Source organism: Chenopodium album, chromosome 10 (assembly GCF_948465745.1).
Source record: "Chenopodium album chromosome 10, dcCheAlbu1.1, whole genome shotgun sequence".
Classification (NCBI taxonomy): Eukaryota; Viridiplantae; Streptophyta; class Magnoliopsida; order Caryophyllales; family Amaranthaceae; genus Chenopodium; species Chenopodium album.
The window spans coordinates 38,225,500-38,297,588 of NC_137843.1; the positions used below are offsets into that span (position 1 = coordinate 38,225,500).

General features: G+C 39.1%; 3 protein-coding genes and 1 non-coding gene across 4 annotated transcripts; 1 reads left to right on the forward strand and 3 right to left on the reverse strand.

Moving 5' to 3' along the window:
- Positions 1-14,060: 14,060 nt before the first annotated feature.
- On the reverse strand, positions 14,061-14,167 carry LOC145565776 (small nucleolar RNA R71). The gene has a single exon (XR_014095155.1). It is a non-coding gene; the product is annotated as a small nucleolar RNA R71 (small nucleolar RNA).
- An 18,126-nt stretch (positions 14,168-32,293) lies between these two features.
- On the forward strand, positions 32,294-37,652 carry LOC145562423 (uncharacterized). The gene is made up of 2 exons (XM_081622697.1): positions 32,294-33,592; positions 37,356-37,652. Exons 1-2 carry the CDS (start codon positions 32,391-32,393, stop codon positions 37,468-37,470), a joined length of 1,317 nt encoding a protein of 438 aa, XP_081478823.1. The 5' UTR covers positions 32,294-32,390; the 3' UTR covers positions 37,471-37,652.
- Positions 37,653-38,533: 881 nt separating this feature from the next.
- Positions 38,534-49,802, reverse strand: LOC145562424 (methionine S-methyltransferase-like). Its single transcript, XM_081622698.1, has 12 exons — positions 47,786-49,802; positions 45,915-46,108; positions 45,523-45,729; positions 45,298-45,393; positions 44,099-44,287; positions 43,836-44,024; positions 43,522-43,758; positions 43,067-43,201; positions 41,986-42,303; positions 41,632-41,811; positions 39,620-40,591; positions 38,534-39,030 (listed from the first exon to the last, which is right to left on the reverse strand). Exons 1-12 carry the CDS (start codon positions 48,012-48,014, stop codon positions 38,737-38,739), a joined length of 3,240 nt encoding a protein of 1,079 aa, XP_081478824.1. The 5' UTR covers positions 48,015-49,802; the 3' UTR covers positions 38,534-38,736.
- Positions 49,803-65,294: 15,492 nt separating this feature from the next.
- LOC145565187 (uncharacterized) lies at positions 65,295-65,870 on the reverse strand. The gene has a single exon (XM_081625267.1). It carries the CDS (start codon positions 65,868-65,870, stop codon positions 65,295-65,297), a length of 576 nt encoding a protein of 191 aa, XP_081481393.1.
- Between the last annotated feature and the right edge of the window lie 6,219 nt (positions 65,871-72,089).

Here is a 72,089-nt window from a genome sequence, read left to right on the forward strand (position 1 = left end):
CTTGCTGGTTTCTTATTCTTTCGCACTTATAACTCTCAATTTTTGCTAATTTGCATAATACAAGCTAATATTAGTCTATTACATTCGAGATTGTTGGCTCATTGCATCTTTAAATGGGTAGGTGTTTAGCATATAGCTATGTGGGGCAAAGAGGATGGTTATTATATATTAATTATTAATATAATTGTCAGATATCATAAAACAAGTGTTTCAAAATCAAGACTGTTATGTATATTATTATTTCTAATCTTATGTGAGGCTCTATTATAGATAAGCCTAAATATTATGGCAATTATGTAAGGCAGCGTGCTAGCAAACGATTAATTGCAATTGGTGCTCTTTCAAAACCAAGTGGAACTAGGTTGGAATAGGTTATTTAGTTTATGCCTTCAAATGGTAGTTGTGTACATGTCAATATTGTATTTAACTGTTTATTATGGCTAGAGATAGTGAGGTGGTTGATAACAATGTGAAGAAAGCACTTAGGAGAAATGCCAAGAAAAAGGTGAATTCAAAGATAGATCCTAAACAACTATCTCCAAGGAAGGTGGTTGATAAGAGTGTCAATAAAGCACGTACGAGCAATGCCAAGAGAAAGGAGAATTCTAAGACAGATCCTAAATAACTACCTCCAAGGAAAGTGGTTGATACAGTGTAAAGAAAGCATGTACGAGCAATGCCAAGGAAAAGGTGAATTCAAAGACAGATCCTAAACAACTATCTCCAAGGAAAAACAGTGAGCATATTTAGCTTTAATTGTGCTTTTCATATATAAAAAATTGCATTATGATTTGTTTGGTAGTATTACACTTTATTTTCTTAATAGAGGGAGCAATTGTTGCTGTTACTTATCTAGAGCCAATAAATGGAATATCAAAAACAAACTCAGTAAGGTTGTAGCAGCAACATTTACTGTTGAATTTAGCTTATGCATTTTAAACGTACTTTGCCTTACTGCTTTGTTTCATGTTTGTGTGGTTAGTGAAGTTGGTGAAAGCAACGCGCAAAGTGCACATAGGAATGGCACAAAAACAGCACAATCCAAGGAAACGAAAAAAAAAAGCCTCTTCCGAAAAAAAAAGTATGCATGTTTTATTGATTGTCCCTTTGACTATGATACCATGTGTATTAGACATCTTTTAATTTTAAAATGATGCTTATCAGAAGAACCAGCTGTTGTTATTGGTCAACTACTTCCATGAGCTTCTTTACAAATGGAGGCTCCTCATCACTGTCCTAAATGTGGGAATATGAATGACTCCACTTTTGTTGTGGGAATGGAAGTATTAGGATTGCTACAAATGATTTGCCTCCTGAACTTCATAGTCTCTTTACATCTCAAGATGAGGATGCATTTTACTTTAGACAATATATTTGCATGTACAATAATTTGTTTGCATTTTGCTCACTTGGAGGTGACTATAATGCTAAGATTGAGAACGGAATTTATGTTTTCTTGCTACATGGTCATATTTATCACAACTTGCCTGATTTGCTTCCTAGAGATGAAAAGCCTAAGTATTTGCAGCTTTACTTTTATGATGTACAATTTGAAGCTGTCATAGAACAAACACTTTTCATGAGGTTAGAAGAGACATAATAGATATACTGATGCGAGTTACAAGTGCAAACCCGTATGCTCGCTTCTTTAGATCATTAAGAGAGCTTACTATAACTCATACTACACATATTGTAATTAATCAGAGCACAATATTAGACCAGCGAGTGTATATTGCACATTTAACTAATGAGGTAACTGCTATATGGCTAGATAGCACGTCTTTCAATGATCACAATAGCCCATATATAGTTGTATCAGGCAGATCCACTAGATCTCATCGAATATATCACTATTATGGATGCTATGATCCACTACAATACCCTCTTCTCTTCCCATATGGTGATTGTGGTTGGACTCAAGGTTTGCGGAAGATTATACAAAAGTTCACAGCAAAAGGCCTTAATGGATGTTAGTCCTATTTCTTCGTGTGTTGTTCATTCAAAAGAGGGTTTATTAGAAGAAGAGGATAAACTTAAGTCTTAAGTAGCAAGTAAATTGCTTTACTAATTCAGCATAATATATATGCATTGATGCACACATCAGCTTATCTAACAGTTTTTTTTGACACACAGGTTCAGCAAACTCTTCAGGGAGTTCTAACAGGCATATTTCTCCTAGAGAATACTATGCTTACAAGTTACAGATCAGGCCAAGGAACATGCTTCTTCGTGGAGGCCAATGTTTCCAACAATACATTGTTGATATGTTTGTGAAGATTGAAAATACCAGGCTTGATTTTTTTAGGAGGAATCAATAAACAATAAGAGGAGATTTGTATCAAGGAATTTTGGATACTGATGATAGGGAGAAAATGTGAACAATATTGGCCGACGAGTGACTTTGCCACCAACCTTCATCGGCGGGCCCCGTGATATGAAGAGGCGATATTTAAATGCTATGGCACTTGTTCAGCGGTTTGGGAAACCAGATCTCTTTGTTACTATGACGTGCAATGCTAAATGGCCAGAAATAACAGCTAAGCTTGTTGAGACTGAAACTGCAGCTAATCGTCCAGATGTTGTTGCTTGTGTTTTTCGAAGTAAGCTAATTGCTCTGAAAAAACAAATCATGGAAGAAAAGGTTTTTGGGAAGGTAGTAGCTATGGTGTTATGGAATTTCAAAAAAAAAAAGGCCTACCACATGCTCACTTTCTTATTATCTTAGAGCATGGGTATAGGCTTAAAGGTCTTTTAGATTACGATAAATTTGTTAGTGTAGAAATTCCTTCTACTGAGTCTCCTCAGTTGCGTGAAATTATACCAAGGCACATGATGCATGGCCCTTGTGGTAGTTTAAATCCTGATTGTGGATGCATGAAAAAGAAAATTGAGGATCATGTTGTTTGTAAGTATAACTATCCTAAGTCATGTGTAGAAGAGACAACTACTAATGAGGATGGTTATCCATTGTATAAAAGGTGAAACACGGGAGAGCATGTAAGGATTTGTGGTGCTAATCTTGACAACCGATGGGCCATTCCTTATAATCCATACTTATCATTGCTATTTGACTGCCATTTAAATGTTGAAGTGTGTTCTACTATTCAAGTAGTGAAATACCTGTATAAGTATGTCTACAAGGGTCATGATCGTGTTTCTTTTAATGTTGTTAGGGAAGGTAATTAGGCTATTGATGAGATTGAGAATTTTCAAGCTAGTAGATGGGTTTCTCCATGTGAAGAAGCTTGGAGAATATTTGGGTTTGATCTATTTGAAATGACTCCTTCTGTCATGCTGTTACCGGTGCACTTGAAAAACATGTAAACAATCTACATAAGGTCTCATGAACAACTTGAATCAGTTGTTGAAAATGAAAAAAGAAACAAAACTGCTTTGACAGAATTTTTTAGCAAGAATGCAGCCATACCTGGGGGTACAGGTCTTCAATATACTGTAATGGTTGCAGAATACAGATGGGATAACAACCATAAGGTGTAGGTTAAAAGAAGTTATAAAAAAAAAGTTGGAAGGATGGCTTTTGTGGTTCCTGCAGAAGGGGAGCATTTCTTTTTGCGCTTGTTGCTTGGTAAAGTTATTAGTCTTGTGTTATTTGATCATCTTAAAACTGTTGATGGAGTTTTATACTCAACCTTTCACGAGGCTGCTATCAAGCGGGGACTGTTTCAGGAAGATAATGCCACTACTACTTGTTTGGAGGAGGCAACAAAGGCACAAATGCCTTCAGCAATGAGGGAACTCTTTGCAACTGTCTTAATCTTTTGCCAGCCAAGTAATCCCAAATGCGCGTTGGTTGCGTTTCTATAGTGCATTGTCTGAAGATTTCAAACATAAATATCCGAACTGCCCGTCTAAAGTTATGAAATGTACTGTGAAAGAGTTAGAGAACGGCTTAGAAGCCATGGGAAAGTCATTGGATTATTTTGAATCAGGCTATTTGATAGATGAAACAGATGATAGGATTCGTGTCACAAAAGATATTGTAGATGCTTTAGAAGCTTCTATTCCTCTAGAATGTCTTGATTGTCGAGACAGACTAAATACATCTCAGGCAACTGCAATCCATGGCATTATGAGTCATATCTAAGATGGCAAGCCTGGATGTTTCTTTGTAGATGGACCTGGTGGAACTGGGAAACCTTTCTTATATGATGCTTTGTATGCTGAGGTTCGTTTGTCTAGGAAAATAGTTCTTCCTATAGCAACAATAGGTATTGTAGCTTCTAATATCCCTTCTCGCAGAACAGCACATTCAAGATTTAAGATACCATTAGATTCAGAAACATCACTTGCTTGTGATGTTCCTAAACAAGGAAGCTTAGCTGCTGTAATACGAGAAGCTGCTCTTATCATTTGGGATGAAGCTTCAATGGCACGTCGAGAAAATATTGAATCTTTAGATCTATTGCTACGAGATCTCTGTCATCCTGACCAGCGTTTCGATGGGAAGGTGATTGTTTTTGGAAGAGATTTCAAGCAAGTGTTGTCTATTTTGCCTCGTCATACACAAAAAGAGGCTATTGGTGTAAGCGTAGTCAATTCTTACATTTGGCCTCTTTTGACTAAGTTCCAATTAATAGAAAATATCAGAGCTAAAGAAGACCTACTATAGGCGTCGTTCGAAGCGCGCCTACGTTAGGCATGTGTGATATGCTTGGCACTCTTAGGAAGTGGGAATTAACATATACGATTAGGGACAACGATAGTAGGGAGCCGCCAACAAGTTTTTAAGGAACTTGTAAACCGTTCACGGATCATAAAAGGCAACCACGATAAGGGACAACGAAAGGCAAAAACGATGACCCGTGAAGGTTACACCCCAATTCATAATCCATGAGATTACTAACTCCATATGGTTCGGAACCACGAAAGGAGGATCGGGGATGATGGTACGAAGTGAGTCATGGAGTCACATTTGCCCGTATTGGCCTCTACTCGATTCTTATAGTGAAAAGTGATTTCTGCGATCTCAAAGGCATGCAAACAAAGATTCAATTTGCTCCAAACTATTATTAGGCTAAATTGGTTGAATATTAATGCACACACGTAATTCTAAAATATTAGTGATCACTTAATTAAATAACAAGATTAAAAAGGAACCTAAATCGGTCGTCCAAATTATCTTATTAGGCGTGATTTTCAATTACATATTCCCTTTAAACATGCAATATGGTGATCAATAAATATATAATAGAATAAACATTAATATTGGAAGCAATTTAACAATAAATTGTTAGTAAAATCAAATATAAATTAACCTAATCATGATACTAGCAATATAAAAATAAAATAAGTAATTAAATTAATTAATTACTCACATTACGCGCGTTCCTTAAAATTGCTACATCATGAATAAATTGTTAGTAACTTCAATAAAAATATAAATCAAACTGAAATTAAATTAAATAAAAAGTAGAGTTGATTTGGTCCAAACCCTTAGTTAATTATACCTTTCACGCCTCAGTTTAAGTATAAAACTTCGGGTATTATATGAACTCCTTGGAATGCTTAAGGAAGGAATGATGTAGTTAGGAATATAGGTTTAAGGCTTAGAATATGAGAGAGAGAGAGAGAGAAGAGAATGATTTTTGGTGTAGAAGAGAGGAAAAGAGAATGATTAGGTGTCCCGAAACTATAGAAATCAGGTCTATATTTATAAAGGAAATGAGCAGAGGGAACACACAGAACCCTAAATAGATAAAACCCTAATTTAGGGAACCGTGACACGGCAAAAAGTACTGTTACACGGTATAGATTACCGTGTCACGGTGCAATAGCTGCCCTAAAATGATAAAACGCGTGCAGGTTTTACGCGGATAAAACACAGAAAATTCCCGTGACGCGGCATAGGTACCGTGACACGGCAGAAGCTGCCGTGGCGCGGCAACTTCCACCGTGGCGCAGCACGTGGCGTCGTGTCACGGTGCACTGCTTTTCCTAAAAATGCGTCAAAACGCAAAAAATACACGAAAAAAAGCACTGTGACACGGTGTAGAGTACCGTGTCACGGAAATATGCACCGTGCCACGTCATCTTTTGCCGCGACGCGGCATTTTAGCTGCTGCGCGGTAATTCCTGTTTTTTACGCGTTTTTAAAACTACGATAACTTTTGATCCGTAACTCGGAATAAGGCATATAATATATCATTAGCAATCTTATCAAGTTTACTTTATAACCCAATTAGAATCAAGTCAAAATCATTTGTAAATTTTAGGATATAGCCATTTTAGTGAAAGGTTGTCGGTTTTGGGCCTTGTTTAGTACTTTACTCATATCTTCTTCGTTTTAAATTGGAATTGCGATTATGATATATTTTTGGAAAGCTTATTTCAAAGGAAATCCAACCAAATAATAATTGGATCAAAATTATAGGGCCCCAAAATCAGTTTCTCTCGGTTTTGTGATGTGGACATGAAAAGTGGAAAGTAAATTATGGTTTAGGGAAATGAGCTAGGAATGGATTGGTTTATGAAATGTATGGGAATGAATATGGATTTAAGCACTCCAAAGATTAAATACTCAACCTGACCAATAATGGCAGTGAAAGGTTGTTCACCATCGAGTTTGGTTTTGGGGAGACATTTTTAGGTGTCTACAGAAGCCCCCACTTTGACTGAGTTTGTAGAAAGGTCAGTTTCGAAAATGATAGTAAAAGTAGTCGATTGGGACGGAGAATGATTTAAGAGTTTCTACGATCCTAAATCACTCTGTATATGTCGATACCTGCAGAAAAATGTTAGTTTCACAAATAAAAGAGTAAAGAGATAGAATGCTTATCTGACACTAGTGTATCGGTGACAAATATGTTCAATAGTATCTGACACCAGTGTATCGGTAACAAATGATTTTGGTAGCTTTCTATGCTTGAAGAAATCCACCGGATGATGTTTATTGAGATACTTTCCATGCTTGAGGAAAGTCGACAAATGATATAATCACTGACTTCTTCACCTTGAGAGGTGGCAACAACCAACAATTTCCCATGCTTGAGGAAAAACTTGTCTGATGATGAGATTGCAAGTCTCTGTGTATTGAGAACCTTGCGCCGTGAATCATCTTCGCTTGGGAGATGATCACTAAGAATGATGATGGTTCGATTGTCCTCGAACGTGGGCTGTAGTTGGTTCGATTGTCCCCGAACGTGGGCTGTAAATTGTTCGCTTGTCCCCAAACGTGGGCTGTAATTGAGACCTGCAAAATAAAATTGGCCAAAGGACTCGTATAGACTATGACTGACTTGACCAAGCTTGACTTAACATGACATGACATGTGTATAACTTGTTGTTGTGTGTGTATGTGTATGATTTGAGTGTGTGTTCAGACACAAGCAAATGAAGATACAAAAGCAAAAATTTTCCGTCATTTTTGTCATGAGTGGAGGGTATCGACTTTCTCCCCAAAAACAAAGACGTGAAAAAGGAAGTTTTGTTTTTAAACTTCCCTCGAAGAAAATTTTGAAAAGTTTTTGAACTTCCCCAAAAGAAAAATATGAAAAAGGGAAGAAGTTTTGAACTTCCTCGTTGAGCAAGACGAAATGAATCGTATGGATTGAATTGCTTGTCTTGAAAATAATGTATGCATGATGCGTGTTCTTAGGCCAGGAGGCTAAGGACAATTACATCATGTGACACGAGAAATGAATGAACTTAGGTCATGGAGCTAAGCATCATATATGGTGTAAAGAAATGATCTTGAACGTCACTTAGGTCTGGAAGGTAAGCACGTATATAGATGAAGTGATTGATAAGTATTGCATAATGAATGTTGCTTAGGTCAAGGAGCTAAACATGATATGCGATGCATTGCTTAGGTTTGGAAACTAAGCAAGTATATAATGTTTTCATTTGATGAATGTTGTCTTGAAAGATGATGAAACATGCACAATGTTGAAACAAGATTTCATGAAAAAGGGTTCTTAAAGGGAAAGATGATATGACTATGTATGTGTGAAAGAAGTGTGTGAAAGTGATATTAAGGTGAGGCTGCAAAAGTTGTGGTGTTGGAAAGAGATGTGAGAAAAGTTGAAATGGTGACTCTTTAGCCTAGGTAGGCTAAATGATGTGGGTTCAAGCCCCCAAGTTTAGCTCTAGATGGATAGGGTCATAGGGATAAGCATTGGATATTCTTCAACTCGATCATGCATATCAATGTGGCCGCACCTCAATGTGAGGTTGCCTACGTATCCGTTAGGAATCAGGCCGAACGTAGCTTTAACCGAACTTTGCACAAGTGTGTGTACACCTCAAATAGGTCTTTCAAGGGTTGTAATGGTTAAGTTGATGGTTTAAGGAAGAAAGGGGTAAAAGGCTCAAGACCTGAGAGAAGCCCCGAAGAAATGCAATTGTGTATTTGAAAATTTGAATTTTGCAAGTTTATTTTTCACGTTTTTATTTTTTGCTTTTTTTTCGAATTTCTTTTCTTTTTTATTCTTTCATTTTTTTGAATCAATGAAGGCAATCTCGGATCATGCCGTCCATCACTCACTTAGCGTTCATGTTTCTCAGGTACGGTACAAAGCACTCGATGAGAGACGCAATTTGAGACGTGTTCGTATCCAAGACATTGGAACACTTGCCTTTAGACATTGTTTTTTATTTACTTATTCTTTTTTTTATTTGAACTTGCTTTCTGGATGTTACAAAAATTGCACACCTTCCAATCCCAGGGTTAGGTGAATATGGATTGAAGAAATGAAGGTCAAACGTTAGACGAGGCTAAAAATGGTTTGTGTCAAGAAATGGAGTGTATGTTTGAATGGTTAGTGGAAAAAACAGGTTGCAAAGGTGCCTCAAATCATTGGTGTACCTTATGTTCGTTTCGAAAATTGATTTTTTTTTTTTTGGTGAAAATGATCGAGCTGTAAAGAATACTCAATCTATTGATGAAAATGGTGAATAAGCTAACAAAATTATTAAATTACAGAAAGGGAATCTATGCTAGACTTGAATTGGGGAAAGGGAAACTAATAAAAAGAAGAAATCATGAAATATCGCGCGAAGGGCTCGCCGTGCGCCTTGTCTTCATTACTTTTTGTCACTTTTTACCACCTAGAGGGACGGGAAGTTTGTTGGCATCTACTAAATCTTGAATGGCGTCCTTCAAATTCCAGCATTGTTTGGTAGAGTGACCCCTTCCTTGATGGTACTTGCAATGGGCATTGGGATTCCATTTAGCGCACCTTTCTTCAGGTTTTGGCTCTGGAAATGGCCCAATAGGTGTGATCAAGCCTTGACCATAGAGGCGATCAAAGGCCGCATCATAAGTTATTTCTAAAAAGGTGTAAGTTCTCCTTTACTTGGCAAATGGAGCATCAAGAGCTAACACTTCATTGAGATCGACTTGGCTTATATTGTTGGTAGTATTTTCGTGCTTAGAAGACGAAGAAGAAGGAAGGTCGTTCTTCTTGTTTTTCCAAGTGTTATTATTGTTACTATCAGCAGTCTTTATTAGCTCGTCCTCAATATTGATGCCAATGACGTATACAGCTTCGAAAGTGTTCAGTGGAAGAAATTTGAGATGTTCCCTATATTTGTGAGTCAGATTTTGGATGAAGAGGCGAATCATCTCTCTTTCTTTGGGAGGATCTACCAAAAGTGAAGCCGTTTCCCTCCACCAGTTCAGATAGGTAGTGAAGTCTTCATTCTCTTTCTATTTGAGGATGGAGAGTTCACGTTTAGAAGTTTTAATTTGAATGTTACACTTGTAACGGTTCATGAAACTATCGGTGACATCTTCCCAAGTCGCAGTACGCTTGGCATCTAGGGAATAAAACCATTGTTGGCAAGCATGCTCTAAGGAGAGAAGGAACACCGTAGGGAAAAGTGTTACGTCCAATCCCTTAAGAGCCATGGTTGCAGAGAATGCCTTCAAATGGAATATTGGATTGTCAGTAGGCTTGAACTTTGGAATATCAGCAGTGGAGAACTTTTCAGGGAGCCTGTCTTTCATATCCAAAGGAGTTGGAGGTTTTTCCACATAAGTGAAATCCTTAGAAAATCTTACTCATCTGTTCCTTCAATTTGTCAAGGGTAGAAACAGTGTCCTTGTTTTGTTCCATGGTAGTGACCCTAGTGGTAAGGGTTTTCATCATGGCAGACAGTGCCTCGATGGATTTGTTAATATTCTCAATATCTTCCTTAGTGGCCATTGGAACAAACTGAAAGTAGTTTGAAGGTGAACGCCTCTTAGATTGTTACGGTGATGACTCGAACCGTATTAATCTACCTCTGCTCCTTGACCAAGTACTGAAATAAAACAATTCACTTAATTGTTTGACTCATTGCTCAAGATAGGAAAGGAAGGGGAAAAAATAGACATTTGAAAACATGTGAGAAAAAAAAACTCCACTCGCTTTTTTTTTATTATGAGGAAAAAAGGGGTGCATGAACCTAGTATACGATCATAAACGACATAGTCGGAAAATAAAGAAAGTGTGTGGACCATACTTGATTCGTGAGTGATTAAGTGATGTTATAAGACTCGTGGTATGATCGTATGGCCAGATATATGAACAGTAACCAAAATGACTGATGCGAGGACCAAATTAGCACGGAAGACTAAAAAAAGCTGACTGGACTTATTCCCTGGGCATCGTGACACGGAAAAATGTACTGTGTCGGGGTACAACCTGCCATGACACGGCACTGATTGCCGTGACTCGGCATTCCTGCCGTGGCGCGGTGACCAGCTCCAGGTATTTTTGTGTTTTTTTTTCAAGTTTTTTTTTTAAGTGTTTGCTCTAATTACTAAGTGAGTACGGTCCATTGGAATTAGTTAGTCATAAAATAAACCACCATACATAAAGAAAACTCATTGAGGTTAAGATCAAAACGATCACACATAGGGCACGCAGGCACAATGATGCAAAGAAGAGTTTGCAACCTAAGTTCAAATTCTATGTTCCACTATGGTCAATTTTATTTGGTGTCAAAGGGTACCAAGGTTAAGAGTTTGGACGCGTTAGCAAGGCAGCCTCCCTTGAGGGTGTATGCCAAAGGGCGGCTCCGCGAGTTCGTGATGAAATCGAACTCGACTCCATGGTTTTGGTGGATTTAATAACTCGGATGAACCCTTATTGCCATGAGCGTTTTTGGGTTGATAGAGCTTAAATGCCCCGGGGCTAAGACTTATCTTAAACACACACGTTTTTTCAGAAAAATCGAAGGAAGCTGACTGTGAGAAGAGAAATAAAGCCATTGGAAAGATTTTAGGACTGTCGCGACACAGCGGAATATACCGTGTCACGGTGCTGAACACCGCAAGACGGTGCCCTACGACATGACACGGCATGCTCTGCCGTGGCACGGCAGTCAGGAAATCTGACTGGTGCCTCTGTTTTCTTCGTTCACAATCAGGTTATCCAATTTTTCCTACAGGACAGACCTGGATACAACATTAAAAACGTCTATGCTATGCAAAAATGCCGAATTAATCACAAGAATACTTTTCATGAATCTTTTAAGTCTCATCCACTCATCTTAATTAAATACCAATCACTCAAATCGATAAATAACCAAAAATCCTCCCCAGTGGAGTCGCCAAATTGTAGGCATCGTACGAAGCACGCCTACGTTAAGCATGTGTGAATTTGCTAGGCACTCTTAGGAAGTGGGAATTAACATATACGAAAGGCAATAACGATTTACCCGTGAAGGTTACACCCCATTCATAATCCATGAGATTACTAACTCCATATGCCACTCTTTTATCCTTTATCTCTAAGAATGTTCCCCTCATTTGCACTTGTTTGATCCCTATTAAAGCAATTTATCTTCATTTTTGTGTTGTTTCTTCCTTTCTTGTGTTTCCCCTCCGTTTCTTCCCTTTTGTATGTTTTTCTTTATTTTTGTTCGTTGTTTTGTAGATTGTTAGCCCTTTTAGAGAAGCCGATGGATGCATTGTGAACTATAGAGTGAAAGGAGATGCTAAAGGAGAAGGTGGAAGCAACTCAAGGAGCCGCGGGCGCAGAATCAAGGACCGCGGGCGCGGGATGCTGCTGTGCACTTGGACGATTTTTCCAGTAGATGCCTAGTCGCGCCCTGAAAGAGGTCTCTCCTCCTCAGCCCGTGGGCGCGGCTCTACACGCCGCGGGCGCAGCCTTTCAGGGCTGACCTTCCCCTGATCCCAAGCCACGGCCTCTCCTCGGCAGGAGAGACCTCTCCTCCTTCAACCCGTGGGCGTGGCACATTAGGCTGCGGGCGCGACTTTCTGGGCAGGTCGAAGCCATACCCTGCCTGGAGAAGGCGCGGCATCTCACTAGAGAGCTCTCCTTGGTCTTTTATTTCCGACTTTTAGATGCATATAAATAGTTTTCTTATTCAATTTTGTAACTATCCTATTTTCTATCAACTTTGAGACCTAGTATTTTAGAGAGAGAAAGTAGCTTTTTCTTCAAGTTTCTTCATTGTATTCAACATTTGGTCAAGTTTATTTCAATCAAGGCAAAGTTCCAAGTTTTCATCTTTAATCAAGTTCCTCTTTAGTAATCTCATATCCTTTCTTTTAGTTTGATTTATTTGCTTTGTTATTGCTTATTTTATCTATCTCTTTAGTTGAACTTGTTGGTATTCTTTTTATTAATTTTCAATCATGTTTAGTTTTGTGTTTATTGAATCCTTATTTGGTTTTGCTATAATGATTAGTTTCTCTTTCCTAGGCTAAGTTTTTAGCTAGGAGAAGGGGGGTTGAAAACATGTGTTAATGTTAATGATTGATGATGACTTGATTGAAATCATGCCATAAATTGATGAAAGATATGATTTTTAATAGCTTGAGATTATTAGTAGAACATTATTTGATTTTCCCTAATCTAAATGCATGAGAATGATTTGGATTAGACTAAGATCACCTTTACTTTGATGAATGCATGAAAATGAATTGTCTAAGTAGAGTTTTATGTATTGTGCACTCTTAATCTCTAGCCATAATTAGTGACTAATTGGATGCATGAAAATGATTCGATTAGAACAAGACTTAGTCCATTGATTTGCTTAAGCAATTGCATGAAAGTGAGTTGTTTGAGTAGTTTTTAGCATTTTATGGCATGCTATTCATGATAATCATCATTGTTCATCTATGTTCGATCATGTTTGACACCCCCATACTTCTAGCATTTGTTTAATCTTTAGTTAATCCTTTTTATCTTCCTTTCTTAATTGCTTAAGTTTACTTAATTAAGAAAACTAACAAAAATATTCTCTTATTTACTCTTGCACTAGCAGATTTGGTGTATAAACTCGTGTGCGTCCTTTGGGTTCGATCCTTTTCTTACTCCTATATTTGTATTAGGGTAGTAAAGTGTTTAGAAATTTATAATTTGATTAGGGTAGTAGTCCCAACGACCTATTAACATGTGATCAAATTTTTGCACCGTTGCCGGAGAAGCTGCTTGTTTTGCTTGTATTTTTGCTATTGTTAGAGTCATTTTATTTGCCTTCCTTTTTTATTTTGTTTGCTTTATCCTGCTTGTCATTGCTAATTGTTCGCTTAGCTTTGGTGGATGCTTAGGAGATCTCAAGGTCCGCCCACACATAAAATTGACCACGAGATCGACCGAAAATTGAGATAAGTTCGTAGGTTTTATCGAGAAAAGGGAAGAGGTCTTGGTTCTATTGTTGATAGTGGGAGTGACTCTTGTTCTTCAGGTGCTCAAAGTGAGACAATGGCGGGAGAAGAGGATGAAGTTTTGTTTCATGAGTTTGGAAATCCGGAGGATTATGAGCTCATAGGAGGGATCTTGCTTCCTGTCACGGAAACCAACTTTACCATTCATCCCCAATACACAAGGATGGTATAAGGGGAGCAATTTTCGGGTTCTCCAAGTGAAGATCCCATTGAGCACCTTGATAGATTTCTCGAGCTATGTGCCATGATTCAAACCAATCAAGTTTCTCAAGAGTACATTCGAATGCATCTATTTCGCTAATCTCTTTCGGGTAAAGCTAAGAATTGGCTCAAGCAAGTGAGGCCAAATTCTCTCACAACATGGAGAGAGATAGTCAAGTCATTTTTGAAGAGGTTCATTTCCGAGGAAAAGACCGCTGAGATAAGAAGGAAGATTGCATCATTTGAACAAGAAACGGATAAGAGTCTTAGTGAAGCTTGAGAAAGATTCAAGGAGTTGGTACAAGCATGTCCTCACCATAATACAATCAAAACTTGCTCATGCGATTCTTCTATGATAGAATGGAACCCATGCCTAGAGTTAACTTGGATGCGGGGGCGGGTGGAAAATTGATCAAGATCCCCCAAAACCAAGTTGAGGCAACGATCAAAGAAATGGCGAAGAACTACTCTTGGGGTGGTAGAAGGAGGAGTGCACCAAAGAAAAGTGGGATGTATGAATTAGAGAAGGTTGATCAATTGCAACATCAAATAGAGCTTTTGACCAAGGGGCTTGCAAAGTTGAACACAAGTGTTAATAGTGGGGCAAGCTCCTCTCAAGTCAATTCCTTCTCATGTCAAAATTGTGGTGGTACAAACCATGATACATCTTATTGTGGAGGCTTGATCCCCGAACATGTTGCGGCTTACAACTCAAGGAAAGATGGATTTAGGGGAAGTGGTGGAGGAGTAGCTTGGAGACAACCATCACCCGAATTTGCACCTCAACCTCAACAATGGGGGAAACAAGCTCAACCATCATACAATTCCAACCCGCAATATCAAAACCCACCTCCACCTCAAAACCAAAACCCAAAGGGTAACTACCCAAGAAACAACCAATACAACAACCAAAACCAATACAACAATCAAAATCAAGGGTCTCAAAGGAGTCAAGATCAAGCATCTCAATCCGATTCCACACAAACCCAAATTCTCCAACAACTCCAAGCCATGAATCAACAAATGCAAGAATTCAAAGCTCATAACAAGATGGTTGATTCACAATTAGCTCAATTGGCCAAGAGAGTACCTTTTAACTCACCTTCTACCTTACCCGGGCAACCACAACCTATCCCCTCTCACAACTTGAAACCCGATTCTTGTAAGGCAATTACATTGAGATCAGGCACATCCTATGAAGGGCCTAAAGAGGGAGAAGAGGAAGAAAGTGTGAGGGTGGAGAAGAGAGTTGAAGAAGACAAAGGCGTTGGGAAAGAAGAGAATGTAGAGAAGAAGAAGCACAATGATGAGAAAACAACCTCAATTCCTAGTGAGACAAGGAATTTAAATGAGCTGGTTCCTTTTCCCAGGAGGCTTGCAGAGAGAAAGTTGAATGATAAATTCGCAAAATTCCTTAGTGTAATGAAGAACTTACACATAAGTCTCCCTTTCATCAAGGTTGTTACCTAAATGCCTTCCTAATCCAAATTTCTCAAGGATATATTAACCAACAAGAGGAAACTCAATGATGAGCTCATTACCCTCCCTCATCAAGTTAGTGCACTCGTTCAACACAAGATGCCAAAGAAAGAGAAGGACCGGGGAAGCTTTACTTTACCGGTTAAGATCGGTAACATGGAACCTAGGGGTTCCTTGGCGGATTTAGGAGCGAGTGTTAGCTTAATTCCCCTCTCCATTGCATAAAAGCCAATATTGAAATGATTCCCATAAGAAAAATAATTCAACTAGCCAACCGCTCGGTCAAACTTCCTTGTGGTGAACTTAAGGATGTTCCTATTCAAGTTGGGCATATCTATGTGCCATGTGATTTTGTAGTGATGGATATGGAGAAAGATGTTGATACTCCTTTGATCTTGGATCGTGAAGCTCTTAAAACCTTGGGGGCGGTCATCAATTTCAAGAACAACACCATTACATGTGAGATGGCCGATGAGAAGATTGTCTTTGAGTTTTCCAAGTTACTCAAGACCCCCATGGTTGAGAAATGCTACCGAGTCGATGTTGTTAATGAGGAGTTAGATCATTTGGGGAGGGTAGTGATGAGGCTGCAAGATCCAATGATTGAAGCTCTTACTTGCAAGGAAGACTTTCATTCAGAAGAGGCAAGAGAGTTTGTCATGGTTATGGAGGAAACCTCAAAGGTGGATGAGGTTGAACAAGAAGTGGAAATCGTGCTTGAACAAGAAGAGGATAAATTGGAGGAGAGTTCCAAGCCTCCTCCCAAGGTAGAACTCAAACCCCTTCCCCCTTCTTTGAAATATGCTTTTCTTGATAATGAAGGAAAATATCCTATTATCGTTAATGCTAGCCTAGATAGACTTCATTTGGAAATTTTACTTGATGTTTTGAGAAAATATAAAGATGTGATAAGGTATAGCATTGATGATATCAAGGGTATTAGCCCTTCTTTGTGCATGCATCGTATTCATCTTGAAGATGATCAATCCACCTCTATTGAGCCTCAAAGGAGGTTAAACCCCAACCTCCAAGAGGTTGTCAAGAAATAGATTTTGAAACTACGTGAAGCGGGCATCATTAATGCTATCTCCGATAGCACATGGGTTAACCCAATTCATGTAGTTCCAAAAAGGGTGGAATGACCATCATCAAAAATGAAGGAGGAGAGGAAATCTCCACCCAAACGGTGACCGGGTGGAGGATGTGTATTGATTATAGGAGATTGAACAAAAATACAAAGAAGGATCATTTTCCTCTCCCATTCATGGACCAAATGTTGGAAAGACTTTCTCACCATGCTTTCTTTTGCTTCTTGGATGGGTACTCCGGGTTTTTCCAAATCCCTATCCATCCAAGCGATCAAGAGAACACTACTTTCACATGTCCATATGGAACATTTGCATATCGAAGAATGTCATTCGGGTTATGCAACGCTCCTTCAAATTTCCAACGATGCATGACCTCTACTTTCTCTAAGATGCTTGAAAAAGAAATTGAGCTATTCATGGATGATTTTAGTGTTGGTGGCTCGTCTTTTGACAATTGTCTTTATAAACTTGAAAAAGTTTTGAAAAGGTGTCAAGAGACGAGTTTGGTTTTAAATTGGGAAAAATGCCACTTCATGGTTGAGGAGGGTATTGTCCTTGGCCATAAAGTTTCAAAGAATGGAATTGAGGTTGATCCAGCCAAGGTTTCGGTGATTGCAAAGTTACCCCCTCCCACCTCCATCACGGGAGTGAGAGCTTTTCTTGGGCATGCCGGTTTTTACCGGAGGTTTATTAAAGATTTTTCATCAATCGCCAAACCTTTAACCGAATTACTAAAAAAAGATGTTGTTTCTAGCTTCAATGAGGCTTGCCTTGAGGCATTTCACAAGCTCAAGGAAGCTCTCATTTCCTCTCCCGTTGTGCAAGCTCCGGATTGGAGCTTGCCTTTTGAGCTAATGTGCGATGCTAGTGAATTTGCAGTAGGTGTCGTGCTAGGGAAAAAGAAAGAAGGAAGATCATATGTCATCTACTATGCAAGTAGAACTCTTGATGAAGCTCAAAGGAACTACACTACAACGGAAAAGGAAATGTTAGCGGTGGTGTTTGCATTTGACAAGTTTCGATCATATCTTATTTGCTCTAAGGTGATTGTGTACACGGATTATATAGCGGTTCGATATCTCATGACCAAGAAGGAAGCAAAGCCACGACTTATCCGTTGGGTTCTCTCCCTCCAAGATTTTCACATGGAAATGAGGGACAAAAAGGGAGCGAAGAACTACGTGGCGGATCATTTGTCTAGGCTTCCTTTTGAGAACAAGGAGGATGTGCCAATCAATGAGGAAATGGGATTTGAAACTCTTATGGCTTTGGCTTCGGCATCTAGCCCATGGTATGCCGATATGGCAAATTTTCTTGCTTGTGGGGTCATTCCCCCGGATCTCTCTTCTCGACAAAAGAAACAGTTTTTCAAGGAGGCGAAGAAGTACTTTTGGAAAGACCCATACCTTTTCAAACAATGTGGGGATGGCCTTTTTCGTAAGTGTGTGCCAGATCATGAGATTGAAGGAGTTCTTGAGCATTGCCACTCGTTGCCATGTGGAGGCCATGGCGGAGTTAACAAGACGGTGGCAAAGATTTCTCAATCCCTCTTACGGTGGCCGACGATGCATAAGGATGCTCGCAAGTTTGTGTTGAGATGCGATAGGTGTCAAAAAAGTGGTGGCATAACCAAGAGAGATGAAATGCCTCAACAAAACATTTTGAAAGTTGAGCCTTTTGATGTGTGGGTGTCGACTTTATGGGGCCTTTTGTTTCCTCTTATGGGAATTTATATATCTTGGTAGCGGTTCGTAACTAAGTGGATTGAAGCCATACCTTCTCCTACCAATGATCATAAGGTTGTGCTAAAGCTTCTAAAAACGATCACTTTTCCTCGATTTGGGGTTTCAAGGGTGTTGATTAGTGATGGAGGCTCCTATTTCGCCAAAAAGCAATTTGAAGTTATTCTCAAGAGATATGGAGTTCATCACAAAGTTGGTCTTCCCTACCATCCTCAAAATCAAGGGCAATTGAAGGTGTCGAATTGAGAAATCAAGAACCTCCTTGAAAGGATGGTAAACAAATCGAGGAAAGATTGGTCTCTCAAGCTCGATGACACGCTATGGGCTCTTAGGATGGCATACAAGACTCCAATAGGTACAACCCCTTATCAGTTAGTCTATGGGAAGCCTTGTCATTTGCCAGTGGAATAAGAACATAAAGCTTAGTGGGCTATCAAGGAGCTAAACATGGATATGTCGTTAGCCGATGAAAAGAGATTGCTCAAGCTCAATGAACTTGAAGAGCTTAGATATGATGCCTATGAAAACTCAAGGCTATATAAGGAGAAGACCAAGAAGTGGCACGACCAACATATAAGGAACAAGAGCTTTAAGGTTGGAGAAAGGTGTTACTTTTCAACTTAAGGCTTCATTTGTTTCCCGTAAAACTCAAGTCCAAATGGTCGGTGCCTTTTGTGATTTCAAATACTACTCCCTATGGTTCTTTTGAGTTAGATGCGGGCGGTAACAAATTTATGGTTAATGGTCATCGTTTGAAGCATTACTTTTGCAAGGAAGAAGTTGGTCTCATTGAAATCTTAAGGCTTGATCCTTTAGATCCCAAGCCTCCCCTTTGATGGATTTTTCTCATGGTCAAGCTAGTGACCTCATAAAGAAGCGCTTTTTGGGAGGCAACCCAAGTTCTTTACTCTTTTCATTTCTATTCTCCTATTTTTGGTCGTTTTTGTTGATGGTCTATATCTTATGATTCTTTGGTTTTGTTGTAGGTACTTGGACCTTTGGGTGCTACATGTATGGTTAGGGATTTAAAGGCGTAAGATCATGGATTGGAAAGTCAAAATTGAGTTAAGAGTGGAGAAGAATTAAGAAAATGATTGTCACTTGTGAAAAGAAGAGCCGCGCTTGAGGAGAGCCCTCTCTAGGGGACCGCGGGCGCGGCTAGAGAAGGAGTGGGCGCGGCTGGCATCTAAACCCCAAATTTTGATATTCCTGTAGATGCCTAGTCACGCCCCAGCAGTAGGCGCGGCTGCTAGAAAACCACGGGCGCGGCTGTCGGGGTTGTCTCCGATTAAATCAGCCCCAAGCTGCATTTTCGTCCCCTTTTATTCTAACATTTCACCTTCTTTCACTCTCTCTCTCTCTCTCTCTCTCTAAAAACCCCAAACGCTCATCCCTAACTTCCTAAAACCATCAAATTCCTCCAATTTTCATCTCAAAATTCACAAAACCTCCTCTATTAACATCAAATTCACCATTGATTTGCAATCTCCATCATCAAGGTTCAAAAATTTCAAGGGTTCGCCATTGTTGAAGCAAGTGGAGTTCTTGTTCTTTGGGGCTAGTAGGAGTTGATTGTGGTCTTCATAGTTGGTATAATCTTCTCCTCTCTAGTTTTATTGAATTTTTGAGCAAGTTTTGGATGATTTTCATGGTTAATTCTTGTGATTTTTTTCTTGGTGATATTTTATGCTTGAATTGGTGATTTTGTTGTTATCATTGGTTTAATCTTGGTTGATTGTTGTTGCTAGTTGATTATTTAGAAATTCTTGGTTAAATTGTGTTGTTTGGAGTTGAGATATATTTGGATTTTTGAGGCTAGTGTTGTGTGATTTGTGGGTGGATTTGTTGGATTGAATTTGGAGTTGTGAGCTTTAATTGTTTGATAAGTGAAAATAGTGCTTGGATTGGGTTCTAAGAAGAGGAAGAGTGGAAAGGAACCCGAAGGTTCATCTTCCCAAACACCTCAAACCGATGAACAACAACCTCCACCACCTTTACCCCCAACCAAATTCACCAATCGGAACCACAAAGCCAACTTTGATAACCTCCAATCAAGAAAAATCCATCCCTCTAAACACTACCATCAACCCACCACCACAAGATTGGGAATCGATGACGATTGTTGGTTTTTCTTCAACAATCTTAGGCTAAACTCTTTTGTTATAAAAGCCTATACCACATACCGTGAGCCCACATTGGAGTTCTTATCCTCATTCAAAGCCCATGCCACGGGGAACAACAACATTTCAATCTCCTTTCAACTTTTCAATAAAAAAGAGACCATGTCCCTTCGAAAGTTTAATGAATACCTCGACCTAAACCCTGATGCCAACATTTTACTCCCCGAGTATGAGAAACTTTCCGGCTATAACCCCCTTCTTTGGTGGAAAAGCATCTCCCGGAAGGATAAATTTGATGCTAAGTGGTCATTGGCTAGTGAGATCATGCACCTGGCTCTAAGGTTGCTCCACCGTATCCTTGGGTACATGGTTTTCAACAAGCAAGATATGGGGAAGATTACATTGGAATAAATTCGGGTTCTATGGCTTGCATGTCAACCGGAATACGATCACAGGGTCAATTTGGGATACATCTTCTCTGAATGCATTAAATATATTGTTTCGGGATCAAAGACGGGGGAGATACATTGTGGGGCTATGGTGACCCGATTATCGAAGAAATTGGGGCATGAAGAAAAATTGCACTCGTGCACCATAGTTGGGAAAAGCCACGGGAGCGACATTTGGTTTGATGAAAAGCAACTCAAAACAATGCAATTCATCAAGGGGACTAACGTCGCCGGCATTTGGAGCCTACTTGTATCTCGTAAACATCATTGTTTTCTCCCAAAGCCGGAGTTCACTTCCCACACAAGAGAAGGAGTTGTTCACCCATGGTGGGTGAGGAAAGACTCGGGGGTCCTTCCTAATGATATGGGGGTGGATTTAGGCAAGATGAATGAGATGGATGAGGTCATGGAGATACTTGTTGAGGGTGAAGAGGAGGATGAAGTGGTAGAAGTTCAACAACAACAACAACAAGATGGAGGAAGAAGAAGAAGAAGACAACAACAACAGCAACAGCAACAACCCGACTTTCAACAAGAGATGGCGGCAATGAGAGCGCAAATGGAGAGCATGCAACTTTTCATGCAAGGTATGTTCGCCTCTAACCAACATAATGTTTTTCAAACTAACGCCTTGTATGATGCAAGTGTACGTAGGGGGGAGATCACCCCTCCGGTCAACTATCCATATACGCCGGCCCAACAAGGGCCCGTGCCATCATGGAGTGGTGATAACCAACCTACTTACCCCTATTGGTCGGGTTTCTTAAACCCCGATGAGCCAAGGCGTGAGTTCCCCGATGAGTCCGGTCATTATGACTACCGGGTTTAGGGTGGGAGTGATTATAAGGGCGACTCAAACTACCCCTACGTTGATCCCTCTCACCCTTCACAATTGGTGCAACCCGAGCCATATGACCAATTGACCCAATCCCAACTTGACCTTTTCAAAGGTCATTATGGGTGGCCTCCTGGTTACACCGGAGGTTGGGATCCCTATGGCCCCCCATCGGGCTTTTCCTATGATAGGGATGATGATGGTGTCGGCCCTAGTGGTCACTAGTCCCCCCCTTGGTATGCATGTTTTCCCCCTCCCCTTTTGGTCCCTCCCTTATGCATGTATTTGCATGTGTCGCATCGGGGACGATGCTCTTATCTAGTGTGGGGGGGGTGTTTGAGTCAAAAGGGAATAGTTTTGGTTTAGTGTGGGGGAAGGCACCAAGGACTCGTGGGAACGTTTGAAGGAATTATGTTGGGATTGTTGGCGGGTGTCGGGTTTTAGCTTTTGGTTGTTTTGTTAATGATTTATGATGATGATGATGATGATGATGATGATTGGATGATGACTTGGCACTTGGTGGTGCCCATGGTTCAAGTCTGTAGATTTGTTTCTCTCTAACCTTTCTCTTTGTATAGTTTTTGTTTTTGTTTTTATCTCTTTTTTTTGTAGCTTTGAAGAACATTGGAAGCAACATATCGAGTTATGGTAAATGGTTTGGTTGCTTTATTTTTCTTCTTCAAAACAATTGGGTGGGACTTTTCCTTTTCTCTCTTTTATTTTCTCTTATGTGCATAGTTTAGGTTAGATTAGGATTGACTTGATTGTTCGAGGTTGTATGCATTTGATTCTATGGAATCTGGTGATTGTTGGTATGCTACCGAACGATCTTTGTTTGTCGATTGGGAATTAAATGTCTACTTGCCTCCTATGCTTTTATGCTCTTTCCAAAAAAAGAAAAATGATTTTATTATTTCAAGACAAACCATGAAAACCTTAGTTGTTTCATTTTCATTTTGAGCAGAATTAAAGATAACTTGTGTGATTGAATGTCTTTCTTACTAAGTGTTAAAATTTTGCATGCTTCGAGATTGCCATCGGTTGACTTTAGGATAGGTTCATGCTAAGGTAGCCGGTCTAGAACTCGTAAGGCCCATCGAACCTTATTTTACTTGTTTGTGGTAAGAAGGTGTTGCTCTCATTAGAGGATTTGAAGCCCTAGAGGTAGTTTTTGTAACCCGATGTGAGTTTCATTGTTCAAGCCTCCAACATTTCTTTGTATGAGCGGCGTAGGATCCTTACCAAGGCATGTTTGAATCTAGAAAATGGCGTCTAACTCCCAAGATCGCGACCGAACTAACTTAGGGATGATAAAGAACATTCTTTCATTCGGTGATTATTTTGTTTTCTAGGTTTAGATTTCATCTTTTTGCATTTTTGGTTGCATTTTCCCCCTTTGCTTCCCATGTTGAGCCTTTCTCCTCCTTGATTTTAGCACATTATAAGCCCATGGCCTTTTATTTTACTTTCACCCTTAGGATCATGAAATTCAAGCCTCGAAAGCTTATGCATGTTTTGATTGGAAATGTGGAGGATAGTGGTTCTTAATGGACAGTGAGATTGTGAGGTTGTGAATATTTGTTCAATAAAAGCAAGTGCAAATCTTAGAAATGTCATCCTTAGTTATAAAAGGCATGAATTTTGGAATAAAGTAAAAAAAAATGAAAAGTTTGGAAAATGAAAAATAGAATAAAGAGTTTTTGAATGATGATGAAAGTTCAAAATGTTTGGCATTGTGATTCAAAGTTGTGGCAATATAGTTTGAAGATTGGTAGAGGTGTGATTTTGAGAAAGAGGCTTGATCACCCTTCATTTCACGATTAGGATAAGCACCAATTTCCAAATTTTTCCACACCCTTACCCCTAGCCAACGCTACAGCCCTTTCAATGTTCTTTTGACTTAGGTTGGTTGAGTCTTTAGTCGATGGCGGGAGGGAGATTTCAAGTATAGTGAAGGGCATGACTTGGTAAGATGTCTGGTTCCCCTACTTTATATTGATTTGATTTTTGTTCCGACTCCTTCGAGGAATCATGAGATGCTACCTCCAAGGGTGGATTTGAATCTAGATGAGGGAACGCGGTAAGAATGTATGGAATGCGGGGGGAGTAGCGCATGTTAGAGTTCTCTATGCTTAGCGTGGTTTATCCTTCATTCAACCATTGGCATCCCCTTGCATGCTCACTTTCACCACTTAGAAAGTTTGCCATCCACTTGTGCCTGTTGTCTATAAAAGCTTGATTTGATTATGATTTGCATGTGCTCATTGATTCATCATCTTGTTTTCTCCTTTTTGGTTTGTCTTGAACGCATTTTTGTGAGAGTTGTTGGGTAAACTCTTTAGAAACCCTCACGAGATCACAACTCGTCCTCATTGGCAACCTTGAGGTTCAAATGGTTTGTTGCTTATGCTAAAAGCAAATTCGGCTTTTCTTTATTTGTTTTAGCTCTTCTAGTTTTCTTTGCTTGAGGACAACCAAAAGGCAAGTGTGGGGGATTTTAATGAGTGACATTTATGCCACTCTTTTATCCTTTATCTCTAAGAATTTTCCCCTCATTTGCACTTGTTTGATCCCTATTAAAGCGATTTATCTTCGTTTTTATGTTGTTTCTTCCTTTCTTGTGTTTCCCCTCCGTTTCTTCTTTTTTGTATGTTTTTCTTTATTTTTGTTCGTTGTTTTGTAGATTGTTAGCCCTTTTGGAGAAGCCTATGGATGCATTGTGAGCTATGGAGGGAAAGGATATGCTCAAGGAGAAGGTGGAAGCAACTCAGGGAGCCGAGCCGCGCCCTGAAAGAGGTCTCTCCTCCTCAGCCCGCGGGCGCAGCTCTACAGGCCGCGGGCGCGGCCTTTCGGGGTTAACCTTCCCCTGATCCCAAGCCGCAGCCTCTCCTCGGCATGAGAGACCTCTCCTCCTTCAACCCGCGGGCACGGCACATTAAGCCGCAGGCGCGGCTTTCTGGGCAGATCGAAGCCGTACCCTGCTTGGAGAGGGCACGGCAACTCACAAGAGGGCTCTCCTTGGTGTTTTATTTTCAACTTTTAGATACATATAAATAGACTTCTTATTCAATTTTGTAACTATCTTATTTTCTATCAACTTTGAGACCTAGTATTTTAGAGAGAGAAAGTAGCTTTTTCTTCAAGTTTCTTCATTGTATTCAACATTTGGTCAAGTTTATTTCAATCAAGGCAAAGTTCCAAGTTTTCATCTTTAATCAAGTTCCTCTTTAGTAATCTCTTATCCTTTCTTTTAGTTTGATTTATTTGCTTTGTTATTGCTTATTTTATCTATCTCTTTAATTGAACTTATTGGTATTGTTTTTATTAATTTTCAATCATGTTTAGTTTTGTGTTTACTGAATCCTTATTTGGTTTTCCTATAATGATTAGTTTCTCTTTCCTAGGCTAAGTTTTTAGCTAGGGGAAGGGGGTGGAAAACATGTGTTAATGTTAATGATTGATGATGACTTGATTGAAATCATGCCATAAATTGATGAAAGATATGATTTTTAAAAGCTTGAGATTATTAGTAGCACATTATTTGATTTTCCCTAATCTAAATGCATGAGAATAATTTGGATTAGATTAAGATCACCTTTACTTTGATGATTGCATGAAAATGAATTGTCTAAGTAGAGTTTTATGTATTGTGCACTCTTAATCTCTTGCCATAATTAATGACTAATTGGATGCATGAAAATGATTCAATTAGAACAAGACTTAGTTCATTGATTTGCTTAAGTAATTGCATGAAAGTGAGTTATTTGAGTAGAACTTAGCATTCTATGGCATGCTATTCATGATAATCATCATTGTTGTTCTATATTCGATCATGTTTGACACCCCCATACTTCTAGCATTTGTTTAATCTTTGGTTAATCCTTTTTATCTTCCTTTCTTAATTTATTTAGTTTACTTAATCAAGAAAACTAACAAAAATATTCTCTGATTTACTCTTGCATTAGTGGATTTGGTGTATAAACTCGTGTGCTTCCTTTGAGTTCGATCCTTTGCTTACTCCTATATTTGTATTAGGGTAGTAAAGTGTTTATAAATTTATAATTTGATTAGGGTAGTAGTCCCAACGACCTATTAACCTGTGATCAATGATTTGGTGTCCCGAAACTGCAGAAATCAGGTCTATATTTATAAAGGAAATGAGCAGAGGGAATACACGGAACCCTAAAAAGATAAAGCCCTAATTTAGGGCACCGTGACACTACATGTGTCTGCCGAGACACGGCAAAAAGTACCGTGACATGGAATAGATTTTTGCGTCATGGTGAAATAGCTGCCCTAAAATGATAAAATGCGTGCAGGTTTTACGCAGATAAAACACAGAAAATTCCCGTGACGCGGCATGGGTACCGTGACACGGCAGAAGCTACCGTGGCGTTGCAACTTCCACCTTGGCACGGCACGTGGCCCCGTGTCACGGTGCAATGCTTTTACCGAAATGCGTCCAAACGCGGAAAATACACGAAAAAAGCACCGTGACACGGTGTAGAGTACCGGGTCACTTCAATATGCACCGTGCCACGTCATCTTTTGCCGCGACGCGGCATTTTAGTTGTTGCGTGGTAATTCCAGTTTTTTACGCATTTTTAAAACTATGATAACTTTTGATCCGTAAATAGGAATAAGGCATATAATATATAATTGGAAAGCTTATCAAGTCTACTTTCCAACCCAATTGAATCAGGTCAAAATCGTTTGTAGATTTTAAGATATGGCCATTTTAGTGAAAGAGTGTTGGTTTTGGGCTGAGTTTAATACTTTGCTCATATCTTCTTCGTTTTAAATCGAAATTGGGCTTATGATATATTTTTGGATAGCTTATTTCAAGGCCAATCTAATCAAATAATAATTGGATCAAAATTATAGGGACACAAAATCAGTTTCTCTCGGTTTTGTGATGTGGACACGAAAAGTGGAAACTAAGTTATGGTTTAGGGAAATGAGCTAGGAATGGATTGGTTTATGAAATGTATTGGGAATGAATATGGATTTAAGCACTCCAAAGATTAAATACTCAACCCGACCATTAATGGCGGTGAAAGGTTGTTCATCATCGGGTTTGGTTTTTGGGAGACATTTTTAGGTGTCTACACCTACCGTATTCAGCTTTCCTGCTTACTCTAAGAAATGGACAGTTACAGTCAACTGAAAATGCCTATGTTCAGCTGCCACAGCATATTATTGAGCATTATGCTCCAGATGATGATCCTGTTTCCATGTTGGCTGCCACAATTTTTCCTAAAATTTGTGTCCTAGGGTTTGATAGTGGCATATTTATTGAAAGAGCAATTCTTACAGCTATGAATGAGGATGTTAATGCCATAAATGAGTATATGATTGGGTTGTTTCCTTGCAACTCTACTATGTATGCAAGTTATGACTCAATACTTGACGATAGCTGCACACTATACCCTACTGAATTTTTAAATACGCTCTGCCCGAGAGGAATGAGTCCTCACCAACTTGTGCTGAAGATAGGAAGTCTTGTTATTTTATTACACAATTTAGCACCCTCTAAAGGCATGTGTAGTGGGACTCGTCTTATTTGTAGACGGTTCCTTCCTAATTCTATTATTTGTGAAATAGTATTGGGGCATTATAAAGGCATTTTGTATTTTGTTCCTCGTGTGAACTTAAGGCCCTCGGCTTCTTCTAAGTATCCTTTTCAGTTTGAACGAAAGCAATTCCCACTGATGTTAAGCTTTGCTATGACAGTAAACAAGTCTCAAGGGCATACGCTTAGTCAAGTATTGATATACCTGCCACAACCATGCTTTTCTCATGGTCAGCTATATGTCGTTCTTTCTCGTGCTAAAAAATCTAATAGGGTTACTGTCTACACGTCTCGGCCACCAGCTACTTGTTCTAGAAAAATGTCAAGAATATCGTTTCATATGATGTGCTGCGACTAGCTAATATCATTTAAAATGTCATCTTCTAGGTAAACTTAGATTTATCGGCATTGCTTTTGGGTTAGATTTACTATGATAAATTTAGCCAAGTCATTTTAAATAGCTACATTTTTGTATGGTATGTATCTGATTCATATTTGTTCATTCGAGATATACTTACATTAAGAACTTCATATTATTAATGCTTATATTTTTCGATCGTATTTTCTTATGTTTTTCGACCACCAAATGTTATAGTTTTTCAATTGGAAAATATAATAGCTTCTCAAAATAAAATATATACACACATATGCAAGTGCGAGCAGTATATGATAAGACCTTATATATTTAAGACTGTCTGAGGAAAATAAACAAAAAAAAACATAAAAAAAAGTCAAGTGAGATAACTAATGATTTCCTATTATATTTTGATGGATAAAAAAACAAAAAAAACCTTTCCATTCTTTTAAATTTTATTAATTAAACAGAGAAGTCAAAATCACATTAATCAAATGTCTCAGTAAAGTATAGTTAAGCTAGGTTACTTGTATCATTGAGAAACTCGAAAAATGGGAAACCACTATTATCCAGCAAAAAGAAACACATGCTTATTTCCACTGGATATTTCACAAGAGTACTTTCCTAACCAATCAAAACGCTTCAGCTATTGAAATAAGTCCATTTCAATTTTTCCTTTGTTCTATATAAAGGTTACTTTTAACTTCTAATACATACATTTGATTTTCCTTTTAGAGTTGAGCTTCTTTGCATACTATTCTTCCTAATATTCTACTTCTAAGGTAAGCACATTAATGGTTTTATTCTCATGTTATCAGATTATTGAGTTATTGCTTATTTGCATTTATTAATATGCTTTGTTTGATCTTATATACTATCATACTTGATACAAATAGTTGTTGCTTTGCCTAGCAGAATTCAAGATATGTATAAATTAATATTAGAATTATTATGACTATAGTACAACTTACCTACATGTTCTTTGTGTATTTGCATTTAATAGCATGCCTTATTCAATGCATAACATTACCATAGATTTATTTGGGTGTTGTCTATGATGTTCAACAGTACAAGTTAGATGCAGTTTTGTTTGTCTATATTATACTATTAAAGTTGTAAAACATATTATAGTTCATTATTTTGACAATGTTGTTTGTATGATAAAGAATCAAATGTAGATGTACACTTACACTACTAATTTAGATTAAAAAACTGATTTAATCAAATTTAGAATCAAAGTTAGTGAAAATACTGACTTAATCAGATCATGTCATACAATTAGCATGTTGTTACCTTTTACTTCTAAGCACTGCATATCCTTTTTATTACTACCTTACCATGTATTGTGTGGCCTTCAACATTGACAAGCATTATCTAAAAATGTTTATTACATGAAATTGTATTAAATGAAGCCTCAATACATTCCTTTGGACAAAATAACTCCCAAAACCAAGAAGTACAAGATTAAAGTCAAAGTAAAGGAAAAGTCTCCTACAAAATATCCAGAAAACAAAAAAGATTATCAGAAACTTGTCTTTGAAGATGATGAGGTATAATTCAATAACTATTGAGTTCTTATTTAAACGCGTAATCTAAATATCATTTAACCTTTTTTTCTTTTGTTTTACATATAGGGCAACAAAATTAGAGGTACTCTGTTTGATGATGAGATTGAGAATTTTCAAAGTATATTAGAACATGAGAAGGAGTATGTCATTGAGGATGCACCCATCAGAAACACGAATGCAATGTATCTCCACAAGGAAGGTGACTACTACGTATCGTTTGGAGGGTCAACTGCAATTCAACCACTAAATCTTAACATCGGTCCTGTTTTGCCAAAATACATCCCTATTACTGAAGTACCACCAACAAGTAGTCTAGATGATTACTTTGGTAATATCTACTTCTTATTTGACATGCCACTATCATGTTTAGGATTCTTAAGTTGACACTAACTTTGTGATTATTGATACAGACATTCTTGGAGTTGTGGTGTATTTGGAAGACACACGAAGGTAAAAAACAACCACTGGTAATGAATTTGATGTGCGCGATGTTATTGTTGTTGATGATAGTGTGCAAAAGTTAGTATACATTCATGCACATACATAGTAAATGGAATTTATTTATGCCGTCTATTGCAGTAGTAACTTGCTGCATGTGCAGGCTTAGCGATGGGCTTGTGATATCTCTATATGGGGAGCTTACTACTAAAGACTGTGCTAAATTAGCAGCTTGGTGTGAGTCTTACATGATTGTCGGTTTTCGGCACCTGCAGCAAGCAGCCCACACTGGTTTAGTTCTCTCTAACTGCTGTTCTTCTATTTGATTAGCTATGTTCATGCCTTAACTCATATTTTATGAACTAAGATTCTCATTGTCATTATCTATGTCAACAACTATTGATACTAACCCCACTGGTCCAGAAGTGAATGCATTAAAAGCTTCGTGAGCTCATATACTGTCTAAATCAAGTATTTTCTAACTTAATAATATCTGATACAAGATATTAGACAACCAGGATTGTCTTTCTGATCACATGGGACATCAGCTAACAATTAGGAAGGGAAGCCGCTCTGATGTTATTATGCCTATTAAAGATCTGAACAAGAAAACAATAATTATACATCGCCTTGTTCATATAAAGTAGCTAAATCTTCGATGGATCATATTCATATATATATATATATATATATATATATATATATATATATGTTTTCTTGCAGTCAACTACAGTCAGTGTATATGAGCGCCACTATATTAAGGTTACAATTCCAGCTGCGAAGCAGGAAGATGTCAATGCCCATATTGGATACAATGGATGTGGAAAACACTGTGAAAACGTGGAGACAATCAAGTTTTACTGCAATGTCTACAGTGCTCAATGCATTGTAGAAAGAAGGTACATGTTCCCAACCATAGGGCATTTAACACTACAATCCATCATATTATTGACTGAATATATTTCTTTCCAGAGTCAATATCAGCTTCTGTGCAACTGATGATACTGGCAGTATTCGTTTAACTGCATATGAAAAGCAGTGTGAGGCATTATTAGGCCTTAAAGACACAAAACTCATACAAAAGAAGGTAGAGAGTTTTAGATCAATTATTGAATATGTTGTTACTATATTGCATTGTTGTTTCAATATCACTGCAGGTTATCCCTACATTAATTAACATATTTCTTTTTCATGTGTAGATGACAGACTGGCCTGAGTTTGAAGCCATAGCTACTGGTCTAAAAGAAAAACCACTTAAGCTTGAAGTGGGTCCAGCTGGTGCAATCAAGAGGGTTGGCTATCTGAAATGGGTTGTGAAATATTGAGTGAAATTTTGGCTGTCTAGACATTGGGCTTCTGGTAGGAACACAATTCTTTTGGTTTGACCCCCTGGTCATTTTGGATGTGTTCCTACTTCACACCTTTTGCAACAATGCTATATTTTCTGCGCCCATTCTATATGCCTAACTATTGCCTCAATGTGATGTAATTTTTAAACTACTTTATCATTGCCATTGAGTTATGTTTTGGAATTAGCTAGGTAACTTTCGCATGCTTATAAGCACCTTAGCTTGTTATTACTGTACTTACTATCTGATGAGTTATCTGATTTTGCATAACTCTGCATGAAATCTGCTAATATCATCCTTATTTCATGACTTTATGGAGTGCTTTGTTAATGCAATATGCTTTTATTGCTGCCTTGATTACAAAGGATCATCTTTTCATTAGCTTCTGAAGAAACTTATTTTGAAACCGCAGTAGTTTCAGCTATATTGATTTACTTTATTTTCACTGCTATATAATAAAAAACACATGTATCACAAATAACAACTCAATAACAGTAATTTGAAATTACTGACCTTAGAATTTACTACATGCCTTTTAAATAAGCATTCATTACAACGTAATATTACAACTAATTTACCAACACTTAGCATAATTACTTAGCTTGTTACATGCATGAAACATGTTGACATCATACTGTCATACACTCAGCTTATTACAGGAAACATCTTCTAACTTATATAGTAGACAATGACTTATTAAGTATTAACTTTATCATTTCTACCATCTTCATAAGAGGTGTCATCATGAGCACCGGAGTACTGCATGTTCTCCATTAAGGATATGACACAAAAGCTTTACCAAAACCAGTAATTAACACTTACTACTTCATTACTTCCAGTTTTTTTTATCTTTATCAAACACAACATTTTCATCATGTTTAGCTGTTGTTTGTTCTTCATCAACTCTTGATAATACAACCCCCTCAGTCACTTCTGCTCTGCATATTGGGGTTTGGCTTGACTTAGCCAAGAGTGCAACATTATAAGAATCACTTACACCAGTTTGCTTCATCCATTTCCCTTCTTTAATCCTCCTGATTTAAGATATCTCATTTCCTACTTCATGCAATTTCATTTGTATATTGACTACTCTCTTTTCAACTTCCACACAAGTGACCATTGCATCTAATAATTAGCTCGTAAAACCTATATTCTATATTGCGCTTTTGGGATGCAGATGAAAAAACCGTAAAAAATAACATCATGATAAAAAGTTACAATATATAAATTAAGTTATATATTGATTTAATTTTATGATTTACAAGTCTTGTTATTATATATCCGTGCATGACACGAGCAAAAACTAATTATTATTATTCAATTATTATATTTAAACATATCAAATTTCAGGAGAGCATAATAGGTTTCAATAGAACAAAACAGCTTGAAAGAACAGGCCTAGGTAATGCTAATTTTACCGGCTTCCTTTTCATACTTGTACTTTGGAAGGAGAATTCTAATTTTATCATCACATGAAATCAAAATACTCTATATAAAAAAAAAAAAAATAAAAAAAAAACCCTAATTTTTGCAGATCACCCAGTCACCAGCAATGTCGGTCACCGCTGGTGTCAGTGACACCATTATCGCCATTAGAGAGAAGCTTCGAGGTAAGATCGGCCAAACCAAAGTGAAGCGATACTGGCCTGGTAAAGCTCCAGAATGGGCCGACGAAGCCGAAGAAGAAGCCGATCTTCGCACTTCATCTCGTCGACAAACCCTAGAACACGCTTTTCCTGTGAACGAGGATGCTACTTTTACGCGCGGTGATGATCCCCGTCTTCGGCGGTTGGCGGAGAATCGGGCGGAGAACAAGGAGGAGGTCCGAGCTGATCACCGAAGAATTCGGCAGGCGGAGATTGTGTCGACCGAAGAGGAGGAGAATCGTGCGGAAGAAGCTGCTGCAGAGGAGGAAGATGATGATGATGCGTTGGAGGAGAGGAGGAGGAAGATAAGGGAGAGGTTGTTGCAGAGGAGGCAAGAAGAGGAGAAGCAATTGGCTCCGTTTGAGGAGGAGGATGATGAAGCGGAGGAGGAATCGGAGGAGGAGGAATCGGAGTATGAGACGGATTCCGAAGAGGAGGAGATGAATCAGCTGAAGCTGGCGAAGCCGGTTTTCGTGCCGAAGCAAGAGAGGGAGACGATTGCTGAGAGGGAGAGAGTGGAAGCCGAGGAGCAAGCGTTAGAGGAGGCGGTGAAGCAGAGATTGGAGGAGCGAAAAGCGGAGACGAAACAGATTGTTGTGGAGAAGATTAGAGAGTATGAGGTGATTCAGAAGAATTTAGAAGCGGAAGCGGATATTGCTGATATTGATACTGATGACGAGGTGAATGAGGCGGAGGAGTATGAGAGCTGGAAAGCGAGGGAGATAGCGAGGATTAAGCGCGATAGGGAGGATAGAGAGGCCATGGTGAAGGAGAAGGAGGAGATTGAGAGGGTAAGGAATATGACAGAGGAAGAGAGGAGAGAATGGGAGAGGAAGAACCCGAAGAATGAGCCTCAGGCGAAGCAGAAATGGAGGTTTATGCAGAAGTATTATCATAAGGGTGCTTTCTTTCAGGAGGATCCTGATGATAGGGCTGGTACTGCTGGTGGTGATACCATTTTCCGCCGTGATTTCTCAGAACCCACTGGGGATGATAAACTTGATAAGAGTATTTTGCCTAAGGTTATGCAGGTTAAACACTTTGGAAGGAGTGGCAGGACCAAATGGACTCACCTTGTTAATGAGGATACTACAGATTGGAATAATCCGTATGCTCTCTTTTCTCTTACTCCCATCAAATTTGAGATTATCACTAATTTGTTGAATCTATTAGTATGGCATAATTCTTATTAATTTTAATTGTCACAGTGATCAGTTTTCTTGATTTCTGTGTAAGACTTCATTGTTTGAATGCTAGAAATGCTTGTTCTTGGCAAAATGTGAAAATGTTTTTTGGAATTTGAATAGTTCATAAGTGGTTAGAGGCTTTGTTTTAGAGGTAATGTGGGAGTGGAGTGAAGGTTTAGAGTAAAGGTCCTTGTTTGGAGCTTTTAATTTCAGTAAAGTGTGGTTGCACAGCTTTAATATGTCGGCTTTTTTTATGTGAAGTAGCTTATGCAAAGACCATGGCATGTGAACGCGAGAAAAATAAAATTCTCGAATGATAATCTTGCTCTGCTGTTGCAAGGGTTGTGTTTAATAGTTTTTTGAGCTCACTAGATTAAGTGCTTGTATGGTTGACACCCAGACTGATAAAATCGTTATTTTCCAAACCTTTTTTCAGCTCTTCAGTTACTACAAGCTCTGGGGTCTTTGGAGTAGCTTTCTTAGGGTAATAAACTGATGAAGTACAGGGTTGCATTGTGTTCTATACAAGGAAAATCTAGTCTAGGATTATAGCGCACCAGATAGTGAGTACTTAGAAATTCTAAATCAGGGTTCATATTGGAATGTTAAGTATTTTTAGTACCATGGTGTGATTTGTGGATGTTAATATAGGAATCTGATTATGGTATCACTAGGCCTAGTCTTTGAGATTGTTCCCAATGTATTTCTGGAGAGTGAAGGCAGTAATTAAGGATGTTTACACCCAGAGCAGTCTCAGTATTTTATTTCTAATTCCTGGACGATCCATATTTGTTATGACTAAGTGACCAGTACTGATTCCATTTGGATCTCAATAACCTTATTTGTATACAACTTGATGCGCAGATGTGCATGAGCCTTTTGCTAAATGTTGTCAGCTAGCTTGATAAAACCTTAATGGGCCAAGCTGATAAATGTAAGATGTACTTTTGGAGTTTGTATAGTGCATGTTTAGGCGGTGACACTCAGGGCCTTAGGGGACTATGTATCTTTAATAAGGTTTTAGAGAAACCTTACTTTTGAACGATTCTTCTTTCAAGAGTTTTTTGGCGGTGCTAACTATGAGAAGTAAACTAGAAGTGAGGAATTTTATAGCCTATTTAAGTACAAGATTTCCCGAAATTATTTTTTCATGTGCCTAGATAACTATTTCAAGCCCAAATCCAAAGCTTCCTGCAAATTCTTTTGAATTTTTTCGAATTTTCTTGTTACAGGTACTTTATTTTAAGTATTGAGATCCTACCTTGTTATATCTTATTATTATAATCTCTCATATGATTGCCTCTTCCTTTAATTCTGCTGATCCTTTCGGGGTTTGATTCCATATAGGGTGATTTGTTTTCACTTGAATTTCACTTGTTTGAACTCATTGGCATTTATCTAAACTTTTAATTTATTTATATTGGTGGCACATTTTTGAACTAGTTGAAACTTATATGAACTCATTAGCATGTATTTCAACTTATTGTGTTTTTGGGTTGAACTTGGATAGACCTTGTTGGACCTCATTTGAATTGTTTGCCCTGAAACTAATATATTTTAGGTGAAAATAACATAGCCGTAGAGGGTGAGCGTTAATTCTTTGAGCCAAGTCTTTATTCATAAATTTTTTGGTAGGAATTACCCAATACCTTTTAAGGTTTGCCAATTACTCTTGGTACTTCAGAATAATTGCTGTAACTTGGTATTCTTAAAGGCTAGGGTGATTATCCCAGTATTCACACGTCAAACCACCATTGTTTTTTGTCAATCAAACTAAATTTTTGGAGTTTTGGCATGGTTCTACTTGGGCTATTTGAGTTCTGAAATTAGATTGATGTTTAAATCATTGCTTTTATCTTGGGTACTTCAATTGGTATTTTAACCAATTAAAATTTGAGAAAAAGAAAAAAGAAAAGGGAACCCTTTTCTCTCACATTCCACCAAACTCTGTTATGGCAGCCTTAATCTTGAGTCCTTAGTCTTTTTGTGGTGCTCCCAACAGACCATTGAGGGAGCAATTTGGCATACAGCCTATTCCGAGTATTCATGGGAGTATTAATCTCCATCACCGTCTTGGTGTTAGCATGTATGTTGCCAATCTTGGCAGAGCTCAATGTCTTCACCATCCTGGTAGGAGAGCTGGTTACGACAACAGTTGCATTCAACAACGAGTTGATGATCTTTGACCTCAAAAAATAGGTGTGAAGTTTGTTTTGGGATGGAAGGGTTAGTGTAACTAAGAAGTTCTCCCTTTTCCAGTCAATCCCTCGCAAATAAAAAAATTCATAGTCCTGTATCTCAAGCTTCATTAAATAACGCAGGAAATAACAGCCACTCATTTTTTGTTACAATATCTCTCTACAATTAACAACCAACCATTGATTGATAACAAGGGAATCAGAGAGATGGTCCCTTCCCTCCAGTTACTAAATGTTTGAACATTTGATTGATTGATTCCATCTCATGTCATGTGAATCAATGCCTCAATTTCCAAATTTTAGGTTCATGAAAGCGAAACAAAATGAAATATTTCACATCATATTAAAAAGGCAAAATTTGCCTCAACACCCTAAACTATAGTTTGGGTGCACCTGATTAGTCGCTGGCAAAATCAACGCGTGCCACTTATGGGTATTTTTTGGCACTTAACTGATACATTTCTGGTAATTAAAGGTTAATAAATGGTACGCGTTGCTCCCCAATCAATGGTTAGTGGTGTGCTATCAACTAGTGCTGGGTGCACTCAAGCTACAGTTGAGAGTGTTAAGGCCAATTTTGCCTATTAAATACTTCCTCTGTTTTTTTTTAGTTGACACGTTTTGACTTTAGTACTATTCACACACTCCCCTTTAACTGTATTTTGTGCTTTGTCCGTAATGAAAAATATAGTCATGCGAGATCTTGTTAGATTCGTCACAATATATATTTTCAAAATATCAACTTTCCATAATTTTGCTTATCGGTAATTAAAGATATAAATGGTTGAAGTTGTGCATTTGCAAACGTGTCAACTAAAAAGAAACGGAGGAAGTATTATGGACTTACTGTTCTTGGATTGTTGGAAGAGAGACTAAAGGAGTAGATGTTTCTGTTTTATCCTTCATGTGTATGATTCATACCCAGGTCAACTTATGCAAAGTCTGGTAGAGGAGATTGGTGGGTCCATGACTCCATATATCACAAATTAAGGGTGGCATACTGATATGTTAGGCTTCTTATGTATTATAGTATCTTTTGTGAATGCCTTAGCCTTTTGTCGATATATTTTTTTGGTGGTATTGCTTCCATGGATGATAAGTGGTAATTTCTAAGCCCAGTCTTTCAGTTCTAACTTCTTGGTACATATTAAAGTAATAACAATAGGGCGCTCGTCCCTCCTACCTTTCTCTTAGAGCTTAATTAATTTTTCCTGGCTGATCTGCTGGTGAGGGTAGTAAAATAAAAGAGAACTGTATTATTCCTCCCTGGGGCCTGACGTTATCATCACTTGACTATTGCACTGTTTTTCTATTATACTTTTATTGTTAGGGTGTTTGGGGCTTTGTTTGAGTTTTACATGAATTAGTTTTTCCCTTTTATCTCAGCCACTTTACATGCATTATGCAGTTTTGTATACAAATATGACTCTACTCCGTAATACCATACATGTTGGCACTATATGCTGATAATTTTCATACTATGCAGGTGGACGTACAATGATCCTCTACGGGCAAAATACAATGCAAAAATGGCTGGCATGAACAAACCAATTGCAAAACCCAAAGGAAGCAAAAAACTAAAGGACTGGGAGCAGAAGTAAATACAATTCAACATAGTTTCTGACTAGGAGGGGTCTCTTGTAGCTTTTCTTCTTTATAGTAGGTACTATGAATGGAGTATAATGTGAATCTTCATTTCAGTTGTGGGAGCTTAAATGAAACTCTTTTTATTGTACACAATCACGAGTATAAATATAGAGCAATTCAGTTGCTGTTTTCTGTACTGGTTTGTGGTTTCTTTGGCTTTCTAGCACAATTATAATCTTTCTGTTATCTTGGTCATCTTGTAGCTTGCAGTTTCACTTTTAGTCAGCGAAACCCTCAAGCTTGGATGGTTCTCTGTCTCACAAGTCACAAACTCACAATATGTAGATTTTTCATCAAGGGGTAAGTGTTGTTTTCTGAGCAGAGAAGTTGCAAACTAGACCCCTAACCAGTATACACTAGGCCATCTCCCCTTTACCAACACATTGTTGGCTTGTTAAATTTCATACCTCAGGGAGGTTTGGGGTTTGAATCATGCCAAGTGAGGATACTTGAGGGTAGGGTTCCCTTATCCTTCCCTCGACTCTCAAGAGCCTAGCTCGTAAAAAAATGGAAAATTAAAAGGCCACCTCCCTTTTCATTCATTATTAGAATATGATAGAATAAGACCACTAGTGGAGAAAAAAATAGTAAATATCCAAAAAATAAAAATAAAACAAGTAATAAAATACAACCGCAAAAGAAAAGTTGAATTAGTAATAAAATACTGAGGGAGTAATCATTTCACCATCTGCTTTCAAGATTAAAAGGAGGTTGCCACAATCAACTTCTGTAATAAACAAGTTTTGTTTATCATACAACAAAACCACTACTTCAAGGCAAGTAACAATTTGCCTATGTAACTTTTGCCCACATAATAAACAAATTTACAAAGATAAACTAGTATTTTCTCGATTAAAAGATTGTTAATCATGTCTATTAAGGTGGCAACATTTTTTTTTATAGTTAGTAAATAGGATAAATCATAGAGTATGCACGTTACGAATAAAACCTACATCAATGGACACCATATTTAGATATCTGTCTATAAAAACCAGACGCAAAAAAAAAAAAAAAAAAAAAAAAAAAAAAAAAAAAAAACATATCACAGCAGCCAAAGAATGAAAGTTAAAGCCAGGCCATCGACATATTTTTATTTTTTTTGTTCTTGTCTGCATGGAAATTCTATCAAGAATATGTACCCAAATCTGAGCATGACACCTAAGTCACGCTAATGCACATTTATTGTAGGCTAAGAATGAAATTGGGCATAATCTCAGTACTTAAGCGATGAAATCTTTGAATTTTGCAATGCGATCCAGTGCCTGCTCAAATTCATCTTCCTGTAAAGCGATTGTGAAGCGACAGTAACCTGGAATCCCAGTCCATGAACCACTATTGATGCATAAGCCAGTGGCCACCAAAATGGCTTCTCGAATAGTAGAGTCTCCTAGTTCGGTCTTTTGACTATCATCATTTTCGAGTTTAACATGCTTCCCAAGATAGTTAGATGGCCTCGCGACCATGGAGACACCCCCTTGGGATGGAAGTACTTCCCATCCACAGTTCTGTAATGTCTGTGTAGATAAGAAAATGACGATACAAGAAGTTAGTTGTAGAAAATATATAGGAAGTATAAATTCTCAAAAGATTATGCAGACAGCAAAATCATAGTGAATGCAGGGAAAAAGTTTGATTAAATGTTTTTCATTGAAGAATTGACCAACAAGGGTTAAGGAAACCAGATAAAACATACCTCATTACCCTATATCTTTATTTTTAAAATGATTAGCTACAAATTTTCATAACCATCCTCGAAAAAACCAGAACCATCAAGTAATTGTCACAGTCTTGTCAATCAAATCATTCCGTCAAAACCCACCAATATTTTTGGGTTATCATACATATTGAACGGTCGTCTTTTTAAGTTTTCCTAGAATTCATACAAATATTCCGCACAAAAAAACAAAATCGTTGCAAATAATATGAAACGGAGGTAGTAACTGAATCCAACAGACACACAGATCAGCAGTTAGCACAGTGCGTCATCCAAGAAAAAGACTTTTAGAGGATTCAAGAGGTTATGAAGACAATTATTATAATTGAATAGATGCAGGATGGAAGTTATGAAGACAAAAACAAAACAATAGGTCTTGAGTTAATTACCTCCCTCAAGCGCTGCGACCTCTTTTTCAAAATCCCTTTGTGTTCTGCAACAGATTCAGAAAGGTTACCAGCTTCTTGCTCAGTCTGAGCTAACAACTTCTTCATAGCATATCTAGTAGTACTATGAGGTTTGGTGAGACCGGCAAAACCATTAGTTGTTTCAGTAAGTAAAGATCGATCTACCGCAAGGAAAGCAAAGGTCAGCCCTCCAGTAAGCATCTCAAGTGATAAACTTCCAAGCAAAGACACACAAAAAGTTGAATTGTGAGAAGAATAGAACTTCGCTAAAGTGGGCTCCAAGTTCCAGGCATCCCAGTTCTTAATATCATATTCTTGCCCTGAGAAAGAGGTATCTATCAGAACCCTTGCACCAAATTTAACACAGACTGATAATATATCTTCCATCTCCTCATTGCTGTAAAGCAACCCAGTTGGATTAATAGTAGGACCAGAAATATAAAGCCATGGCTTTTCAACGGACTCCAGTACCTTGGTCAGTACACTAGCAGTTAGTTTAAATCCAACATCAGCTTGTGTGGGAATGTTAACAATGTTTGCTTTCATAAACTTTGCAGCAGCTATGTAGTTCCCATTACAACCAGCAGGAAAACACAATGTGCCACTTTCTTGAATACAGCTAAGTAGCAGCTTGTTAAAAAGACCCAAAGAATAGTCAGAGTACAAGAATTCTGTGCTGTTGTTTGTTGGAAAACCATATCTGGTCTTAATAAATTGCCTGATGCCATTGGTTACATCTGTCTCAGATTCTGAGAGATTCTGCCTTGCAAAACTTTCAAAAATAGCAGCCTTTACTGGTGAGGGCAATGACAGAAAGCTTTGATCTACGTCCATGTGAATCAAGGAAGACTTTTTGTCATCTTCACTTATTGACAGCTCAGAATTGTTGAAGACTGAGACAGCAGAGCTTGCAAACCCAATCAATTTAGTGGTACTCTTCTTATCACATTCTCGCTGAAACACATACATCAAACTTACATATTAAGTACACACATCCAGTGAACCTACATCTTAGTATCGAATTATGTTAATTATCACAGGTCCAGCTTGACATAACCAATAACATACAACCTCTGTTTATTTTTAAATGCAATGTTTCATTTTACACTATTTACACTCCTTACTTTTCTTTTTTTCTTTTTTTATTTTTTGGTGTGTGTGTAGGGGGGGGGGGGGGGGGAATTTATGATTAAGGAAAAACCAGTCATGTGAGATCTTGTTAGTTTCATCTCAATTTATACTTGCAAAATATCAATTAATTTATAGTTTTTACTTATTGGTAATTCAAATTTATGGTTGAATGACTTCAATTATGCATTGGCAAGGGTATAAATAGAAGTGTTGCATCTGAAAAATAAAAAGTGTTGTTTTGTGGTGAGCCAGAAATAAGGTCAATCTGATAGTACTAGACTGTCATGAGGTTCTTCCTTGCATAAAACTGGAAACTAGAAAAAGTAGTTTTCATTTTTCTGTTGTCAGTTTTCTAAATAATCATGACTTCAATAAGTCAGACTAACCTTCGATTCTTTTTACTTCCTCCGGTCCCCTAAAATTGCAACATGGGTGGGGGGACAAGGATTTCAAGAAGAGGAGAGAGATAGAGAGAAACAAAGATATAGATTTATGCGATGAGGAGAGAGAAGGAAAGAAAACATGTGCAAATAGGGAAATGTTGTAATATTAGTGAAACTTCCTAAAATGGTAATTGTTGCAATATTTGTGGAACGGAGAAAGTATGAGATATATCATAGGACTTTTAAAAATAAAAAACCAAAAAACTAAAACCTGCAGTGCTACTGAAAGGGGTCTTAATGTCAAATTTTTAGTTCTAGGTAGGTGACCACAGGCTACAATGGTTTACTTTCAGGCTGGGCCTAGTCAGTCTTCATACATGTTCAACCTCTTCAAGTTAGTTCAATAAAATGGTGGTGTGGTTTGGACTGGACAAAAAACATTTTGGACTTGAATGAGACTAAATGGCAAGAGTGACAAACCATAGCAGGTGGATGTCGATCAGCTAGCTGAAAGGAAAGCAGCTCGTTGAAAAGACAGCCGTAGTAGTTTTGACTAATCAATGAAGTATTTCCTTCAAGAAGTTCAACTGTTCTTGCCAGAGCCCGAAAAATGGCTTCATCTTCTGAAATCACAAATGCTACCTCAAGATCTTTATAAACCTGGAGAAGTATTAAGTACGAGGTAATGGGTTCAAAAGAATTACTCAAACTCAAACTCAAATGACAAAACAAAATATATATGTGAAAATCTTATCCAATAAATTGATCTAGATAGGTTAGATTTGAAAATAATTGGTACCCAATCTGGCATTCCATATTGAGAGTAACAAATACCTGATTCTTCAGAAGACCACATACAATCGCAACATGCGATGGAAGAGAGTTTCCTGCAAGATACTTTAGGACCCCGTTGGAACTCGGAAGGCTTGACAGCTCAAAGTGGTCAGATATGTCTAAGAAAAGACGCGAGCCAATTTCTCTAGTAACATTCAACAGATTCTCAAAGGCTGCACTAGTAACAGCCTCAAAACTAGCAATGCCAGTAACCACAACCTGAGGTTTCAGCTTCTTAATCAGCTCAACCATTAAATCAGACTGACGTGGAGCCTCTATAACTGTGACCATATTTGAAGCCTCACTACAATCTCTCTTCTGCAACGTAGAAACAACATGGTTCGGAATTTGTCACAATTTTTTCAAGGAATTTCCAATATGCTGCTAGGAACTATTAATTTATCATTACATCAGACTGAGACACAAACAACTCAAACCAAACTACTTTAATCAAAGCAAAACATATGAGCAAACGAAACGACAGTGAAACTTGCAAATATCACCGATTAGTAAAATTTATTAAAGAAAAATCATTAATGTTTCTTGTCTACTAATAAATTGAACTCTATTCACACCGAAATGCTGGATAGGCTGATGAAGCATAGAACATCAAAGTCAAAGATGACATCACAAGGCCCACAATTACCCAAGAAAGAACACACACCCGAGGAAAGAAACCAGAGATAGCTTTATTAAGGAACTTGAAAGACATGACTCATTTTGAAAATGTTCATGAAAAAAATATTGAAGAGCCATACAACTGGTCAGATCTGGTAATTTATTACATCACTAGCTCACCCTTGTGAACATTGTGTCTCACCTCACTCTGTTGATGACTGTCTCAATCATTCTGAAATTATATGAAGTAGCCATTGGAGAGTACAACTAGTTTGTATACTAGAAAATAAATAAAAAGCTAGCCCTTTAACTATCCTCCTCATGAGTTACGCCTCTTTCCGGCTCCCCACCACCCAAATAAAGAGGGAAAAGGAAACAAAGAACAGACCCTATAAATATACAAAAGCATTTGCAGACTAACATATCAAATGTCACCATAAGTGTCATCAGAAATAGGCTATACCTCAATTGCCAATGATGTCATCCATTGCCTAGGAAGGTCTCTAGTCAGATGCTCATCGACAATGGCAAGGTTTGGTGAGAACAATCGTAAAGCATTCTCAATTGCTGCAGTCCTTGAAGGAAACACAACTACATTCTGAGAATTTAGAGGAAAGAACACAATTAGCATCAACAATCGAAATTCCAATCCACAAGAACACAAGAAAGCTCAAGGTAACTCCTGACTTCAACAATAATAGGAGGATAATGTACAATTGTTGCACAACTGAAGCTATTCTCTTAATTTACTACCAGCAAAATGATGCAACAAACATTATAAAATTCTTTTGATCAGAAATCCCATTCTAGAAAGACACAAGTCAATACGTTATTAGGTACATCAAACATTTGCTATGAATTTACAGGAAAACAGAGAGGTACGGTATAAACAGATGCCCCAAGTCCATCCACTAGTACCTTGGAAGTAAGTGGAACATGATGGTATGTTTTGATAAACCCTGCTACAAGGTCTCGAAATCGTTTACTGCCTGCTGGTGGCTCAAAAGGAAGGTAGGAATGTTCTTTAAGAACACTTGCAAGATATGAAAGGAATGGAATCTTCTCATCAGCCACAGCATCATCGTCAAAGGATAAATCCAAAGAATTATTGATTTCTTTAAAGCCGTCTCTCAAAAAATCAAAAATCATTTTAACCTGTCCCACAAAATTGCATGTGTCATACTTTCATATATCATCATCTTGCATGAAAAACAAGGGAGAAAGAGCTTCACCTGATTAGGTTGACGAAGTTGACAGCTGTAAACAGAAATAGAATGAGAGATACAACCACCGGCCTTCCCATACGCCCAAGCTGTTCGAGCACAAAGAGGTCGATCTCCTGTACGTCCCATGAAGAATTCAAAACGGTGTGGGCTGTTTTTTTCAATCTCAACTAATGCTGAAATATCTGTGTCAGCAGCCTGTAATACACAGTTCGTCAAATCCACGGTTCAAGAAATTAAAATAAAATTTACAATGATTCAGTGTAACTAGCCTGAATAACTTTTGTTTGCCAGATCTTATTAACATAGAAGCCACGCCGTTCAAATAAACGTCTGCAAACAGCTTGTCCTGGACGGCCTCCCATATTAAAGATCATAATCCCAGTGGGTTTAATGACTGAAATTCCCTCTTCAACTGCCCTAGCTATCAAACCTAAGCCAAATTGATCTTCAACAAAACCCTACATTCAGAAATCAGAACAGAGAAAAAAAGAGAGAAAATTAAGTCAACTTACCATCTGAATAATCATTTTCCAAGTATTCAAAGGAAATACACTATCAGAAATCTGTTGAAAAATGTTGCAAGTAAAAGGAAAAAAAAAAATGGAAAAACAAATGAAGATTCAAAAATGATTCAACTGAATGTCACCTGAAACCAACTATATATTTGACATCATCACCATGGATTATAACTAGATAATTCTACAAAAATATGCAACCCTGAAGATCACTTTCATTTTGATTTAGTCGAATCAAACCTTTAATCTAAACCCAGATCCTGTTGCCCCAGTGTACAATCATTTCAAAACAAAGAATGCAACAAATTGGGTAATGATACAGACTTTATCAATGGAGGAAAATGTATACATAGGGGAGGTTTTTTTTTTATTTATTTTTTTATTAATACTTGACATAAGTTCTGATTTTGTTACACAAATCATTATGGGACTAAGGCTTTGTTGTAGTTGTTGTTGAGGGAAAGTATCTCAAAAAAAAAAAAAAAAAAGTAGCACGTGTATATTTAAAGCTGTGAGAGAGATTTTGGAAAAGTGAAAATTTCTTTCAAAATTCTGTCAACCATAATGGAGAAACTGCAACTTCACACAAAAATTTCTCTCCAGTTACAACTTTGTAAACCATCCATTCATATATTACCACTACAATTCACTATCACTTAAGTATTAGCATTTAGCACATCACCACAGGGGGCCGATTCATTAATAATCAATGTGGATAACATATGTATATACTTTGACTGAGGAACCAGTAAATTTAATGATATCCCATGCAGGTTGACAAAAGAAGAAGAATGTGCCCAGAATGTCCTGATTCCATAATTGAGTGTGCTGCAGCATTTTATTTGACTATTATCTTGTCTAGCTTCTTTAGCAAAAGCATGCATTAGAAAGTAAACCTACACAGCTTAAACCCCTAGGATGACATGGCAATATAATCATCAAAGTTTCTTAACCTGCAGTGCACAATAGTTGCTGAGCGAGTAGAGGAACTCTTCACTTGCATTCTCTGTGATCATCTTAGTCATTGCATCTGGATTAGGATTAAGGATCTGCAGGCCGATACCATCATTGAATCAAAATTAAATCATGAAATCCAGAACCATATAATGTATAAATTGAGACACATTGATATTATTAGGAATTCAAGGCCAAAAAATCAAATTTTAATGCTACTTTACCTGTGGTATGCAGCCAACAATCCTTTCAAGCATTATGTTATGGTCCTTACAATAAGCTAGAAGGTCAGATTCATGAAATTCTACTCTATCCAATAGAGTCTTCTTCTCTCCATCATAAATAGGTTGACCATTCTCATCCAAAGCATTTAAGTATAGGTTAATCCATGAAACCTTTACAGCTCTGGGATTTATATCAAGGCCATACACCTGTTAGCAATTGACTTAAGAACTCAGTTCAACTTATACAGATTAAAGGTAATGTGAATAATTTTTCCATTAATCTATCAAAGCTATAAAATTGCTGAAATTCCAGAATTTTTTACATGAAGAAAACAATTTGCGTTCATTGGTAAAGATAAATTAATAAATGATGCTAGGAAAGTGTATTGAACCTTTGAAGGAGACCACTTTTCAGCAATAGCAATAGTTATCCATCCATTCCCACAACCAAGCTCAGCAACTACCTTGTCCTTATAGATGGATTCTGGATGCCTATTCAACCCTTCATAAAACGTGAAAGACCAATCTTCTGGCATAAAAATGCTAGGAATTACCAGCATTATCAACTTTTTTCTTTGCGGGAAGCCTGAAAATCCCCCATAAGTGGCTTAGTCAACAAAACAATGTTGAAGATCAAATACACATAAATGATGAACTTCAAGTCAAACATGATAAAATTGGTTGGCTAAAAATGCTGTGTACTGAAGGAACCAGTTTTAACAATCACTATTTATCAGTTTTCATTCTATTTCTAAGGTAGTCTAGAGTTTCTAACTGCAAAAGAATGCTGAAAAATGTATTCCAACATTCTTACACCACAGTAATGCAGTTACTATAGAAAGTAATACAGTAATAATTGCCAGATGAATACATGTCAGACATATATATTATTGGTTCACAGGAATAGACAGAAAACCTGAGATAGGAAGGAAATTATAAAGGAAGAAAAAAAATACAAGAGAACCTTAGGGTTTGTTTGTTTGTTACAACTTATTTTATCTTATTTAAGAAATATAAGTCAAGACAAATAAGTTAGACATAATAAGTTCGGACAAAATAATCTTTTTTTCAGAAATAAGTTGACATAATAAGTTTAGACAAATAAGTTAAGACATAAATACTTCAGACACGATTTCAGGTTCAGACAAATTAAATACAACGAAGTTGATACAAAATAATACAAGTTCAAAACTAAAACAATATAATATAAGTTCACAGATAATTCAGATAAAATAACATTTCAGTCAAATGAACCAAACAGAGCCTTAGTACAGAGTATTAGTTAGCTAGAATCGCTTCTCTTCGACATCAATGGAGCATTATATCTAGGCTTTTCATTTCACACATCAGAAGTTTCAATTTGTCATGTCCCAATAGCACTCTATTTTAGTTCTTTTCTTAATTATAATTATACATAGTACGAAGTTCAAACATCAATGTCAGATTTATTCCTGTTATCAATTGGCAATACCTACAACAATATTAGTCCATCTCTATGGCCTTTGGCATTCTTAGAGGCTTAATTTATGAGTTTATGACCTTACTTTTCTGTCATCATACTCAGAATAAAAATATTTGGAAACCTCAATTATATTACAAAAATTATAGGAATCATTTACAAGAAATAAATAAAAATTTAACTTCAAAAAAAGTTCTCACACCTCACACACAAAACACTTTAGCTTTTCAAGAAGAATATTTTGGAAAGCTATATGCAAATAATACTTTAGCGTAATTAATCCGCAAATGGTATGACATCATCCTTCCATTGTAAGTTTGTAACTTTGTCAGAATAAAGCGATACAGAATCCAACTTTTTATGATTACACTAACAAAAGTATACTCTATACTCCGTACATTATAGTATATTATACATGAAAATATACATAATCTAAACTGTATTTTTTATTTTATTTTTTTATTTTTTTATTTCAGTAAAATCAAAGTGTCATTTCTCACTTCTATTTCGCAAAATTGATCCGAATTCGTCCGCACATTCATCCATCCGTTTGTTCATTCAATCAATTTACTTAAAATATTTACCTGAATCAGCATCAAATTGTTCTGAATTTCATTCATAATAATAATTCGATCTATGTAAAACATTTTGCAAATTTCCATAACATTTTCACAGTGAATTTAATCAATCTATCCAAATAATTGAATATAATTCCTAAACATTTTAAGAATCATATAGTTCCCAGCACAAAATCAACAAAAGTCACAATAAAAATCAAAAATTAACAATAAAAATAAAAAGAACCTGAAGAATGCTCCAATTGAATGTCATTGATTTTGAAATGATAAGTAGCGAAGCAATCATCAGAAGAAACAGCAGCAGAATCAAAATGCTTCTGAAGCTTAGACATAAAAATTCTAGCATCAACTCTAGTTTTAGGATTCTCAAGCTTTTCAAGCACTGATCGAAGAGCACTGTAAGCTGCATCACCAGATTGTTTGCATTTGTTCAAGAACTCCTCAACAGTTTCCATGGCTTTCTCTCTCTAAAATTGGTTGAGGTTTTCTCTCTCTTCTGAATTTGTGAATTGTGATTACGCTTTTCCAGAATAACAGCACCTACCACCGTTTACTGTGACACTTCCAGTGAAATGAAAGGGTATAGTGGAAAAAGTAAAAGCAGATATTTGTTTGTTTATAGTATTTTCGGATTTTGAGATACGGCCCGAACGTGTGTTTGGTTTTTTTTTTTTATTTTATTTATTTTTTTTTATTTTATTGTATTGTGTTACTATTGGGTCATTTTTTATACTAGTATTAATATGGTGTTTTTATCGTTGTTTAGGGGTTGATTTATGTTTAAATATCGGCCAATTGGACTTATAGGTGACCACATGATTCAAGACTCCACAATATTTTACTACTTATTTTTTTATGGCAGATTGACGGTAAATAGTGACTATTGAATATTGTTTCTTAAACTTTTCGAAGGGAGAGCGTATTGCCTGCGGATGTCCGCACGTAAATTTCCGTGCTGATGGCTTAGCTGATATGTTTTACTTGTTTGCTTATATGTTTTATGTGTTAGCTGATATGTTTTATTTGTTGGCTGATATGATTTTTCTACTAGCTAATAAATTCTTTTTGTTAGTTGATATATTTTCGATAGGTTCATTTTGTTGGCTGATATTAGACTTCATTTGGCTTATCTATTTATTTAGATAAATGATATATTTATTTTAACTTGTTGACTGATATGTATCTTTTAATTATTGGCTTATATATATTTTATTGTGTTGACTTATATGTTTATTTTGTTGGCGTACCTATTGCTTTTGTTTGCTGATTTCATCCTTTTGTTGGCTGATATATTTCATTTATTGGCTGATATATTCCGTCTCTTGGCTGATAAGTACCTTTAGTTGCCTGATATACTCCACTTGTTGACTGATATGTATCTTTTGTTGGCTGATAAGTTCCTTTTGTAGGCTGAAACGTTTATAATAATGTGTAATACGTCGTTGACTGATATTAGACATGTATAGCTTATATGTTGATTTTTTTTGCTTATATATGCTATCTTATTCCATTTTCTCTTCAGTAACTCTATTGCACCCAAAGAACTCCACTCACGCAACTCCACCACCGAACCCACCAACCGAACCGCCATTTCTTACCCTCTTCCTTCCACAGCTCCTGCCGTAGTTCCTACCCACCACCACCACACTCTCTCTCCTTCCTGCCACAGCCACGCCAACCCACGACACCTCAACATCACCAACCGCAACAACCTTTCGCCACCAGCAACCCAACACTCATTTATTGCCTTCCTTCTCGCACTCACTCCCACCAATTGCAGGGAGTTCGAATTATAGGTCGCAAATCGCAAGTCTTCGATTCAATCGCACCACCATACGCTGCCTTTCTCCTCTTCTCCGTCAACAATCTGACGGAGTTATTACCGGCAGAGTATCTGTCAAGAACTGGAAGCAGCCAAGGAAGCAAGAGGTTGTTGTTTGTAATTGCCACGAAACTAACCCAACCGCACAAACTGTTGGGTGCGGGTGGACGCACCTAATAGTTTGTGTTTCGAAGGTGTGCAATTGCACAATATGTCTGGGGAAATTGCTCTTTAGGTATTCTTTGTCAAACCAATTAATCTTTTCTTTTGCGACACTGGATTCAGAGATATATCGTGTTGTTTTATAACGAGGATGGGATATATAGTAGCAGGATGACTACTTTTATAGTGATTTTGTGGAGCATTTGGAACACGAGAAATGCTAGGGTTTTTAGAGGAGAAGATACCGACTTTGTTGGCTTACAATGGTATACGGATTTAATGAAGGAACAACTCCAGATCTTTCAGGATAAGATCAGTACTAGTGGGCTTTGGAATCCTATTTTAGGGATGGATGGTGATGAGTGACATATATGTCACTCTTAGGGAGTATTTTTAGAGTCATCTTTGTACACATTTTATCTTATTTTCCCTTTTATTTCTCTTATTTTCTCTTAAATAAAGTTTCTATTTTATTTGGTAATTTTGGCATGTTTTAGTTTAATTTCTTTATTTAATTAGTTTTAGTTTATTTTCGTATTTTATTTGCTTTGGATTTATTTTATTTCGTTCTATTTCTTTGTTACTCTCATAGTTTTAATTAGCTTTGTTCCAGGTACGGATCCAAGGGTTTTGGCTGGTACGGGCTGGGTCCAGTTGATGACCTACGCAAGGCAAGACACGTAAACTGCCCTTGGGAGTGGCTCGAGGCCGGAACCCCCCTCCGATGCCTAAGTTAGAATGTGTTTAGAGAGAGAAAGTGTACTTAGAGAGATATATGATGTAATAGAATGTGTGTCTAACCTCTTTTCCGTTGTACTTTATCCCTTAATTATAGGTGTACGATCTCCTTTGTGGAGAGTCCTACTTGGTCAGCCTGCTGGCTGACTCTGTCGGGCTGGTGAGCCCCTTTGGGCGCTCTTCCAGCGGTGACTAGGCACCTCGAGAGTGGAGCCAAGAGCCCAGTGATAGTTCAGCGGGAGTTATCCCGTACAACTAGCCCCTCAAGAGGTGGTATGAGGTTACTCGTGGCGACTCTTGTCTGGATGCTGTCGTCCTCTCAAGATGGGTTCAGCTGGGAAGGAATAACTCAGCAGGAGCTATCCCATACAACTAGCCCCTCAAGAGGTGGTATGAGGTTACTCATGCCAGCTGTTTTGAACGTACACTTTTGTCAGTGCTGCTCAATAGGTCGTTTGACTAAGTCTTCCTACATACCTCTAGCCCCTTAAGTCTCAAAATTGGTTATACAATTTTGAGGCTTAAGGTGATATATAAAGTGCGGAGTTGAGGTGTGCGTCCGTGTGATGACGATGCTTGACTTTGCTTGGGGAAGTTTCCCTTACTCCCGCCGAAGTCTAAAAGATGGTAAGTCTGCAGGGAGGAATTTCGATCACTCCCGCTGATGCTTGAGAAATGACGAGTTTGCAGGGAGGAATTTCGATCTCTCCCGCCGAGGTTTGAGAAATGATGAGCTTCCCGCTGAACTTTGAGGAATGACGAGCTTGCAGGGAGGAATTTCGATCACTCTCGCTGAAGTCTGAGAAATGTCGAGCTTGCAGATTTCGATCACTCCCGCTGAAGTTTGAGAAATGTCGAGCTTGCAGGGAGGATTTTGATCACTCCCGCTGTTTTTATTTTAGGCGGGAATAGTGTTTTGCATGAGTGAGACACGTGTCGGCCATCTCAGGGTCAGTTTGTTTTTACTGAAGTGACATGGCGGTTTGGCTTTATTGCCTATCTAACTGCCCATTTACTTCTTCATTTAATTAACTGTCCTCCTCTTTTTTACTTTCTTCATTTTTCATCTTCCTCTTTCATCTTTCAAATTTCTTGCCTTTCATCTTCCTCACAGACGCTCATTGCTCCTCCATTGTTGTTGTAAGTTTTTGTCTTTTTCATTCTCTTTCGTTATTGTCTTCGTTCTACTTTTCTGTTTTGCTTACTTATTTTCCCCCACTCTTCAATCTACCTTGAGATTCTTTGCTTTTTTATTGTAGTTCGAAATCATGTTCTTCGTTTGGCTTCTTGGTGTCGTCATTGTTGTTGTGCTTTCTTGCTTCTGCAGCTTTTGTCATAAAGGTACTTTCTTTATACCTTTCTTGTATTATGTGCCTAAATTCATTTCTTTTTGCATTTTTTCTTCGCAAGATGGCGTCTTTTGATCGAATTTGATTGTTTTTGTCTAATTCTTCCCTTTTTGTTGTTGTATCTGTACTCGTAATTCTTTTCCCCGATTCTTGCGTTGTTTTTCTACGTTTGCTCTTTGGGATTTGACTGATTTTTGATTTTTTGGCACCCCATTTTCTTCGTCTTCTTTGGGGGGCTTTTTTGTCTTTGTAGATCTTAGGATGTCTGATGTTACTGACAACCAAAATATGAGTGACCCTCTTGTGGGCACCGAGTCAAATTCTTAACCTGAGTCATCTCACTCAGGTGAGCGCTCTGCGCGCACTTCCTTTACTTCCCCTACTTCTCCCCATATTTTTTGCAAGTAATTACGCCAGGCAAGTACTACTGCGACTCCTTCTGTTGCACCTAGATCGGGTAGTAGTCGTCCTGCTGATGGCAGCGCTTTTCGCCCTTTTTGATCCAGGCCTTGTCCTGATTTCTTTGACCCTTATTGCGAACGGGTACTTACCTATGATGGGGTTCCTCTGTCCCATCTTACCCGTTTAAGGATGCGCGCAATGCGCCATAAACAATTAGCTGACCAAGTTAAGGCTAATCCTCCTGATGTGTCTTTTATTAGCCCTATTCCCCATGTTCAACCTTTAAACAGTTTTGCCTACTTGATAATATGGCTGATGTGAATCAATTTGATCATTATGTAGTGCGGGGTGGACGTTCTGCAACTTCTTCGCCATCTCGTCCTCCAACTGCGAATATGAGCGGGGTGGCTGGGTCTCCTAGTGAGCGTGCTTTTCATGACTATCAGCCCACTTACGTTGTGGAGCATGTGGAAGAGGGTGAGTCCGATTTCTTCCTTGATGAGAGGTGCCATGGTCCTAAAAATTGCGTGCTGGACTCCAACTGGCGTAAGGACGCTGAGAGGTTGGATCTGGCCGCCGTTGGTCAAAAGTTTTACGGGTTTGGCTTGGGCTACAGATTGGTTTTACTAGCTAAGGGTTCTAAGCTATCTACTCCCCCTGATGGTCATAATGATGTATTTGCTTCTCATCTGGACTTGGGTTTGCGATTTCCCTTAGACCCTACTTTAGATAAGGTTTTTCGTGCTTTTAACCTTTGTATTGCCCTGTCGCACCCTACTTCCCTACACACCCTGATATGTTTGATGTGGTTTCTGCGATTTCGGCAGTATCCCGAGTCGCTGCACTTATTCAAGTCCTTGATGAGCCTGAAGAGGTCATCATCTTGTTCTTCTGAGTCTGGTTGGTACTATGTAGCCCCTAAAGAGAGTAGGGTTTTGTCTTATCCCAAGCTTGGCCGCTTCAAGGACTGGGCTGGCAAATTTTTCTAGGTTGTAGTGCCTTCCTCCTTTGCTGTGCCCCATAATTTTCCACAGATTCGCACTAACATGGCTGGAGTTACTGTTTCTCCTTCTAAGTCTGCCCGAGAGACGGACGCTTTTCATGCCTTACAAGGAGCGGGTACAGGTGATTCCAAGTTCCCCAAGTTTTGGCTGCCCAATTCTTTGTACATTGTGGGTAACGCGCATCTTTCTGCTATGCATTTATGTTATACCCATGAGTCTGGTAAGCCTTGTCCTTTTTATTTTTTTCTTAGGAATTTTTCTCCTTCTTATTTCAGTTTGCGCTTTGTTCTCATGCCTTCTCTTTTTCCTTGTCTGATTCTTTAGGATGACAAGCTGGATAGGCGTATTATTGAGCTGAAGGATAACTAGAAGGATCCCATCAATGCCGCACCTGCTAATCTACCAGAGCTTTTTGAGACCTTGGAGGTCCATGCTGGTGCTTTAAAGGGTAAGATCTGCTTGGCCTCGACTGAATTGAGAGCCGTGTTTGGCACTGTGACTGCTGCTGATCAGGCAGAGTCTGGACGTGCTGAGGTTGAGCCTTTATCCTCCACCATTGGGAGTCGGCGAGAGATTCGCAATAGGCCTAAGGACGTTACTTTGGGGTCTGAGGCGTTAATGGCGCAAGGTGTTTCTTCTTTTGAGAAGCATCCTGCTACGGCACGTTAGCCTTCCGTAGTAAGTGAACCATTGAATCAAGCTTCTGATAATCCCAAAAATGACAATGCTGATAATTTTGCTGACAACGTTTTTGAGTTTCCACCTGAGGGAGAGGTTGGAGTTGACGCTGCGGTGGGTGAGAAACCCACACTTTTTGCTGAGCATGTTCTGCTCTATTCTGCAAGCATCGGTGCTACTATTTCTGCTAAGGACACAGATGCCCTTTCAACTGAGGCTCCTGCCTTCGAACTACCTGCCCAAGATCACGCCTTGCTCCACTGGGCTTCGAGGGCGTCTGCAAAGTGCTAAAAGGGGAGGGCACTTTCAGCCTAGGAGTTCACATAAGCAGGATCATCCTGTTATAGACTTGGAGGATGATCCTGTGATCTCTCCTTCAGGTGATGCCGACCAGCGTGCTGCCAAAAGGGCTCGTACTTCTTCTGCGCTTGATCCCTTCGCCTCTCATTCTACCAACACTGGGCTTCCTGATGAGAACGCTATTAAGGAAACTGGCACTCATAATTCCAGTGAACTTAACCGCTGCGTTCACCAATTCTTAAGTGATGCGTTTTAGAATCCTCTCTCTGCAACCTCAATTTTGGCTAGAGGTGCTTTCCGCCCTACCGGACCCATAGAGTTTGTGGAGGTGCCTATGATGCCTCTCTTCGTCCCTTGCTGTGCCCTGCTAGGGCTGAGAATGCCCCTTTTCGCCCTTTGATGATTGTTCGGACTGACGAATCTCTGTTTGTGGATAACCCACAGTAAGGTGGTACTTTAGGGTACCATCTCACTCAGGGTATTCATTTTCTTGCTGATTCTACTGACAGGCTAAAGTCGTAATCACCCAATCAAAAATAATACCTAAATCCACTAACTATGTAGATAGGGAAGAAGGGTCGAACCACAGGGAAACGAGTGAATTTATTCCTAATTAATCAATATAATCTAAATTATCAAGTAACCAAATTGTTATTGTAAAAGGGAACTAAACTACTAAGAGTAAAAGTGGGAAGGAATAAAAGTAGGAGGAAAATCAAGGAATAAAAGACCTAGGGCATAGGTTCACCAATAAATAATATTCCAGGGTAAAACATAATAATCAATCATCAATGCATCAATTATTCAGATCATAAAGGGCTTTCGCCACGTATTACAATCACAGAATTAATCTACCGGTATTAAATCTCATCTCTCGAATCTCGACTTAACCATTTATAAATTAACCTGCCTATTGAAACTAGACCTAAACATCAATTCTCATCTCTCGAATCTCGAATCAATACTGTCAAACTCATGCATAAAAGATCATGCCTAATCTAGTCACAGAGCATTAAATCAATCAATAGGAAATTAATCAAGCATTGACAATCAACAACAATAAATTACCCCTTCATATTATTTATGGATCCCCATAAACCCTAGAAAGAAAACTACTCAGACATAATCGAACATAAACTAAACAAAGCAATTAAACAACTCATGATGGAAGAAATAAAATAAATAGCTGAGATTAAAGAAGAAGAAATCGTTACCAAAATCAATGGAACTACAAAGTTGAGCAAGAACAAAGTTGAGAGAATTTTAGAGAGAGAAAATAATCTAAGTAGAGAGAGAAAGTCTAAAAGAGAAGGTAAAACCAAGATTCCGTACTAAAATCGTACTTAAACAACTTTAAAAACAATCCTAATTAAAAACTAAGAATTCGACAAATCTGAACCCTCAAAAACACTCGCCCGATCGGGCCCGCCTTTTCTGATGCCTCTGACTACGCGCCCGCCCGATCGGGCGTAAGCTTGCCCGATCGGGCCCAGTCTCTTCCTCGAGGCTTGGACTTCGATTGGGCTTGATTTTTCGGCCCAATCCGGATTTCCTCTTCGGGTCTTGAATACTTGGTCCAAATGCCCCGGTATCACACACCGAGCCCTTAATCACCGGCTCTAACCGGTCCTGGGCTTCAAAGATGGTCGTGTCCTCCTAATGTCCGTAGTTGCTCCATGAAAAACCCGAAAAACGCTCCAAAGATGCAATTTCCTACAAAACTCAAGCAAAACTACAAAAACACAAGAAAACACCAATTAGTAATAAAAGTGGCTTTAAAGAGCCAAAAACACTACTAATTATGACCAAGGGACGGGGGTAAAATACTATATAAATTGGACACATCAAACTCCCCCAAGCCAAACCTTTGCTTGTCCCTAAGCAAAGAGCTCATCAATGAATATGTAAAACACGCTTCATCCCAAGTAAACGAAATCAAGCACAAACGATTCAAGGCAAATCTAATGAACATGCTTCAATGTTAATCAATTTCATTCATCTAATCATTCTTCCTCCCCAACAATTGTCAAGTAGAGCAAACCACATGAACATATAGAATTCAAGACTAGTGCTCACACACTCAACTCTCATTTATGTGGCGAGTAAAAGATGTACTCGATCGCTCTCCAACCAACCCCTTTAATGTGAATAATGCTTAAAAAGATGTACACTCAACCTACTAGTCGACTCGAAATATGTCAAATCATAACTTGCATTGATAAACAACACTTTCACATTCACACAACTCTATGCACAAGGTCGGAAGGACTTTAAAGCTTGTAATGTAAGGCTAGGGAAAAAGGGTAAGATATATTTGGGAATATGTGAAAGAAAAGCTATGCTTAAAGGGAGCCAAATCCTAATAAAACCCATGATCAAAATAAATAATGATCAACATCTCCAACATAACCAACTCTAACAAAAATCCACCAAATACAACTCCAAAAATATCAAACAATCCCAACTCTTACAATTTCACTCATAAAAATATAATAATGTAGAACTCGAGTGAATCACAAACTCTAAACTATCAAACATGAATTTTTCATTGAAACTCAATTTTTTTCTTTCTTTTCTTTTGATCAACCTTCACTTAGCACACTTGAACATTAAACATTTTTTCTTTTTTCAAACTTCTTTTTTTCTTCTTTCATATCATCGTACTTTATTTTTTTCAAGACAATTCACTTCCAAACTCATCAAAAATAAAATACGATCAAGAACAAATAACTTCTCAAAACCCACCCAAATTGTGCAAATAATAAGCACACTACAAACTCCCTCACCTCACTCACTAATAGCTCCCCCAAGCCAGGCTTGCGACTAGTAACCAATGGGGCAAATATGGATTGTAATGTGGCTAATAAACAATAAAAAGTCAAGGCAACAACATGGGTAGCAAGAAGGGAACAAATGTAACTAATATCATCTGAAGGCTACCTAAAGAACAAATGCCTTCGTCCTCCTCATGTGCATAATAATGAGCCATGAAACACTACTCATAGTTGCAAACCAATACTCAAATTCATTGACATACCAGGAACTAACACACATTCCTAACCAAATCAACTAGTCAAGCACTATATTCACAAGTAGTTGGACAAAGTCGACGCATGTTTAGGCATCCAAACAATTAAACTTCAAATCATGATCAACAAATTCACAAAGCTCATTATCATATACCAAGAATCAAAACAATATTTTCCAAGTATGGGACACAAGGAAGAATGATTTACAATTCATTGGAACGTATTTTTGGATTTTTTTTTTCATTTTTTTTGTATTTTTTTATATAGGAAAGCAATAAAATCTACACTAGAAAGCAAACAAATCTATACTAGAAAGCGATAAATAGAGAAAAGAGAGAAAGAGTTACCGTATGTACAAGATATCTCCCCCCAAGCCAAATCAAGCAATGCCCTCATCCATCCTCTGATAGCCTCCTCCATAGCTCGAGCCGGCGCCTCCATGGCTCGTACCAGCACCACCATAACCCGAACCACCTGCAAAGTAGTTAGGGTCTACATTTCCCCCCATCCCACCAAAAGGAGCATCGGCCCCATAACCATGGACTGAAGAGTAGTCCACATAAGTACCATAGGCTTCGAGGGTCGAATACCCTCCTTGGGGGTATTGGAACCAATCGGGAATTAGAGCCTCGGGGGGGATAGCCCCTCGGCGTGCATAATCGTCATACATGGGGTCTATGTTGTAATCTACGGAGGAGGTGGGGATGCCATATGTGTAGGTTTGGGGTGGTGGATGGTATTGGGGAGAAGGGTGGGGTGGTGGTGAATGGTGAGGCTCTTGAGCCTCTCCTTGACCGTCTAACTCAAAGGTGTAGGAAGGCTTTCCCTTCTCAAATTTGGTCAAGGCGAGGTTGGGTAGCGTAAAAGCTTGATCTCTCCTACTCGACTCCTGGTGGACTATCCACCATGTCTCACCTCCCATGGGTTGAACCTAATTAAAGCCTCCTAGGTAGGCTAGGTCCATAAGGGTAGAACCCTCCACTTTCCTATGGCCGGTCAGGGTCCATCCTAGGTGTTTTACCGCTATATGGGTAACCAACCCCCCAAAATAGATAGGCGCCCTAGACCTACCCCCCTCGGCCGCATTGCCCGCCCTTTGGAAGTGTTGGGCTATCCTATGCGGTATGTTTAACTTCTCAGCACTAGGGATCATGTAAGAGGCCAACAACTCAAGCTCATCCCTCCTAACATTTGCCGGTTATGCCTCCCAAAGATTGTGAGGCCGGCAAACCTTTGCCAAAACTTTGGGACAGGATGTTGAATCCACGTCCCTTTGGCATGTTGGAGGTTGGTTAATCCCTCCCCGGTTAGTCTTCTATAGACCACGGCAATGTGGTCTTGAAAGGGTTCAATAGGTTTATCCGATTTGAGCTCAAACAATTTTCCAAATTCTTTTAAAGTTAAACGCACATCATTGTTTAGTAATCGGAAGTGAACATGAGTAATCAAAGCATTAGTTTTAATAACATTGAAACTAGAAACAAATTCCAAAGTCAAATAATCATAAGTGTCGTAATGCATTTGAAAAAAATCCACTCATTCCAATACCCTTGAATAATTTTTCTACCGGTTTATCAAGCCCTAATCTAGACAAAGTGGGGTGGTGAACAAAACATGTAGAGATTACCTGCCTCTCAATGAGGTTAAGCATCCTAGTGCGTTGCTCGGTCGAGGTGATGACTTCTTCGTTCCATCCCGGAATTTGAAGTTCCGGGTCAACCATCGGTTGTTGTTGTTGCCTCGAACCCTCACCCCTTTGTTGTCTTGATCTTTTGGAAGCCATTTTATGTGAATGGTAGGATTTTTGAAGCTTTCTCTCTCTAAGGGTTTTGAGAAATCTTGAGAGAAAGTGGTAGAAATTTAGTGGGGAATGTAGAGGAGGGTGTAAGGATGAAGAATATGTGAAAATTTTGGATTTTTGATGGATGAATTTGAGGAGATTTTGGAAGGAAAGTGAGTTTGAAGGTGTAAAAATAGAGGTTATAGAGAGAGAAGGTGTGAATGAAGAAGAAGAAATAAGGAGGAAAAAGAAAAGAAGGGAGGAGAAAAGGAAATAAAGGCCCGGCCAAAATAGGCGCGCCCGATCGGGCGAGCCTAGCCCTATCGGGCGAGATAAAGACATCTGGAATTGCATAGTTGCGCCCCCGATCGGGCGACCTCCGCCCGATCGGGCGCGAACTCGAACAAAAATTCGCCCTTTGTTCGCTCGACAAATCTTTTTTTCTTAACTCGATTTCTCCAAAACTCCGCCCGATCGGGCTACTTCGCCCGATCAGGCGAATTTCCCTTGATTTTCTTCCTCACTTGCGCGCCCGATCGGGCAAAATAAAGCTCCAACAAATCTTCATTTGCGCGCCCGATCGGGCACATTTTCGCTCGATTTCGACCCTCAGGTGCGCGCCAGATCGGGCGAGCCTTGCCCGATCGGGCCCGTACATACCCAAATCGGAATGCTTATTCTTCTAACTTTTTCTCTTTAAATATCCTTACTTATTGATCTAATACCTGTACAAAAACACCTTGGAAAGGTAAAATTGCACTCTCCTCACCTCTCTAGAAAAATAAAAATAAAAAGAAGGAAAAACTAGTTTAGAAAGCAAGAAATACGGGTTGCCTCCCGCAAAGCGCTGTTTTATCTAGGTCACGCACGACCCTCTTACCACAAGACTAAAAGTTAGGACCCTTGGCCTACCGCTTGATCGGGTGGTTTCTCACCCGGTCGAGCGGTATTTAGACCACGACGCGGCTTCCTGACATGCCCTGTGGGTCGCTTATTCACCTTATCTGGTGGATCCTCCTTGTCGTGAACCGGGGGTTCTTTACTACTACTCACAAGAGGCCTCTTTTTGACCGATGGTTGCTTCAAATTGTCACTGGATTGAGCAGTTGCAACTCGATCTAGTAGAACACTCACTATAGGCTCAGTTTCCACAACTTGCTTGTTTATTTCCACCTTCTCATCTTCAAAGCCAAGACCAACAGTGTAGAGGGGTCTTTCTATTGCATCAACTTCCTTTTTCCATTTCTCTATTTCGTCTGTAGAAGATGCAACACAAGATACCACCTCCAAAGGATCTTTTGCAAGAGCTTGGGGCTTATTAGAACAATTGTCAACCACATTAACACTAAAACATTTCTCCTCTGTCATGGGGCTTTTAGGGGTATTATTCAAATTGAAAGTAATTTTATCATCCCCTACTGATAGTGTCAATTTGCCACATTTCACATCTATAATTGCTCCTGCAGTGTTAAGGAATGGTCTACCCAAAATAATTGGGGTTTGCATATCCTCAGCCATATCAAGAACAACAAAATAAACAGGTATGTAAAATTTACCTACTCTAACAGGAACATCCTCCAAAACACCCAAGGGATATTTAAAAGAACGGTCGGCCATTTGTAGAGTAATATTAGTAGCTTTTAATTTACCCATATTTAACTTGGAACACACAGAAAATGGCATGACACTAACGCTAGCACCCAAATCACATAATGCATTATCAATCATCAGATTGCCAATATGACAAGGGATAGAAAAACTACCCGTATCTTTCAGTTTAGGTGGAGATTTATTTTGTAATACGACACTACATTCTGCAGTAAAAGCGAGTGTCTCTACCTCACTAATAGATCTCTTTCTAGTCAATATTTCCTTCATGAATTTTGCATATGCAGGATTTTGTGTAATTAATTCTGAAAAGGGGACTGTTACATGCAAATCTTTAACCATCTCCAGAAACTTACCAAACTGCTTATCCAAATTTGTTTTTAGGTGACGATTGGGGAATGGAAGTTTGATAACCGGCTTTGGAGTATTACTGCTCTTATCTGGAGCTGCTACTTTCCTTGGAGTTGTACCCTGCAATGTATTATCAGAAATATTAGTACTACTCTTTAGCCCTGTAGGGCTATTAGCAACATCATCAGGTTTAATGGAATCAAGATTAGCATTATTCATTAAAGCAGGTTCATCATCTCTGAGCATAAGGGGCCCTTCATAGTGTGAATCACTCCTTAGAGTAATTGCAAAAGCTTGATCCGTAGGCCTGGTTGGTTGTGCTGGCAGGGGTCTCTGTTGACGGGCTTGTAGAGTAGAAGAAATCTATGCAATTTGATTATCTACAATTTTATTATGTGCTATGATCGAGTCAATTTGGGAATCTCTACTCTCAATGTGCTTTTGCATACTAGCCAGCATCGCTCTAATTTCTACCAAACCGGGGTTGGAAGATGAGGAGGGTTGTTGTGGTTGGTTCTTCTGGCCAGCATTGGGATGGTAGTATTTCTGCTTTGGTTGTTGTGGCGCCTGTGATTGTTGTAGAGGTGGCGGATTTTGAACATTGGTGCTCCGGTAGGAAAGATATGGATGATTCCGGAACCCAAGATTGTAGGTGTTGGAGTATGGGTCATTCTGCCTATAAGCTTGAAAGGCATTGACTTGCCTCACGGAACTCCTGCAATCTTGCTCCCTATGACCTACAATTCCACAATTTTCATAGAAAGCCTCATTAGAATTATTATTAATTACATAAACATTAGCTATATTTGCAGTACTAAGATTATCTAATTTTTGACAAATAGAGGTTAATTGAGCTTGTAAAAAGGACACAGAGTCGACACTATGTTTCCCTTTGTTAGCAAACCCTCTAGGATTCCCATATTGGGAATTGTGGATTGCCATATCTTCGATAACTTGACCTACATCATCAACATTAAGGTTCATAAACCTCCCACTAACTGCAGAATCCAATATTGTTCTAGATAAATTTCCAATCCCATTATAAAAGGCTTGGATTAACTGCCATTGTGCTAAATTATGTTGGGGACACTCCCTCTGCAGATCCTTGAATCTTTCCCAAGCCTCATACAAAGTCTCATCTGGCTCTTGGGCAAAGTTTTTAATTGCGCTTCTTAGCAAAGCTGTCCTCTCTGCAGGATAATATTTATTATAGAAATTTAAAACAAGATTCTCCTAGTTAGTTATACCAAGTGCAGTTCTATTTAATCCATTATACCATAATTTGGCTTTTCCACATAAAGAAAAAGGAAAGAGAATCTCCCTGATTTGGTCCTGTGTGACTCCAGCTTGCCTGATGGTATTGCAATATTGACAGTAGTCTGCAATATGAAGATTTGGGTCTTCACCCTTAGCTCCACTGAATTGCTTCCTTTCTATCATCGTGATAAATTAGGGTTTAATCTCGAATTGCACCCCATCAAGAGCTGGAGTGGGAGTAAGGTGTGGAAAATCTGTCAGCATCGGCTGCGAAAATCTAGTCACAGAGCATTAAATCAATCAATAGGAAATTAATCAAGCATTGACAATCAATAACAATAAATTACCCCTTCATATTATTTATGGATCCCCATAAACCCTAGAAAGAAAACTACTCAGACATAATCGAACATAAACTAAACAAAGCAATTAAACAACTCATGATGGAAGAAATAAAATAAATAGCTGAGATTAAAGAAGAAGAAATCGTTACCAAAATCAATGGAACTACAAAGTTGAGCAAGAACAAAGTTGAGAGAATTTTAGAGAGAGAAAATAGTCTAAGTAGAGAGAGAAAGTCTAAAAGAGAAAGTAAAACTAAGACTCCGTATTAAAATTGTACTTAAACAACTATAAAAACAATCCTAATTAAAAACTAAGAATTCGACAAATCTGAACCCTCAAAAACACGCGCCCGATCGGGCCCCCTTTTCTGATGCCTCTGACTACGCGCCCGCCCGATCGGGCGTAAGCTTGCTCGATCGGGCCCGGTCTCTTCCTCGAGGCTTGGACTTCGATTGGGCTTGATTTTTCGGCCCAATCCGGATTTCCTCTTCGGGTCTTGAATACTTGGTCCAAATGCCCCGGTATCACACACCGAGCCCTTAATCACCGGCTCTAACCGGTCCTGGGTATCAAAGATGGTCGTGTCCTCCTAATGTCCGTAGTTGCTCCATGAAAAACCCGGAAAATGCTCCAAAGATGAAATTTCCTACAAAACTCAAGCAAAACTACAAAAACACTAGAAAACACCAATTAGTAATAAAAGTGGCTCTAAAGAGCCAAAAACACTACTAATTATGTCCAAGGGACAGGGGTAAAATACTATATAAATTGGACACATCATCTACCAGCGCCTCGGTCAGTCTGCCTATTGCCACTGCGTCTCACGACTTGCAAAAGGTTAGCTTTTATACCCCTGGCTTTCTTTTTTCCCTATCTTTCTTTTTCTGCTTCTATTCTCATCTTTGCCTTAGCTTATTTTTATCGCTTTGCGTATTGGCGTTAGCTTGTTCTTACTGTTTTGCTTATTTTGCAGCTCACCAAGTGTGTTGGGGACTTGGCTAATGCCTTGCTTACAGTAGAGAAGGATTACCAAAACCAGAGATGCAGGCCTTGTTCAGAAGGATAAGGAGGTTCAGTTGGCTCGCTCTAAGAGGGATGCGATGGCTAGCGAGGTGGTTCCTCTGAGAGAGAGAGAGAGGATACCCTACAACTTCAGCTAGTGGAATTCCATCTCCTCCAGACTAAAATAGCAGACTATAAGAAGCAGCTGGAGGCATCTCAAACCTGGGTGAAAGCGTTGGAGGCTGAGATGGCCAATCTGCAAGCTGGGAGGGAAAATGAGCTTGAAGTTGCTAAGAAGGAGGCACTTAAGTCTTTTGCGCTTTCTCCAGCCTTTGCTAAATTGCTTGCTAACCGTCACGTCGGGGCCTGGGAGGCTGCAGCTCGTTGCGTGAGTGGCCTTTATGAGGAGAGTGTGGAGCAGTAGGCTCATTTCAACGCCTTTTGGGCTAAGGTTAATGCTGCTGACGAAGCTGAATATCATAATTTTCCTGCTGACCACCCCCGTGTTGCTAACTGCAAAGTCCCTAATCACGCTGTGCTGAATTTAGAATCCATTTTGTGCTGATGTTGTTGCTATCATCGGAGTGGAGACTTTGGCTGATGAGCAATAAAGTTTTTGGCGGCTGTTTCCCCCTTCCTCCAGCGGTTCATCGAAGTTTCTCTCACCTAGGTTTGTAGTTATTAGGTAGTGCTTGTTGTTGCCTTTGGGCTGTATAGTCGCCAAAGATTATATTTTCTGTGTGTTATTGCTTAACACTTTATATTTCTTCCTGCTAGGTTTGTCCAGCTTAACTCGAATTCTTTTTCTTTTTTGACTGTTTTTCTGAATGTTTCTTCATCCTGGTGGATGAGGGTTCAGCTTTGTGAATGTTGTAACTTTTGGCTGAATGTTTTCAGTGTCTTGGTGGACAGAGGTTCAACCTGCTGGTATATGCATTAACAGCTTTTTTGTTATTTTGCTTATTGCTTAATTTGTTGCCAATATGCTAGCTCAAGTCTGCTGCTGAGTCATGGTATAGCGGTACCTAAACCTTGACTCAGCAACCCCTTCATTATACTAGGTAAACCCTCGTAGGTTAGGTTTTCCTGTTGCGTTTGCCTTTATTGCTCCTTAACTTGGTTGTATAGGACTTCACTAGTTTTTGCCCTTCACCGCACTGGGTGGGAACTTTTAAGTTTATGCCACTCATCTTTTGTGACGAAGGCTTGTATGCTATGTCACCTACTTAACTTTGTAGAGACTTATTCGTATGTCATACAGCTTACTTGGATGTGACTTATGCGTATGTCATTCAGCTTGTTTGGCTGCGACTTATGCGTATGCCATTTAGCTTGTTTGGCTGTGACTTATACGTATGTCATTCAGCTTGTTTGGCTGTGACTTATTGCTCATGCTCCTTACTTATCGCTCATAAGGGCTTATTGTTGATCTACCTCTTCTCTTCCCACAAAAAAGGTGAGGTGGGTGAGACCAAGAGAACCTTGGTGATATCCGCTTAGCTTGTTCTTTTGCCATTCGTTCACTCCTCCCTACTCAAGTTGAACGTGCTAGGCCTCCTCCTTAAGCATCCCCAAGGTGGTGCCCTGTTTTACTTTGAACAGGTAAGTCAAACTTAGGGAAATGTGATCTTCACAAGTTTAACGATGTCTTGCTGCATCCTATTTTGATGCTTTTTGCTTTGACTTTTACGCATGTTATGGTGTATTCTGCATGTTAGTGCATGATGCTAAAGCATAACTTAACAATAAACATGTTAGGCGAGCTTATATAGTATACTCCTCACGTAGAGGCTCGTATTTCATTGAATTTAAATGTCTTAAATTGCCTTGATTAACACAACATAATTTAAACAAAGTTTTTGCATAACTTAAACAAAGTTTTTCAGTTTCTACTTAGCCATATGCCCTTTAAACAAAATACTTCTTTAACACATCTACGTTAAAACTATTCCTTAAGACCTGACCTTCTTGGTCAACAAGGAGGAAAGCACCTGGCCCCACTTGCTCATGGATGAGGAAAGGGCCTTCCCAATTTGTTGACAGCTTTCCATGCCGGTTTCCTCTTCCTGCTGCTGCAGTCCTTGTGAGAACCAAGTCTCTAGGTAGTATTTCCCGGTGCTTGACTCTTTTGTTGAAGGCTTTTGAGATTTGGCTCTTTTGGGTTGCCAGCTTGAGGGTTAGCTCTTCCAGCAGATGCTTCTCATTCCCTTGCTGCTCATAGTGCTGGATTCTCAGGCTGCGAATTTGTACCTCCACTAGAACCACATCATCTGCCCTATAAGCCAGGGTGAACGGAATTTTCCCAGTAGATTCCTTCTCTGTTGTCCTGTTTGCCCACAATACCTCTAAGACCAGGTCAGCCCAGAGGCCCTTGTGCTCTTCTAATTTTCTTTGCAAGGCTATTAGGATCAGGTTATTTGCTGCCTCTTCTTGGTCGTTGCTCTTTGGATGACAGACTAAGGCGCTTGCATATTTGGTACCCATCTATTTTAGGTAATCCTTGATGGTATCACAGTCGAATTGACACCCATGGTCAAACACTATGCATTGTGGCACCCCAAATCTTGTAATGATGTTCTTCCATATGAATGTTCTTACTTGGGAAGCTTTTATGTACTTTATAGGTTTAGCTTCAATCCACTTGGTGAAATAATCCACTGCTACTATGAGATATTTTCTGCCCGCTGACCCGGTGGTGAAAGGTCCTAATATGTCCATTCCCCACTAGGCAAACGGGATCGGGCAGATAATCGGAGTTAGATCATTCGCTGCCTGATTTATAACTGGAGCATTTTTTTGGCACTTATCACATTTTTTAACGTATGCTAAAGCATCTTGTGTTAAGGTTGGCCAGTATGCTCCTCTTCGAAGTACTTCAACTCCCAGGGCTTTTCTGCTGATATGGTTGGCGCAAATTCCTAAGTGTGCTTCTTCCATAATTCTTTCCTGCTCCCACTCAGGAATACACCTCAGAAGTGGCTTGGAGAAGCCCTTCTTATTCAACTCCCCATTCATCACCATGTACCAATTGGCATCCTTTTTGACTTTCTTAGCCTGTGCCTCGTCACTAGGCAGCGAGCCATATACCTTATAGGCCAATATGTCTGAGAACCATGTTCACTACTGCCTGGTGCAATACACCTATTTGCATTCTGCAATGCTGCTTCCTTCTAGGACTTTCACCATGATTGTCCTTGTGAGGCTTTGGAGAGTAGAACTGGCTAACTTTGATAATGCGTCAGCTTGAGAATTTTCAGCCCTGGGACCAAATCTATCTGAAAATGCATTAGTTGGGCCACTAGCTCCCTCACCTTGGTTGTGTATTTCAGCATTATAGACTCTCTAGCCTCATACTCCCCCTTTAGCTGACTGGCTACCGACTGAGAGTCGGTCTGCAGGTGCACCTTTTTGGCTCCTGCTGTGATACTCATCCTCAGACCTGCCAGAGTCGCTTCGTATTCTGCCTCGTTTTTCGATGCCTTGAACTTGAACTTAATGGCATACTCGAATACATTGCCTTATGGCGATGTTATTATTATTCCTGTTCCGCTTCCTGTTTGAGCTGAAGATCCATCCATTGCTACCTTCCATATTCCAATTTCATCCTCTTTCTCTACATAAGAAGCTTCAACTATGAAGTCAGCTAGGGCTTGCGCTTTAATAGCTGCCCTAGGCTTGACCTCGAATTCATACTTAGAGAGTTCTATTGCCCACTTTAGGAGCCTTCTCGAAGCGTCCCTTTTCTACAGGGCTTTTTCCAGTGGGTGATTTGTAAGGATCTGAATTGTGTGTGCATTGAAGTAGGGCTTTAGCTTTCTTACCGTTAGCGCCACTACGAAGGCCAGCTTCTCTACCAGTGGGTATCTCTGTTCATCATCTGTCAGCACGTGGCTTACAAAGTACACTGGTTTCTGCTATTTCTGCCTTTTAACTAGGAGAACTGACCTAATTGTCTATAATGAGGAGAAAACGTATAACTGGAGTTTTTCGCTCTGCTCTGGGCTAATCATAGTTGGGAGCTTGGTCAAGCACTCCTTGATCCCCTTAAAAGCTTCTTTTTCTGCTTCGCCCCACTTAAATTCTCTATTTCCTTTCAGCAACTAATAGAATGGTGAAACTTTATCAGCTGACTTGCTGATGATCCAAGTCAGCACTGTCATTCTTCCTGTTAACCGCATAATGTCTTTGGTGCACTTGGGCTATGGGAGGCTGAGGACTACCTCCACTTTCTCTGGGTTAGCATCAATTCCCCTCTCACTGACCAAGAAGCCCAGAAACTTCCCGGAACTCACCTCGAAAACGCATTTCTTTGGGTTGAGCTTGATATGATATTTATTCAGTGTAGCAAATGTCTTCGCTAAGTCCAGAATGTACCCCGCCTGTGTGATGCTTTTTAACAATTGAGCCGTCAACATACACCTTGACATTTCGTCCCTTCTGGTGTATGAACACCCTGTCCATTGTTTTCTGGAACATAGCCCCTGCATTCTTCAGCCCGAAGGGCATAGCTATGTAATTGTACACTCCCCCTTCGGTGATGAACGTAGTCTCTTGCCTGTCTAGATTTTGTAGGCTGATCTAGTGATACCCTGAGAAAGCATCCATGAAGCTCAGCAAGGCATGATCGCCGGTTGAGTTTACCAACTAATCAATCCGTGGCAGCGGGTGACAGTCTTTTTGATATGCTTTGTTGAGATATGTGAAATCAACGCACATCCTCCACTAGCCTTTTGCTTTCTTTACCATGACCACGTTGGCTAACCATTCTGGGAAATCGCAAGGCTTAATGAACTTAGCTTCCAGCAACTTTTCCACCTCTTCTTGAATGGCCTGATTTTTCTCCATGAAGAAGCTTTGTTTTTTCTGCTTGATCGGTCTGATGTCTTCTTTCACATTCAGCTTGTAGACCATAACCTCTAGGTCAATTCCTGGCATTTCATATGCTAAAAATGCAAAGATGTCTTTATTTCCTCTCAGCAGCTCTATGAGGTGCACTTCTACTCCAAGGTCAATGTCTTTTTCCAATTTCACTGTCCTTGAGCTATCGCCCTCTGTTTGCTCGACTGTAACATGCTCTCCGCTGGGTAACGACCTAGCTACCTCTTCTTTCGCGGGCTCAAAATTCTCCATTGCTAGCTTCTACTTGCCCCTTTCCCTACGGTACTCTTCTCGCTTCCTTTTTCTTGATTTCTTCTCACCTTGATCCTTAGACCTTGGCTCTAAACCAGACTGCTGCCTGGTCCTGGCCAGTTGCTTCAAGGCTGTGATATAGCATTGTTGCGTTGTCTTTTGGTTTCCTCTAAGTTTTGCGGATCTTTCATCATTGGTTGTGTACGCCATGGCAAGGTGATAAGTAGAGACCACCTCACCTATTTGATGGATAAGTGGCCTTGCCACAATTACATTGTAGGGTGACGGGGAGTCTATTACTAAGAGTTCATCTCGGACATCACGCCGTCTTGATCCCTATCCGATGCGGACTGACAACTCTATTATGCCCTCAGGGACCAGTCTTGACCCATTGAACCCAGTGACTTCGTTGCTCTCCTTCTTCAAGTATCTCTTATCCAGCTTCAACTCTTTGAATGCGCTGATGTATATTATGTTGGCCGAGCTGCCACCGTCGATTACTACTTTATCTGCCTCCCAGTTCGCAATTCTCATTGTAACTAACAGAGGGTCATCATAAGGCTAAATTATGCCTTTCTGGTCGTATTCGTCAAATGTAGCTCATGGATACGGGGGAAGTGGTGGCCATCTGCGCCTTTCATTGTAACCTATCTGATGGACCATTGATCGCAAGTCATCCCTTGCTCTATTCACGGTTCCCCCATGTACCGGTCCACCATTGATTACATACACCTTGCCTTCTGGCTTACTATCTTGATCTCTGCCCTCAGCTGGGCCTCTATGACCTCCTATGCGGTCATGACTAGACCTATCTTCTTCCCTTCGCCGAGAGGAGTCGGGATGCTGGTTGAACTGGTTCAGGTACCCTCTTCGGACTAAGTCCTCTATGTTGTCCTTCAAGTGTGTACACTCATCTGTGGTATGTCCGTGGTCCTTGTGAAAGTCACACCACTTGCTAGGGTCACGGTTTCTATTCACCATCTTGGGTGGCTTCTGCCATTTGTCATCAGCTTTGTTCATGCTGAAAATATGGGATCTCGAATGAGAGAGTGGAGTATATTGATCGAACCTTATAGCCTTGGCTCCACGCTTCCGGTCCGATCTTCTTACTTCCACTACCCTTTCTGCATCCTTGCGACCTTGTTTAGCCCCTACTGGGCTGATCCACCCTGGCTATATTTTTTGCCCGGGTGACTTCAGCCCACTTGACTGGGTCACTTGGTGCTTTTTTGTTCAGCATGGCCTTGTCAGTCTCGTCTGCTTTTATGAACTCATGCGCTTTACCCAGCGCTTTAGCCAGTGTTTTGAAGCTCTTTCGCCCCATGTACGTTCTGAATGGTGAGCCCGACAGTAGGCCGCTCTGCATTGTCAACATCGCTACTACCTGACTCATATTTGGGATGGTTGTTGCTTCTTTGTTGAACCTGGTAATGAACTCCCGTAGGGGCTCATCTTTACCTTGAACCAATGACATCAGCTCGGTGGTCATTTTTGTACGATCCACCAGCGTGACGAAGTGTTCCATGAACATTCTCTTCAGTTGACTATAGGAATAAACAGATCCCTTCGGGATGGCCCCATATCATTCGGCAGCTAGCCCCTCTAAGGTTGGTGGAAATGCTTTACACTAGACTGAATCTGTCATAGTATATATTACCATATGGTTCTCAAATGTTGAGACATGATTCTTAGGTGTTGTTGTACCATTATACTTGCTGGGCATCTTAATTTTCTCCATTGGCTCTTCCAAAATCTCCCTACAAAATGGGGAATCATCCGGAATCACCTGTATTTGTGCTCGCTTCTCCCTGTCCAGACTGAGTCCCCACTCAAAATTCAGTGACTCCCTGCGAGCGACTTGAGTCCCCGGGCTGCCCGTATCCTGGGCTGCCTCTTCCACACTCCATTCTCGATTCAGATTTCGAGCTTCAAGTTTCAGCACCTTCTTTCTCAGCTGGACCAGCTCTTTTTGCTCCGGGATGAGAGTTATAGGTGTTGCCTTCTTTGCGGCTAAATCTATAGCAGCAGCTATTGGTGGGGAGCCCGTCCCTTTACCGAAGTTGGTAAGGACTGCTGTGATGGTTGTCAGCTGCTCCTTACTGCACTTAGAGAGGTTATGAGAAATGGCTATCATTTTTGTATTTTATTTGCTTTGGATTTATTTTATTTCGTTCTTTTTCTTTGTTACTTTCATTGTTTTAATTAGCTTTATGTTTATTTTGTTATTTTATTAGATTTTATTTACTCGTATAGTTTTATTTAATTTTTATTAGTTTAGTGTTATTTCCCTTTATTCAATTTTAATTTATTTAGTTTCATTTTATTATTTATTTTATTTTATTTGTCTCAATGCCTTTGAGTTCGGTTTCCGGGGTCGTGTCAAATGTCATTTACCAACATATCCTACACCCCACTAACCCTATCCTACACCACACCAATCTACAGCAACCTACTCCACTTTCACTTTCACCTTCACCTTCACGCGCAAACACCAAAAACAACCACCTGCCACCACAACACAACAACCCAACAACAACGAACTGCCACCCACACCAAGCAGCAGCCTCACGCACTCCACCAATTGCTGCCAAGCACAGTAGCTGCTCCACCAGAACCTTGCAGCCACACCCTCACCAAACTCCCCTGCTTCCTCTTCTCAAACCAAATGGCCACCTGCTCAACCCCCGCAATCAATTCGCCACCACAACCACAATCAACCACCACAATCTGTTACTTTCAATCGCCACCAAAACCACCAATTATAGTCTCACCAATTCGCACTTGACCACCTAAACCGCACTCCACCTGTTCCCACTCCCTCACGCAACAAGAACAACCACCAATCACAACCCCGCAACTCCCCTTTGTAACTCCATCACGCAACACCCAAATCAGCCACCAACCGCAAGCAGTCCAGCATCAATTACAGCAACACTCATTTCGGCCATCAACCTCCACCTTTCGGCATTAAAAAGCCCCACTTTGATTGAAGCTATTCGCGGGCGCGCAGCCTTGTGAGAAGACGCACAGTCGAGTTTTAGAATTAGAATCGAGACATTAGCAATTGCGGGACCTTTGCGCGATGTCTTCGCAGGCACGCAAAGCTGGGTTCGATTTAAACCACTTCACGAGCCTCACACGTGATTATTAATGGGGATCGCACGGTCTTGATTTGATGCTTGATGATAGACGATGAGGATGAGCGGTGGCGATTTGATAATGATTATTGCTGATGTTATTTGGTGTGGCATGAAGCAGGGGATTATATCATTCAAGAGTAGCCGAAATATCGAAGAAGAAGAGGAGGGTCTGATGATTTGTGGGATTTGTTTTGTTTGCCTTTTAATTTCTTTTTCTTTAAATTTCCTTTTTCTTATTTTCTTTTTATTTTCCCTTTTTCCTTTATTTCACCTTCCTTTCTTTACTTTCTTTTATTTCTCTTTTCTTTTCTTTTCTTTTATTTTTTTTTCTTAACTTTGTATAAATACCCATTTTGGGGTAATTAGTTTGAACAATTATTCTATTTTTCTTAATTAGTTTGTAGGAGAGCTTTTCTCTCCAGGTTAGGGTATA

Bases quoted from the DNA above. Each gene is read 5' to 3' on its own strand.
- LOC145562424 (XM_081622698.1), bottom strand. From the start codon at position 48,014: ATGGAAACTGTTGAGGAGTTCTTGAACAAATGCAAACAATCTGGTGAT. The intron at 43,202-43,521 runs GTACTAGTGGAT...CTAAATTCTCAG, and splicing joins ATGTTCCACTTACTTCCAAG to AATGTAGTTGTGTTTCCTTC. The intron at 42,304-43,066 runs GTATAGCCTATT...TCTACGTTGCAG, and splicing joins TGACATCATTGGCAATTGAG to AAGAGAGATTGTAGTGAGGC.
- LOC145562423 (XM_081622697.1), top strand. From the start codon at position 32,391: ATGTCGGTCACCGCTGGTGTCAGTGACACCATTATCGCCATTAGAGAG. The intron at 33,593-37,355 runs GTATGCTCTCTT...CATACTATGCAG, and splicing joins ACTACAGATTGGAATAATCC to GTGGACGTACAATGATCCTC.
- LOC145565187 (XM_081625267.1), bottom strand. From the start codon at position 65,870: ATGGGTACCAAATATGCAAGCGCCTTAGTCTGTCATCCAAAGAGCAAC.